At 43.4% G+C, this 72,089-nt stretch overlaps 1 protein-coding gene and 1 long non-coding RNA gene across 3 annotated transcripts; one reads left to right on the top strand and one right to left on the bottom strand.

Moving 5' to 3' along the window:
- Positions 1-18,451: 18,451 nt before the first annotated feature.
- Positions 18,452-21,111, top strand: LOC123054274 (uncharacterized). 2 transcript variants are annotated; one of them, XR_006426091.1, is made up of 3 exons: positions 18,515-19,433; positions 19,611-20,216; positions 20,625-21,111. It is a non-coding gene; the product is annotated as an uncharacterized lncRNA (long non-coding RNA). The 2 variants fall into 2 exon arrangements; XR_006426090.1 differs by having other exon boundaries at positions 18,452-19,433; positions 19,611-21,111.
- A 4,330-nt stretch (positions 21,112-25,441) lies between these two features.
- LOC123054275 (protein argonaute 2) lies at positions 25,442-30,605 on the bottom strand. Its single transcript, XM_044478006.1, has 3 exons — positions 29,904-30,605; positions 27,756-28,911; positions 25,442-27,187 (listed from the first exon to the last, which is right to left on the bottom strand). The coding sequence occupies exons 1-3, from the start codon at positions 30,427-30,429 to the stop codon at positions 25,723-25,725; spliced, it is 3,147 nt and encodes a 1,048-aa protein (XP_044333941.1). The 5' UTR covers positions 30,430-30,605; the 3' UTR covers positions 25,442-25,722.
- Between the last annotated feature and the right edge of the window lie 41,484 nt (positions 30,606-72,089).

Below are 72,089 nucleotides of genomic sequence, written 5' to 3' on the forward strand. Positions count from 1 at the left end.
TTGTTCTAGAGGAGAATTTTAGGCATCATTCTTAAGGCATTTGCACCACACGATATGTGTATTTAGCACTCATTCTTCGGGATGTGTGACTCTCACAATGATTTCAATGTCCTGGAGTGATCTCCTCTTTTTGCAAGGCTTGCTGCTGGTAAGCTCGAGCTTGCCACTATGTTTTCAATGGTCATGAGTACAACATGGGGTAGGTACCTATCCTTCATGGGCCACACTTGTGAAGACAATCCAGTGGTCTCAACGCAACAACAGGTCGCACTTTGCAGTGTGTCAAGAATCTGTTAGAAACGATGTTGAGCGAGCTTTTAATGTGCTTCAAAAACACTTTGTGATTGTATGTGGCCCTGGTGCGTATTGGAAGCCTCGGACTCTGTGGCATATCATGACAACATGTTTTATCTTGCATAACATGATCATCAAGGGTGAGAAAGAGTACCCGAAGGACTTACGATTTCTCTACAATTGTGTCATGTTGGAGTCGAAATGTCACCCAAAAAAGATCTAAGCACTCCTTGAAGGATCGAGAACCGAGAAGATCACAACCAACGTCAAAAGATCTTGTTGAGCACCATTGACAACTTCATAGCAGTTGATTCTTGTGCCTTTATCATGCTTTATGTGGATTCTTAGTTTATTTGGACTGTAGGTTATGTTTTAATTTGAATGGTTAAGTAAAAAAAAGCAATAGTCCTGAGGTGTTTGGACTCCACTTTCGATTCCGATAAGAACGATATACTCTATAAGTCTCAGGCACGGGCACGATCGGAGACGAGACTCGGTGACGGAGTACATTAACAACGATATGAATCAACTCAATCTCTATTTAAGTAGCCAACAACTCGAGCGAGAGACACGGCCGCCCGATATGTCGACAACCGCCGGCAGCACCAATCTCTATTTAAGCACCGCAGTGGTCCGACCTGCCCGACGATCTCCTCGGCCTGGTCCACCTCAGGCTTACCTCCCCGCGCGATCGTGTGCGCGTCGCCGCCGTTTGCAAGCAGTGGCGAGCCGCCGCGTCGCTGCTCCCGCGGCTGCCGGCCCGCCGCTTCTACTCGTGTCGCCGCGGCGTCTCCAATTCAGCGGGACGAAGCTCCTGAGCGGCCCCGACGACTGCTGTGCCATGCACGTCCCAGACAAGGCGGAAGACAAGTGGTTCGTCGGCTCGCACGACGGCGGTTGGGTCGCTGCGATCGATGATCGCACCCTCGTGATCGTGAACTTCTTCTCCGGTGCGGAGGCGGTGCGCGCTCCGGTATGCCCACGCAATCTACGTAGCATCAAGCCAACCAGCCTCCGGAAAATCATCTTCTCCGAATCCCCCGCCTCTAGCAGCTGCATCCTCGCCGCCATCGCTTACACGCGGTCCCATGTCACGCTGTGCAAAGCTGACCGCCACGAGAGCGGCTGGACAGCAAAACATATGCAAGGAAGGATGGTTGGCGACATCGCGTTTTGTAACCGCGAGCTCTATGGCCTCATTGGTCCCGACGTAGAGCTGGTCAAGTTTGAAATCGACATGGAACTGTTAGGATGATCTCCACCGTGTGGGCCCAACGGCCCACCGGGCCCTTAGATCTGCGCCCTGATCGGGGGCGCTCAACCGACTATGGTTGACGGGCCCCTGTCACCTGCACTATATAAAGAGGTGGGGGCCGGCGGCTCGCATCACGAGGTTCGTCGCGATGCCGTACACCCCACCTACATCCCCTACCGATCTAGGGTTAGTGCAGTGCTGACGGGAAGCACCGCCACCACCCCGCTACTCTCTGCCATCACCGGCACCATGCCCGGCACCGGGAGCTCCTCGAGCCACAAGGAAAAGGTAATACCTATCACCACTACCGGAATCTCATGCCCACTGGATCAATAGATTCTATCAATGGTATCAGCCCAGGTTGGTGTTTTGGATTTTCAGTAGCAACAGAAATTTCCCCCCTCCCCAAAGAACCCTAGAACAGGGCAGAGTAAAGAAAACAAAAGTACATCGGAGAAGGCCTTGGCCCGCCGGCAAAGTGCGCCGCCACTCCGGCCGCGCCAGTTCCTCTCGATCCGAACGGGCATCGGCAAGCCGAGCCGTCCGGACGAAGAACCACCCCACACGGGGCAAAGAGCACCGCGGCCAAACCGCTTGACGGCGGCGCGCTCACCACAAAGGGAACGCGCAACCGGCGAGGGGGATGGCAACGGCGCCGCTGCAGGACAACACCGCAACTCTGCCGCGGGCGCAGCTGGGATCTAGGGGCGCGGTGAGCTCGTGTTCTCTCCCTCTAGCCCGGGCGGTTGTTGGAGGAAAGGCAGGGGAAGGGGAAAGAGTGGCGCGGCGTGGTCGCGTGTCGACGCTGTCGCCGGCGACCGGCGTGGCCGGACTCGCTGTTGCGCCATCTATGGAGAGCGCAGAGGAGGGCTCGACCTCACCTCTCTGCCACTGGAAACGGAGGAAGAGGGAGGAAAGGAGGTGAAAGGGAAGGAGAAGGAGGGGGAAGGGGAAGAGGCACGCGCGCCGCGGTGGTTCATCGCCGTCGCCGGCGACCGCCGAGCCCCGACACCACATGCGGGACAGAGGCGAGCAGCGCATGCGGGAGGGGGGAATTAGCGCTAGGGTTTTCCCACCGATGCCTGGAGCCTTGTTTGGTTCGGCCGATCCGCGCGCCGGACCGTCGGATGAAATCCGACGGCCAGGCACAAACCCTAACCCGGCTGGGCCTTTGGGCCAAAAGGGGGAGCCGGCTGGGCCCAGGCCACCAGTAGCCGCGCGCGCTGGACGAGGCCGCAGCCGCGTGCTAGGCCAACGCCGCAGCAACGCGCGCTGGGCTCTGCTGCAGCTATTTTCTCCTTTTTTCAGAAAATAGAAAAGTTTCTGAAAAGTTACTGTTGTTAACAAAAAATTTATACAGTTTTAATTCTTTTTTCTATTTCGATTTATCTAACGAAAAATCTGTTTAGAGAATAGAAAAGTAAAAGAAATGAATCTGAAAAGTAAAAAAAGGTTCATAAATTTTTATTTGGCCAAAGAAAAGTTTCTGTAAAGAATAAAAAGTTCATGAATTTTTTATTCATGTTTTTCCGCTGCAAATAAAAATAAAAGTGCTCTTTTAAAAGTGAATAGAACTAAAGTAAAAGATTAAATTGTTGCTTCTCAAATGCATTTTTGAACCAACCGGTTAAAATTGCTTAGAGAGTAAAAGAGTACAGAATTGTTTCTGAATAGAATATTGTAAAAATTTCGCTGCAAAGTAAAAGTTTTATCCTCCAATTAAATTGGAACCAACGGGGAAATTTAATTGGAAGAACTGTTCTTAGCAATGTTTTTCCCCTGTGGGTGAAATAAGATGCAGATAGTTTCCGCTATGACAAAAGAAAGATATTTGTTTTTAAAGTTAAAATATGGTATTGTTATTTTCTGACCAATGTTGATGATAACAGTACTATAATTCTATGAGTCTTATGTTCAAAGCTTAAATCTCTGATAATTTTGTATCAAAGTGATCAATTTTCAGAGAACAGATAAAGATCAAGAAATGCTCTTGAGCTAGAGAAATGTATATTTCTTGTTCCCGCTGCAATAAAGTTGATGATGATGATTATTTCTTAGCAAAGTTGTTTAATAGAAATACTATCATCACATTGTTTATGAGTTATATGCATTATTTCCATTTCCGCCAACGGTGATATGGAATTAATGTAGAAGGATGGTGTTTTATTCTAATTCTGCCACAACGGTGATTTAGAATATAAAAAGAAAGTTTTAAAAAGTTTAATGTGCATATTTTTTAACCAGACCAATGTAGGGTTATTTTTTATGCTCATTATTGTTGATTATTGGCTAAGTTTTCTCAGACTAAAAGTTTTCCATGCTTTCATTCGTGAAAGCGAATGTCTGGGTACTTGTGACCCGAAAGATGACCAAGAAATGTCATAACGTGAGAGAGTATGTTCTCTCTAAAGAATGGCTTCAAAAGAAAAGAGATAGATCATTGAGAGTCTTGGTTGACGAATGTCTTTCATGTACTCTCTATGAAGAAGGTTTTTCAGTCAACATGATTTGAAATGAAACAAGCAACATGCGTGTTTAATTTGACCAACGTCGGATCAAGCATGTGTGTCAAAGAGCATTCGGATTTATTTCTGAATTTGATGATTGAATATGCAGTCAAAAGAGCCAATTATGGCATTTATGTCCCTTACAGGGAATTACCCGCATAGCGAGAAAAGATGATTATGATAAAACCCGCATGGCGGGAAAAGTCTGGGAAAATACTTGCGTAACTGGGTAAAGTTGACATAGTATTATGTCAAAAAAAACATGTATGGCAGGAGAAATGTAGGCAAAGGACTTATCATGTATGACAGGAAAAAGATATGATGACTCATATGCGTTTAATGTGTCCCACTCTGGGAGAAAAGTATGGAGTAGCTATTATGCTTTCCTAGTATCGACCGTACACCTTATGTGTAACGGTCATTAAGCACTCAATAAATCCAAAGAGAATAAAAGTTACAGACGAACCTAAAGATAAGAATGATATGCAAGTGTGACTTGCAAAAGTACTAATGATAAAGAACTATTTTGAGTTTCCGGAATGGAATGAGTAATAAGGAAAAAGTACTCCCATACCAGTTAACAGATAACTTCATTACATATGAAGTAATCAGATACATGAAGTAGATACTCAAAGTTTCCTCAATTCACAAGAGTTGTGAATGGTTTTTCGAAATTGTGGCAGAAAAGTTCTTGCCACATTTCGAGGGGGAGAAAGAAATATGAGATATCCATTAATGAAGAATGTGATCGTCTGGGGGAGTACGACGATCATAATAATACCCCTAAAGAAAATAAATAGATGTATTCCTGGATCTTTTACAGTTCCGAAAGCAGACTAAGGAATACTAAGATGATGTTTAAAGTGCCATAAAGAAGAAAGTTTTAACAGAATAAACCCAAATAATAAAGTTTAAAGATACGCCATTTTTAGTGAAGATGGAGTAATCTGGGGGAGCATGTTGTATGACCTATACAACACCTGATGTTAGCTCTATAAAGGATGAATGAGTACACATGGATCTTGTGACACAGGTCCTTGTAAAACCTATTGCCTCTTGGAAATAAAAGACTATAGAATTAATTTGCCTCTTGGCAATGACAGAGCAACAACAGCCCCATATGAAAGAAGTGCCAGTACCTGAGACACAGATGGTCTCAAGGAATGAGAAAATCAGATACTTCTGATTACTATAAAGTCTATGTTAGTGAAATTCAAATCGAGGTTGATCCCACCTCATTTAAAGCGCTCAATCGAGCTTAGAGAAGTGTCTGTTTGTCTAAATGATAAGAGACTATGTGAGATGAAATAAAATTGGTGAATCCCGACAATGTTTGGGACTCATAAGTAATTTCCAATGGAGCATAAACAGTAGGCTGTAAAAGGTCTACAAGGTCAATGTGACTCCAAAGGAAATATGTAAAGGTGTAAAGCGCGACTTGAATCGAAAGATTTTGTGCAAAGAGAATGAACAAATTACAATGAGTGTTAGTGGCACATCATGACCGACATCATGATCTGAGTTACATCAGATGAATGTAAAGAACACAAGGGATACTGCTTCAAGAAGTTTTTTATGGACTAGAGCAAGTCTCTAGACAGTTGCATTTAAAGTTTAAAGAATCAGATGATATTTTGGGTTAAAGAAAATGGAAGGACAATTGTATTCATGCAAAGTTATAGAATGGGAAATTCATTTCCCAATCCTGTGCATGTGGATGACGTCCTACTTGCTAGTGGTGATGTCAATCTACTTCAGGAGGAGAAAAGAAGTTCTTGTCCTCAAAGTTCAAAATTGCATTTCTCGGAGTGTCTCTTGTTATAAATATCGAGATTCACCAAAAAAATGGGGTATTAGGAATGTCGCATGGACAAGCTAACAAAGGTCTCTAAAGTATGCATGCGAGAAAACCAACGCATGTTCTTATAGTCAAGGGTAATGGAACTGGAAACTATGGTGTTCCAAAAGTTGATGAGAAAAGATTGAAAACGGATATGGTACCATATGCTTCAGCTGTTGGAAGCTCAATATATTACCCTGACACAATTCACGTATCCGGGTTGTTTTGGCAATGTCCAGTCCATATATAGATCACTGGAATGGAGTCAAAGATATCGGCCTCATGCTGAAAAAAATAAGTGCTCTCAAAAGATTGTGAGTACAAAGACAGGGCATGTGAAATGTATAGCGAAATCCACAATTGTCGCTAACTTTCATACTTGAAGGTTTTTGTGTGGAAAAGCTCCAAAGAATGAAACAATTATCATCAACGTGATGCAAAGATATTTTATAGCTTGATATGAGGCTGAGGGACAGGCAAAATGGTTAAGGAGACCTGTACCCGGAGTTAATAATGGTTGACAACAGCGATAACCATTTTAAGTTTTTCGCTCCTATGACAACGAGTCAAGTGTTGATGCCAAACACACTGACACAGAGTTATGCGTTGTAAAGGAGAAAGTCCGGAATTATGTAGAAATGCTTGAAGCATAAAAGCAACAGACAAGTGTTTGCAGATCTGCTTATTAAAGGCTTACCGCCCAGTGTGTTCGAAGAACACACAGTCGACATGGGTTTTATGGTATAGTCTAAGATTTCCGGACAATAAAGGGCCCAAGGTTAAAGAATTTGTTTCAAAACAGAGAGGTACGTTGTGGCTGTCTGATTCTATCGGCAACTGAGCTGTGACGATGAAACATGTTCTATGTATTGATCTGTTATGAAACGAGTAAAGTAAAAGTATAAGGTCAAAAGTAAAAGTTGAGATCAAGGGGGTGAATGTTAGGATGATCTCCACCGTATGGGCCCAACGGCCCACCGGGCCCTTAGATCTGCGCCCTGATCGAGGGCGCTCAACCGACTATGGTTGACGGGCCCCTGTCACCTGCACTATATAAAGATGTGGGGGTCGGCGGCTCGCATCACGAGGTTCGTCGCGATGCCGTACACCCCACTTACATCCCCTACCGATCTAGGGTTAGTGCAGTGCTGACGGGAAGCACCGCCACCACCCCGCTACTCTCTGCCATCACCGGCACCATGCCCGGCACCGGGAGCTCCTCGAGCCACAAGGAAAAAGTAATACCTATCATCACTACCGGAATCCCATGCCCACTGGATCAATAGATTCTATCAGGAACAAGACGGCACGCCGGTCATCACATCCAGTCACCCCGGCCATCCAAAGGCGCCACGGTCCCACGAATAAGGACGATCCCATGGCGTACCGTGCCCACATCTTCGAGCTACACGGCAAGCCATCAATGGCCATACAGACCTGATGGTTGCCCAACCGTGAGCCTTTCTTTAAGATTTTCACGCTTGTCGATACCGATAAAGTTAAGGCTTACAAATACAAGTGAGCAGAAGTGGTGAATTTTGATGAGCACGCCTTGTTCTTGGGGCCAAATTGGTCTAAGGCGGTGCACGTGGCGGTAGGCCAACATCATGGTTTGAAGAGAAACCATATCTACTACGGTGTACAAATCTTATGGGGAACAAACGAGTTGCCGGATGATATTGTGTACTCCATGAAATTAAATGACGACGAGCACATGTATTGCAGAGAAGACCCAAGTGTCGGCGATAGTGTGGAGAGGACAGAATATCACCTGGAGGGTTTTATCAGTTCTCACATATGGCTTTACCCTCCAAATTTGTAGCAACGTATTAGTTGGTCAAGGAAATATATACACCCTAATAACTATACAACATTCAATTGTAGTTAATCTTTTGTAGTTTTTATTTTATATTACAAAAAAGCAACGTCTCTCTGCCTCTCAAGCCGCCTCCCAAGTCTCATCCTATTATGTCCCACAAATCTTTCTAGGCCCCAACTCTTCTAAATTTACATGTGTTATTGGATATTGTAAAGATCATTTGACTATTTACAAAAATGATTAGTAAAACATCATTTGGTGTCTTTGACACCAATGATCATATGCTAGCTCTGTCTAAGACTTCGTAGATTTATCATATATGTGTTGTTGTTTATGTTGTGGAGTAAACGCCTCACTTTTTCCTCATTGCATCTACACCCACGCCTTCATGTTCTCAATACAATTCTCGCGAATCAAACCACCACAATTCTTTGTTATTATAGTTTTTCATTTGAACTTTTTGTGTGATGGTAAGCGGTGCATGTTAACAACATACAGGGGTTCGCTCTATTCACTAGAGTTTGGGGATGGATTGAGAGTACAGGGATACAAGCACAAGTGTGCAAAAAAAATGAAAGAAATAGGAAGAAGAAAGGTTGAGAGCCGGAGTTGGGAGAGGAAGACGCCATGCCGTTTTGTCCTGATCCAACTAGAATGTGTTGGCCGCTGCCTTCGGGGAGTATTTGTGGCTGTCCTCCTGTGCTTGCAATTGGGCTGAGCCCATTGACAAAGAAAACACCAACCTAGTAGGGGGCCAGCATAGGCTCCCTAACACTCCACCCTGCTTGAAACTTGGCTTGACCTCAAGTCGACGCCGTCCCCTCGATGCCTGGGTCCCACGACACAAGGCATTCCTTGGTATTGATATTGTCGCGGTGGTAGCTGTTGTAGAGGTAGACTTGATCAAGGTCGAAGGAGGCGGCATCACAAAGTTGGTCATCGTTGCCGCTAGGGACCAAGTCAAAGTAGAACTTGTGGTAAATGGGAACTTGCTTGAAGGAACAAGTGAGGTCAAAGCAGAAAACTAGTGGTCACAATAGGCTGCGGACTTGTTGTTTATCCCTCCTTTAGTTTTGGTCTTTATGAAGATCCTCGCCACCATGAAAAGGAATATCCAGACTGGTATGTTCATTCCTCTCTTGAGCTCCGGTAAATTCTGCTCCAAGAGGAATGACATATACCTGCTCGAGTAGGATGGCTAGAGCAATGACAACCCCCCTCCTTGAAAATGTTCTTGATCGAAACAGGTAGCAAACATACCATCCATTCACTCTGTGAATTTTAAAACCGAACCAAAAATAAACCGAATCGAACCAATTTTATGGTTTCTGCTTTCAGTATGGTATGAAGTTTCCATACCGTTCTGAATTTTAGTTTTTATGGTATATATCAAAAAACCAGACGGTTAACCGAATAAACCAAAGTAAAATATTTATTTATATTTCTTGAGGCAAACAATTATACAAGTTATAATTTTTCTTGTACATGAGCCAAATTGCCTGCTAAGCACGTCCATTTCTCCTGTAAAGTAGTCATTTCTTTCTCTTAAAAAAATGCTAAGCACGTCCATAACTATCAAGCCATGAATCTATGCATGCATATACACTTATATATTATTTGTGTAAATAAGTAAGTGTTTTGAGTCATACATCAATAAATTATTATTGTGTCATTTTCAAAATCATGTCAACTTTGGTTATTATGGTATATAAAAAAATCATACCAAAATAATTTGATATATACAAAAATTGAATCGTATTTACCGTCAGCTGTTGAAGTTTAGAAGTTGTCGGACTCCCGGAACTAGACAGACCATAGAAAGTCTGGATGATGTGACATGGTTGTTTTTTTAGAAAAGAAGGATGTACCCCCCGCCTGTGCATCCGGACGATGCATGCAGTCATATTATTAATTATTCACAAAGACCATACATGGTGATACATCAATAAGCCTGAAGCCTCCATCTTGGCAACACCGTCGCTACTCCTATCCCCTTGATGAAGGTGTACCGAATGTCCGGGCCTAATACCAAACAGACATCGCACCAAAGCCTAACATCTAAAGCCGGGTGTCCCAGCCAAGCCACTACCTGGATTGGGTCCCACACCGGTCTGGCACACTCCCAGTGAGCACCGCACACTGCAAGGGTCGTCAACTCCATCAACCTTCGGTCCATCCTCAGAGCAGAACTGAAGCACCGACCTTGCCAGGCCTCTCTGCCATCAACGCCACCATGACGCCCGACAGCTTCCTCCTCCTGCGCGAGTCCATCTTCGGGCATCAGACGCCGAGTCTCCACAGCACCACACCGCCGAAATCCGCCACCATCAATGTGTAAGATGAAGCACCGCTCCACCAAAGACGCCGTCCTCCGGTCCCTCGAGCCCATGTGCACCTCCAAGAATGACGCCCCCAAGGGGGAAACGACACCAGAGAGCCGCCGTCATCCGATCTACTGATCTAGAGTTTCCCCCGGAGGTAGCAGAGAGTGGCCTTGAACTTCTCCACGGCGATGCCTTCAGGAAGGGAACAACATAGACAGCGTTGCCATCGCCGGCCTTGGCAATAGCCAATAGCAGGTTTTCACCCAGATCTGATCGAAGACCTCCATCTCTCGTGCAAGGACCGCTGCCATCCCTGCCGGGATCTGGATGATCCAGGCCGCTGCTGCCAGATCACAGCAAGGAGAAGTCCCTCCACCGAGATCCGTCGGCCGAGCAGGGAAGGCCGAGACCGCGCCCGCAGGACCAGATCCGCGATGGATCTGTGCCCGCGCCGCTGCCCCGGAGCCAGCCCCACGCGCAGCCGCCGCGGAATGGCCGTCTGCCCGCGCCGCCGTCTGGCCGCCATGTCGCCCGACGCGCCCTCGCCGCATCAGCACCAAGACTCCGTCGCGCCGCTGCATCTCGCGCTACAGCAGCACGCCGGGAGGATAAGAAGGGCCCCGCCGCCGCCGAGCCCGGCGGCGCCTTCTGGCGGCGGCGAGGGGAGGAGATGGTGTAGGAGGCGGGCGCGGGGTGGGGGCTAGGGTCCCCCCCCCCCCCCCCCCGCCGCCGCACCCGCGAGAGCGACGCGAGACACACGAGGGACGCGATGTGACATGGTTGGTGAAGATATCATGCTTTTGGATGCACAATGGCACTGCAGTCTGCTACTCTTGATCAACCATCGAGTTCAGATACTTGCCAAGATAACCCTTAAAAATATGGTACTGGAAATATGAGCAGATAATTTGAAGGAGCCGCATTTTTCTAGCAGTAGTACCAACTCCCGTTTGTTTTGAAGAGAGTGCAGCACAAATAGGGGATGGAATGCTTCCAGCCTGAACCAGAACATCGAAATTTTATAGTACTAGGGCGTTTCCTCACTCTTGCATCAAGGTCGTACCTCACCTTGTTGTAATAGAGTAGTGCTGCAGGTCCACACGTTTGTACCGGTCCATGACCTTGTTTCCTTAGAACTCATTAGAACACTCCTAAGTGGTACTACTCATGTAAGAGAAACTCTAGTTGATCTCTAAAAAATAGAGAAATATCTGATCAAGTAATTTTAGTGGAGTATTTTTTACTCCACTAACTTTTGGCTGGACCTAACCGATTTTGTAAATTTAGTAGAGTGAAAAAGCAAATTTTGATAAGATGAACATAGATCTGATTTAAACAAAAAATTTAACCGAAATTCGACACATAATTTACATTACCATCCGCCGAAACATAGTCTAGTCAAACCGATACTAAAACTTACCTTAAACATAAACTAAAACTTAAAGCTAATCGGAATTTAGTCGTTATCGGACTTTGCGAGGCCAGCCTGTCCACCCTAGACATCCCACCAGCCAAGGGGTCAAGCCTTGTGACGTCGTTGCCGGAGTCGGGGAAGATCCTTCGCCACTCTTCAACGTCGAAGTCGTCATCGTTGCCACCTCCGATGCCGCCGTCGTTGCCTCCTCGCCACTTAAGAGGATGATGACCTCTGCCCTGCCGCCGGGCATGCGCCCCTCGTACAGGAGGTGCTCCACCTCCGCAAGCTCGGGGTACTGGCGGCGGAGGTCCGCCATGTACGCCTCGTCGGCGGCCTCCGCCGTGAGTCGTTCCATGGCCTCCCGGTCCTCCCTCGCCAGCCGCGCGTTGACCACGCATGCCCGGCTGAACCGGATCGAGTAGCAGCATCTCACACCACTTGAAATTCTGGCAGCCCGCGGCGGCGTGCAGCCGGATGGACCGTATGTCCTACTCACGGGTGTCGAGCTCGGTGGTGTGGAAAGATCTGAGCCACATCTTTGTGTGGGTCTCGAGGTCGGTAATCTCCGTGACCCACATCCTCCATGCCCGCTGCTACACACCGAGGTACCACCTCTGTGGCGGCACGGGGAGGTCGACAGAGCCGGAGAGGCGGTCGGATGCAACGACATCGTGAGGAGAATGCGCTTGTGCTGGGCTCATTGTGGCGCGGATCCGCGACGGCGAGCGGCGGCCACAGGAACCGGCCATGGCGGCAGCAGTGGAGGCGTGGGAGTGGTGGGGAGTCGCCGGCGAGGGGATTTTGGGGGAGGGGGAGCAGAGCAGAGGAGGTTGCGATGTGGTTGGGAATTTTTACTCCGAGCCCAAGTGGTGGAGTACTTTTACTCCACTGAAGTGGTGAGGAGTACAATCTATACTCCGTTATACGGTCTAAGAGATCGGCTAGATGCCGGTTAGAGGGGTAAAATTGAACTTTTACTCCTCTAACCGGTTTTAGGGGATCAGCTAGTGTTGCTCTAACAACCATTAGCTTACAAACTGTCCAATCACAAGCATATGAATGCCACAGAAAATTCCGGTGAAAGGATGCCCAACTCTCACGTGGCCTATTCAAACTGCAAGAATCTTGCACGCCACAACATATGAGCTTGTTTGGCTTAAGTAACTGTCATTGTCAAATTCACTGTGATGTGCCATGAGTGTTCCTATGCAGTAGTGCATCCCAAGGGATCTTTTGTATGTAACTGTGTGCCTTGTTGATCCCAGGAATGGTAAAAGAAATGTAAGAAAAATATCTCATATCCTTTCCGAGGACTGCAGTTCTCAACATGTTGGAAATCTCACATCCAACATCTGCTGGAATATGAAATATGATAAGCAAAAAAGAAGGAAGACTGAAACTACCCCCTCCGTTCCAAATTACATGTCGTGGTTTTAGTTCAACCACGACGAGTAATTTGGAATGGAGGGAGTAGTTCTTTGTTGATTTACAGTAATTAGGAACAGAATGTGTGCATTACTCTTCCCAAGCATTATAGATGTAGCATTACTCTTCCCAAGCCGGCTGGAAATTCTCGCTTCAAACTAGCGGCTAGTATTATTGGTTATGTGCTATGCAATCGTTTATAAACCATGACAAACCTTCATGCGAACCATTAATTCTGTAATTATTTTTTGTTAGAGACGCCACCATTAATTCAAGAAAGGGCTTATATGCCTTCGTTTGACTAGATTTTGGGAGGCCGCCACGTCAGCACTGTTTATTGGTTGTTTCGCACCTCTACCTGTTCTGTGTCGTGTGCATGATAATTTTTGTAATCAAATGAAGCAAATGATTGTCTTTATTGGTGAGAGCGCTGCTATTTATACAAAGCCAAGGGACGCTTCTCAATAGGCCCCCATACAGGAGGATGCGAGCAACCGTCACGACGGTTGCTAAAAGACAACTGCCGCCGGTTCCTATAAAGCAGGGATTATCCCATTAATTAACACATATTAATTAATCCTAACACTCCCCCTAATCACAGCTTGTACTTTGTGAGCATCACCATCTTCTTAAAGACTCCTCCAAAACCCTATGGAAAAAATGTGAGGAGCAAAGTGTTTGATATGTTGTGAAAACTCCTTCAAACCCGGTGGGAAAAATAAGGACAAAATGATGCAACATACAATGATTATTGTCTCTTTTAACTCAATACGAGAAAGTCCATAGAGTTCAGAGGACAATAAATATGTCGTATATACTTTCTTAAAAACCCCGTGGGGAAAACAGAAAATATGACATATGGTCTTATGTTGATATTACCTCATTAAAAAACTTTATGAGAACCTATAAAGTAACTCATGAAGGAAAAAAGAGTATAATATGATGCTTTTAACAGGAACAATTCAGGAAGATACTCCCCCTGATTCTTGCATATTCCGAAGCCGTCAAATACCAACTCCATGAACATATTTATGGAACGTATAAGTTGGTAGAGACTTGGTGACCAAATCAGTCGCATGATTTGACTTGCAAGATATGCAATATAGCGATATTGCTTATTATGTAACCTGTTTGCATCCGGGCAACACAAGAAACATTATCGTTGAGATAATGGTTGGTGGATGTAGCCATGAGGTCTGTTTCGAAGACTCTTCATGAGAGGGAAACCACACCAAGTAGGAACACTAAGCTTGTCTACGATCTGACATAGTGGGGATCTGATCGATGTATCCAATGATATCGGTGTTCGCATTTCTGTGAAACTGAAAAACCAGGACAAGATGTTTGATGCCTTTGGAGATATCGATATATATTCTTGAGTCCCAACTAATTGTGTTTGGTGGATCCAATGGCATTATGGAACATTAAGTCCCAATATCTCATTTCCATCATCTCTCGATCTAAATAGATCATTCCTACGTCTAGAGAATGAACTACCATGAAAGTTAACGATGGACAAGATTTGTCCACAATGAATTTCTCCAATATATTATGGATATAGACAATATAGTATATCATAATGTATGAATGAAGGTGCTCAAGTTGTAGTAACGAGCAGTATTTTGGTTTACCCAAATCCTTCATTTTAAACTCCGTCATTTAGAGATTACATGTGTCGTCATTGCAGACATACAAACATGGATAATCATCATTGTAGGAGAAATCCTTGTGTATAAGGATCTCACTACGTTAGTTGTACCATATGTACCGACAACAATAAGCCGTATGGTGGCTTACCGATTTTACACAATGTATGTTGCATTTTGTATTTCGATTCAGAATTGAGATTCCATCGGAAATCAATCATATATGTCTGAATCTAGTGATCTACATGGCTATATAATCACTACATCTATCAACTGCAGAGATAGATGATTTTGAACTGCCAATGATATAAGTTATCAGAATGAGATTCCACCTCTGGAGAATAGTTGGGTGTCTGCGTGAACCCTTGTGCTACAATACTTGCTCTTTGTTTCACCACCTCGTTGTTCTCAATTCTGTTTCCAGAAGAAAATTGGTGTAGGTATTGCTTATGAATACCTTCTCATTATTGAGCAAGATCATTTCTACCTAGATTATACCCTTTGCTTGAGTTCAGCCCGAGTGTTGTTCACACTTTGCCATGGCCATGGTCTTTGGATCTGAATCACTTGAAAGGTTTTTTCAATCTAGTTGAGAAATGTATGCCGACAATTGTAGACTTCCGGTTATATGTTTCTCCAGAATCTATATATAAATATATAGTTGATGGAATATCGTTACCCATGGTGACTGCTCGTGATTTCCCAATGCGACTGAGTCGGGTATTCCGATGTCCCGGTCATTGTGTGCACTATGACCTGGGTTGGTGGAGGTTTCCCGTCCACTGAGTGTATACTACCCATTAGGTGTCTGTCAACGTAAAGTTGACTTGCATTTACTGATTCAGAGGCCTTGATATCCTTGCTTGCAAGAAGATGAATCCTGATGTACTATTGTCGTACTTCTTCCCCTGTTGCTTTGAACGGGGATTTGAGTGGTTTTAGTTGGTACCTCCACTCTTTCCGACATATTTTGCAGGATTGTAGAATTGTGTGACACCTTTATAGTCAGTAAATGAATCTGGCGGGTTATTTGCAATGCGTTGCAAATCTTCTAAATGCATGGTTCAGATCTTTGAGTACGTGGATTTGAGGCAGAAATGTGTTGAACATTCCACTAATTTCCTGGCATTTTTTATGGTACTTGAAATCTCCCCCTAATGCCTGGAAATGTTCCTCACTGAATCAGCATACTGGCCTTCAATAACTCCCCATGTGAGGGGCTTGAGGTATTGACGGTAATACAATTATTCCTCACATAGATCCCAAATATATGTTGAGGGGCCAATGATGTATGCCGGGTGGTGATATCGGTATGCAACCGAATTACCGCAGATGGGAAATACTTGGTAGATTTCCATGTATCAAAGATAGAGGGGAATAATAGTATGCAGTTTGGTCATGAGCGTGTAAAACTGCATGACTCCAACGTAAAGTTGGTAAGTTGCAATTCCAAAGTAAAGATAATGCAATGAGCTTAACTCTTTGGATATGATTCTACCAAACTATTTTGAGTCTAGACACTAGGACAAATTGCTAAAATTCAATCCAAGGGTCATAGAGAAGGCACTCAAGGAGAATTCTGCAATGTTATCCATTCGATTTGCTTGAAATCGATGTCGGGATAATGAGCCAATAGTTTCGTGTGAATAAAGCACACACTTAAGACCATCATGTAGATATGTCTTTCAGAACCATGAAATACCTGAATAGTCTAGTCAATGGATGGGAAGAGCAACTTACCGCAACTTGATGCAATCAAGGAGTCTGTGTGGTTCAGCATAGACTTTAAGGTGTGAATCCTTAAAATTAGCTTCCCTGTGTCACATGTAGTGCACATAAAATCCAAATATTGTTAGAATTTAGCATCATAATAATCATAAACCAATGGAATTGCTGATAGTTTCGGTTTCAACCCAATGTCTCGATGACCAAGGCGAGTATGCCAAGTTTTTCATGTACAAGACACTCTGGAAAACTATCTCGTACGCAACATGTGCTACGGGTTGTGTCGTATGTGTAGTATAATCCAGATGATATACAGAGAATGTGCTTGCCATATTCGTTGCATATGGTAAAGAGAAGTTATTTCTCTTTGTTGTCATCATAAGTTTCGCTATGGAAACTATTTTGACGAATACCTCCATAGTTTTGTAGGGTACGAATTAAACCTGGGAAGCAATAAAGCATCCCGACGTTACTCGAGTACCCACAGGGATAGTAAATATGACTCAAGTTGAGCCAACAAATACCTCATCGCGTCTAGCGATTTTAAAATATCTCCTTTCTCTCAATGAGAGTGGAAACATTGGACTTTCCTGAGTATAGAGTTTGTGGTGCATATGTCCACTAGGCACATATCATTTTTCATCGGATTGACTCCCGTAGAAATCTATATATAGACATGAAGATTCTCAAGAAAATCGCTGTCGGATATATAGAATACATACAAATGAATTTGTATGGAAGTGCTGATACAATATATTGTGATATACAATATATGATGACAACAATAATCATGTTCTTATTAGAACATCATAAATGGACATAAATAAATAGATCACTAAGGAGACTAAGGGACTAAATGTATAGTCTCCAAACATGCCAGTTGATGCATATTCAACCATCATGCTCTCCATGCTCATAGGGTCTCATGACAGCTTGATGGTGTCAGGTTGAGGGTTTGAAGTGAGCTTCAAACCTTTACCCTTGAGGTACTTTGCGTCCCGATGGCGTGGCTTGGATTACACGCGCTATCCCATGAGAGGCAAGACTGATCTTGATATCCATGACCCACTTAAGTAAGTTGTGGTCATTGAGGGCAAGAGCCTCAAATTATGTAGCCATCGATTACTTAAAGGGGCAAACCAGAGATAATTAATTTACGAGTAGTAAATTAAAGACCATCATGGTTAGTGTTGCAATGAATTTTGCAAAATTGATGGGTATTTCAAGAAGTTATCTTGAAACCATTAGTGTGAACTTCAAATTGCTAAGTATGACATCTTGAAGATAATCTCCCAAAGGGAGTAGATGCTCATTTCTAATGCCTTATGTCATGACTTTAGTAAAATGTGTGGGAGAGCACTTTGTAAAGCAATCATAATGTCGAAACGACAAAATATAGGCTTTATCAGTAGTCATCGATAATCTGCGTAGGCAGTAGATCCATATGACTACCTTGTGATCTCAAGCATCAATTTGACAAAATCACCTTGAATTTTGCACCCGTATTGGCAAGAAATTAAAAATCTCAATTGCAAATTGACGTATCAATCTCGACATGTGGTTAACATGGAAATAGATGCATCATAGAAATATTCCAAAATACCTCGTACTCATTGAAGAAACAGTACTGCAGAGGTACTGAATTTATCTTTCCAAGAGATAAAAAAATCTCAATTGCAAATAATAGATGTAATGAATCTCAACATGTAAGAAACATGAAAATATATTACATCACGTTCTGGAATACAAGGTACTCTACAGAAAACCACTACTGATGTAATGAATAATAATGATATTGCAAACTTGATGCTCAAGTGTAAAACTTGAATTATATAGATCTCAAATAAATGAGATCTTGTATCAAATTGCAAGATAATTCACTGAAGTGAATTAATATTTTGCGAGAGAAAATTGATCTCAATCGCAATTATTTTGCAAGAAAAATAATAATTCTCAATCGCAATGCAGAACATGTTATAGGAATTGCTAGAGAGCAAGTATGTTGAACATGTCCTATTTTCACATAGTATATCTGAAATCATCATTTACATATTGTAAATGTGATATGAAGAGATATGAGATCTTCCAATGTAAAATTTGCAGTAGAGAGAAAACCTAAACTGCAACTTACAGTAAGCCGTAGGCTGATTTGCATTATACAGATTAATCTATGGACTAGTCTGTAAGGCACGTCAAGTCAGAGGGCCCAAACGGAAGAAATGCAAGGGCTTATCCAAACATACAATAAAGTTGGAAGACTAAATTGAAATGTCACGAAAGGATAAAGATTCCCTATCTCTCCATCTGTTCCTGTGGTTTAAAAACCACCAACGCCGTCGCGGCCACTTGAGATGAGCTCGGCGGCTGGAAGATATGCCTCCGTTTCTGCAGCAGGACAGACCATGGCAGCACGGCCAAGCCGTGAGCCGGACCACGCCATGCGTAATCGTTGTTGCGCTGCGCGCGTAGCCGCACGACTGTGCATACGTCCCAGCCCCACGCGGCCAACCGACCGGAGGGAGCGCCACCGCGCCTCGCGTTGGAGGCCGCGGACGCCTCGCCGGGAGGGTTTCGCGCTGGTGCAGTCGCAACCGCCAGGAGGAGCCGCTTCCTCGCCGAGCCGGAGCAAATGCCACCGTGCCTCGCGTTGTAGGGCCGAGGAGCGACACCGGCGCCGCGCACCGGAGGGCGCTGCTCCGCAGGGAGCCGCCTCCGACGTCATGCGCCAAGGCTACCTCTGCCGGGCTGGGGACCGCACCGCGCCGCGACATATGGCATTGCCTATTTCCCCGGGCCGGCCAAGGGCCATCTCCACCGCGCCGAAGGGTCACCGCTGCTCCACGTTGCGCGCCTCGCCGCTCCACCGTTCACGCAAAGCGGGAACTGCTCCGCGCCGGGATTAAGGTCCGCGGCAGCGGTGGGCTCCAGCGCTCGGAAGGGACTCGCATGCCGAGACCCGTGCCTCCGCGCGTGCGTCTTGGCGTCCGAACGATCGAAGGCACTTCGCGGCGCCTCGCGTAGGCCGCAGTCGTTCCTTAGCCATGCTCCCCGCTGGGAGTAGCCTCTGCCTCCGGGGGTGTCACGCCGGAGGGCGCAGCTTCCCTGCGGGGCTGAGGCAGGGCCGGCCCGGGCAGCGGGGGCGGCCGCCCCGGGCCCCCAAAATCGAGGGGGCCCTCCCCAGGTATACAGCTAGGCTATGGCCAACATATTTTCCGTGATAAAAGAAAAAATTAGGAGCTGGACGTCTGGGCCTGAGGGCCTCACGCAGCGAGGCAGGGAGCTGCCGTCGATTCGTTTCCTAGGTTACGTGCACGTAGACGATAAAACGGACTGATTGATCCCTTCCGATTCTTTCCAGGTTAGTACGTGCATGTGTCAAGAAAATAGGAACTGATTGATCCTTCCATCCTATCACATCACGACGTATTCACGCAGCGATCCTCAATTTTCTACCGGCCGCCGACGCTTGAGTCATCGCGACTACTCGTACCGTGCTCTTTTTTCCCTATTCTCCTAAATCTAATTTCGTTGCTAATTCAGATTGTCCGCCGATTTCAGTTCCCCGGCGGCCGTCGCACCTTAGCTGTGCTCTCCGTCCATCAACGATCCGACCTTCCGAGGTATGTCTTATATTCATATTGCGGTTCCTAGTCTCCTAGATGAATAGCTCTTCAACAATAGTCAATTGATGCTTTTTTTTCAGTATTGTGTCTTATCATGTTGGGAAAGTATCCATCTGGTAGTGATAACAGGAAAATGAAGAAAACGGCGGATGATTTGGTACCATCACAGCTCGTAAATATTCATCAATTTTTGAGTAATACTGGTGCTTTCACTATTTCAATAAACCCAAATGAAGAGGTTGTGATAGTTGTCTGAAAGAAAGGACAATCAACTGATGGGAACTCAGAATCTGATGAGCAAGAAGAAAATGGCGACACCAACATCTTGTGGCTCCGAGAATGTAGGTAATTCATTTGATGCATAGGCATAGTCAGCTAGTGTTGATGAACAACCAGTTTATACTGTTGATATTTATCAATTTACGATCCTGGATAATCTTGATAGTAAAGCAAGAGCCATCTTAGTTCAGAAATGGCCTATGAGAGAAGACAAAAAAAAATATGAAATACCATCTACATGATGAAAAGATTTTTATTATGCTCATTATAGGAAATTAAGCAATTGAGAGAAGCAGTGACTCAAAGAGAGTTTAAATGGTTTGGCAACATTATGCATCAAGAAGAAATTATTAGATAGATACTGACATCACCACCATCATAAGTGACTTTGAATCGAGGAATGATAGAAGAAACTTTTTAGGTAATGTATATGTATATCACTTTCTATTGTTATGATGTCTATATTAAAGGCCCCAAGTTTTAGTCTCGCCCCGGGCCCCCAAAATCACAGGACCGGCCCTGGGCTGAGGGCGAAGCGGGAGCGACAGCCGCGGAGGACTGCCCGAGAGCCGCGGCCTCAGACGACGCCGCCTCCACCGCTCGGGAAGGGCTCGCCACGCACGTCCACCGGGACATGCTGCGTCGCACGGCTCCATCGACCAGAGGAAGGGCCTCGCCGGAAACGCTCTGCCAGGAGCGTGCTGATAACGTTTTGTAATTAAATGAAGCAAATGATTGTCTTTATTGATGAGAGTGCTGCTATTTATACAAACCCAAGGGACGCTTCTCAATAGGCGCGAGGATGCGAGCAACCGTCACGACTGTAGCCAAAAGACAACTGCCGCCGGTTCCTATAAAGCAGGGATTAACCCATTAATTAACACATATTAATTAATCCTAACAATAGTTTTTTGAGTAAGATTGATTGAATGAATAAAAGGCTACTGATTTCATTGATTCTCAAGATATATATACACTCTGAAGAGGCGCCTCGTAGAGGCGGTAGTTACAATAGAGATGGGAAGGGAATGAACGCGTCTGTACGGACACATGCGTCCGTACGAGGCGTCTCTTCGGTGTTCGACACACCTATTCAACTAATGACGGTTTGCTAATTAACCCGTGTTAATTAACTAACATGTAAATCTATTCCTAACAATAATTCAGCATTGCGCTCGGCCTTGGTGTTGCCCTCGGCGGTTCATGGGTGCGTGACTATCATCGGTCTGGCTGTCATTTCTAATCGACCAGCTTGCTGTCGCAGGTGCCTCTGTTGCTCGACTGTTACGAACTAGTATGCCGGATGCATTCAAGCCAACTTCAGTGCACGACCCCATACCGTCCGTCCTAGTCCGTTTGAGATAGAAAAGACGAATAGCACGGCCCAATGTGCGGCCCAAACAGACAAATATTCAGATTTCGTCCGTTTTCGACTTATTCCTGACCCAAACTTGCGTCGCGTTTGGGGTGAAACGGACATCGCGCGGACGGGCTGGCCCTTGTCCTCCCCGTGGCCCGCCTGTCGGGGACACAAGCATTCCATTCGCCTCCAACGCCTCTGCCCACTCTCCCCCGCCCCACCCTGCTGCCGGCGCCGCTACTAGTCTCCGGCCGCCTCCTCACTGCTCACTCTCCTTCCATACCAAACCACGTCTCGACATGGCCGCCACCATGCTCGCGCTTTCGTAGGGGCATGTTAAAGCGTGCACTGTCATATTAGAAGCAGTGGCTTCGCAAGATCTTTGCATATGGCACTCTTTCTTCAGCATGGCAGGTTCTCACAATGATACCAACATGTTGCAGCGTTCTTCAGTCTTCACAAGGCTTGCAGAAGGTCACTCCCCACCTGTCAACTTTGAGATCAACGGCCACCGGTACAACAAGGGATACTACCTAGCTAATGGTATATATCCTCAGTGGTCAACTTTTGTGAAGACAATCTCGAACCCCCAAGGTGAGAAGAGACAGAGATTTGCCCAAATACAAGAGAGTGCTAAAAAGAATGTGGAACGTGCTTTTGGTGTGCTTCAATTCCGATGGGGTATCATTCGAAACCCTGCACTGACATGGGATGAAGGGAAGCTTTGGGAGGTGATGACTGCTTGTGTGATCATGCACAACATGATCGTCGAGGACGAGCATGATAACAACGTCTTCGACCAAGGATTTGATTTTCAAGGTGAAAATGTTGAGCCCCTGCACCAAGAACCGGCCAAGTTTGAGCAGTTTGCCCAATTTCATCGTGAAATGCGTGATTGACACACTCATTTGGATCTTCAAAATGACTTGGTTGAGCACATGTAGACTCACATTGACAACCAATAGATGTATTGGTTCATTATGTTCATTTAAGACAATTTAGATTTGGTTGTAAAACTATTTTATCAGAGACAATTTCGATTGGGTTGTAAAATTATTTTTATTTTCAGACAATTAATATTTGAACGTGCAAACTACTCCATCCGTTCCTAAATATTTGTCTTTCTAAAGATTTCAACAAGTGACTACATACGGAGCAAAATGAGTAAATCTACACTGTAAAATATGTCTATATACATCCATATGTGGTAGTCCATTTGAAATCTCTAAAAAGACAAATATTTAGGTATGGAGGAAGTAGTTTTGAACATTGAAATATGAATATATGGGCATTTTTGGCCGCGGCGGACAGGACGAGGCCAACAAGGCTACCCATCCCAGGACAGGCCCGGACACGACCCCATTGCCCTACTCAAACGGACAGAATCCAGACTAAACAGACGTCTGTTTGGGGTTGTGCGCTGGAGTTGGCCTCACAAGGCCCGCTGAAAGTTCTGTGATGCTCGTCAGAAGCAGAAGCAGGTAAACTTGTCAAGACTCGTACCGTCAAACTGGTGCAGACTGCTGTTAAGTTTAGAAAACAAGTGCAGACAGAAACAGTGGGTGAAGTGCAACACCTTCCTGCATGCAGGGGTGGGCCCACCTCAATTCAAGGGTATTCAGTTGAATACCCATTATTTTCGCCAAAAGAACTAGATATATGTACTGTATATCATGTGTATGTACAAGAAAAAATGAAACTGATGCACTAAACGTGCTAGCTAACCAATTAAGCCCAAAAACAGAGGCTAGCCCAGCTTGCAATTCTCCCTCACTACCCACCCCATGGCCCATAGGCCCAATTGGGCCCACCTCAATTCAAGGGTATTCAGTTGAATACCCATTATTTTCGCCAAAAAACTAGTTATATATACTATATATCATGTGTATGTACAAGAAAAAAATGAAACCGATGCAATAAACGTGCTAGCTAACCAATTCAGGCCAAAAATAGAGGCTAGCCCAGCTTGCAATTCTCCCTCACTACCCACCCCATGGCCCATAGGCCCAAACTGCTTCAGGTTGCACCGTGCGCGCACGCTATGCATCCAGGGAGCTCCTAATTGGCGCTGCAGGCGCCAGTTCGCCCGCTGCCGCTCACAGGCACTGCAAGCTGGGCCGGCCCATTAAGCGCAAAACCAAGCAGATCGCTAGGTCGAAGTCAGATAGCTCATCGCGATTATTTTCTTGGCTTGGTCGTTTCGTTCAAGAATTAAAAAAACTTCAAAAAATTGGGAAAAGTTCACGAAAAAAATTCATCAATTTTTGAAAAAAATTCACAAATTACGAAAAAAAGTTCATTGAATTTGAAAAACATTCATTGAATTTGAAAAAAAATCATCAAAATCTAAAAGAGTTCATAGATTTCGAAAAAAATTCGCCAAATTTGAAAAAAGTTCATCGAATTTCAAAAAAGTTCATCAAATTTGTAAAAATTTCATCGATTTTGGAAAAAAAATCATTGAATTTAGAAAAAGTTCATCAAATTTGAAAAAAGTTCATCGAATTTTTTATATCTTCATAAATTTAGAGAAAAGGTTCACGAAATTTGAAAAATAAACACGCATTAAAAAACAAAAAAAGAAAGAACGGAATAGGATAAAAAAACAAAACGAACTGAAGAACTGATAAAAGAAAGGCGTGAAGTAGTTTGTCATGAGCAGAGCGATGGCCCGATGGTACCAACGTAGCCGTCGTAGCGAACAAGTCGCGCGTTCGAACCCCCGTCCATGCATCCATCGCTGGTTTAGTTACCTTCCCTGTTCCCAAATTGTACTGATCTTTGCACACATCGGTCTTCAATTTTAAATCCCTAGGCTCACATAGCAGTACATATGATCTGTTCATTGAAATTAGATGTATTCACCTTGCTAATTAGATTTTGGTTATTGATTTCTCTCTGTATCTCATGCTTCTCAGCTTGTTTCTAAATAGTTCACTGAAGAGAATACCCTCTAACAGACTAGCAAACTAACATTCCTTCAGTGTTAAACATGCAGATTCTTAGTTAAACTAAACTCATTTTTAAAGCATCAAGGATAGGATTGTCATCCTGTGATTCATCAGCTTTTTTATCATTATTTACTTTCCATCTCTATATATCTTAGATGTTGCCACTTCGATCTTTGAACAATTAGTATTTTCTATAAGATGGAAATTTGAAATTATGATCAATTCTATGAATATATTATATTCTGCGATATCCATAGGTATTACCCAATTTGTGTAAACTGGTACTAGAATCCGTCATATATGCCAAAACAAGGATTTAGACTTCCAAAAAAACTGCCTTTGAAATTTTGAATACACACTCTTGAAATCCTGGGCCCGCCCGCATGGCCGTTGGTCCTTGGAATTTTGAGTCGACCTATGCTCTGAATCCCGGATGGCACTTTAAACCAGTGATCATAACCAGTGATGGTCGTGTGCAGGCACTGGTAATCGTTTGCTTCTGCACCAATGAGGGAGGCTGCTTCCAGGATCAGGACACGCTTGCCTCTGGAGCTTCCTTCCTCGCCAACAAAGGATGGGCTCCGTACCAAATGTATTGTCTCCCTAGCCGATTGGAACTCTATTTTAGAGTTTTCTTTTTCTTTTGAGATGTTTATTTAGAGCTTATTTATAGACACTTTTGGCGCGCAATTATTTATATAGACATGACTTGTTATTGCTGAATTGAGGAGAAGAGAATCGGTGCTCTCTGTGTTTGAATTTGTTGTGCCGGCCTCTACTTTCTGTGTATGCTCTTGTGAATCTGTGATGGAGAAGAGACTTGTTCGGCGCTAACTGCTGCAATCTGTTCATGACAAGAACAGTTTTAAAAGCATTCTTTGTCTGAAGCTACTTGTCCATGATGGAGCAAATAATTACACCATCCATATCAAGTGACAAGCAAATTCCCACCGTTGAGATTTATGAGATGATGAAATGAATCGAAAGTTGTTACAACTTCATGGAATTTCATCATCAGAATCTCCAAAGATACAGTCAAGCCAAGGTCAGGCAACCAACACAGCTATAGTTAAAAACACAGACCTGAAGCACACGGACAATGACACAACTAGCAACACATTTCAAGTTCAAAGTTCAGACCATACCAAGCAGTTTGGGGTATATGTTCTACCGGACCAAGTTCAGACAATACGAAATAGTTTGTATATATGTTCTACCCGACCAAGACCCTAAGCAACACCGGGTGAAACGCCAGCGTCAGATGAAGAACATGTTGTCCTGAAGATCCACGTGCAGCATCGGGAAGTTGCTGAAGTCGGAAGCACCCGCAGCTGCAGAGGAGGCCGAGGACGACGAGCTGCGCACCTGGGGCTGGGACGCCAGCATGCCCTCATAGTAGAGCCTGCCACGGTATGCCGCCAGGTCAGCGTAGTAGACGGGCGTCGCCAGAGATACGGGCTTGGTGCAGCGCGCGAACACGAAGCAGAGGTTGTACACCAGCCTCTGCAGGTCGTCCGACCCGTAGCCGTGTTCGTCCATCAGGTTGTAGTAGTGCGTCGGCCGGCTGGTCCCTATCAGCCCGTTGTGGCTGCACAGGTAGAAGTCGTACGTCACAGGGTCAACAATTCTGGTGTCCACCACCGTGCCAGGGAGCACATTGCCGTTCTTCGTCTGCAGCGGCTCGTTGTGCTCCTTGGGGAACAGCCGCGTGTGGTGCCGCTTCTTGGCCACAATCACGGTGATCGTCGGCGAGTAGCCCTTCACCTTGATCACCTTCTCCATGTCTGCAAGCTCCTCGTTAAGGACCATCTCGAACTGTCCATCACTCACGCCATCACGGAAGTAAATGATTCTCTGAGGCTTTACGCCGGCCTTCTTCTCAAAGACACCGATGAGCTCTTGAACAATCTCGCCGAGGTTCTTGATCACCTCACAGCGGTGCGGCTGGGCGCGGATTCTAGGCACGTACTTGGTGGCGCCCCTATTCATGGACGCAACCACAGCTGCTATCGACGGGCTTTCCACATTCCCGGGTGACGGGTGGTTGACATCTGCGCCGATGAACATGTAAGGAGCACCGTTGTCCAGTGGGAGCTTGTCCTGGAGCTGGACGTTGATGCCCCCGAGCTTGCTGTTGATCTTGAGAGCAAGGTTGGACATGTACTGGTCCTGGCCCTGAGTTTTGTTTGCGAGGTGGCTCAAGAAACACTGGGTTTGGATCCCCAGCTGTGTCTCACAGATCAGCTTCAGTGTCTTGTACCCAGGATGCTGTTCAGACATCGGGCAGAAGAGGAGCTGCAGCTTCTGGTTCTTCTTCACCGCAGCCTGCTTAGCTTTGTTCAGCTCCTCGTACAACTGGTGTGGATCTGATAGCACTGACATTGCCGATAGATGCACAAAGCATGCTGTCTTGTTCATCTGAATGCCAAGGTCACAGCACTTCCTGACGATATAGTTAATAAACATGTTCCCATCAAGCGCTTGCTGCTTGTTGTGAGATGGCCGTGCACTGAAGTCCACAATGCCCCAGCACTGAAGTGCTTTACCTTCTACCAGTTTCTTCCCCATGAGGTTCCACTGGCAATTAGATGGAGTGATACTTAAATTGCCGGGGGCTCCTCTGGAGGAGCCGAGTGTCAGCATGGGAGGAGAAAGGACCCTGCCGGTGACTTCCATCATCTTCACATCCAAAGATATCCCAAACTGTTGAGCTATTTCTCCCCTGGAAATAAAATGGTGATTAGTACCTGATACAAACATTTTCTTCTTTTTCCACAAAAAAGATAAAAGGTCTGTTCTCGAGTTCGTATTGTGCGTTTGCAAAAGAAATAAGACAGAGAAGGGCTTAAATATCAGGAACACAAACAAGCAAATGAGAACATGAGTTGGCAAATATATACTGATTACATGGTTACAGTCTACTTTCTCTACCAAGAATGTAATAGCATCCGTATTAAGTACTCCCTCTGTTCCATAATACTTGTCGTGGTTTTAGTTCAAATATTATGGAACGGAGGGAGTAATGTGGTAGAGGTACTTTTGTTAAAAAGAGCATTAACTTATCATAGTACCAGTTAAATACTGCAACATGTCAGTTTCCTATGACCAAAATACTAACAGATGCACCCGCAAAAAAAATACTAACAGATGGTTATACATTTTTGACACTACACTAGTGTAAAAAACGCTCTTATATTATGGGACTGAGGGAGTAGTTTCCTATGACCAAAATACTAACAGATGGTTATACATTTGCAAACAATATAAATTATTCAAACTCAAATAGTTACCTGCAAGGCCCATCTTCAGCTTTGACCGCAGTCTCAATCTCCCACTTCCGCTCAGCTGCCTTAATTAAAGCCTTGCCTTTCAGTGCTCTATCAGTGTCCTTATTCAAATTTGCCATTGGGTACCTCTGTCCTTCAACAAGCTTACAAAGCTCAATGGGCACATAATTGGGTTTGTCTTTGCTCTTGCTCAAATCCAGGCATGGAAGCATCTGATACTCAATCACCTTGCCATACTGCTGAGCAAAATAGTCAACAAGTTTCCTTGACTGCCCTGATTCTGAATCTAAAAAGGTGATCTGGCTGGCTGGCAAATCAGTGAAGCCTTGAATAGTGTATTTCTGCTTAGTCTTCCGGTGGGACACAGTAACACGCTGGCCTTTGAGCTCATACACCAACTTTTCCCGATGAGTCTTGTTCAGTGCTGTCCTGTAGTCAAGGGGAAGGGGCTTTATAAACTGCCGCACGATATCCAGAACAGGTCCATCTCTGCGAAATGGCATAACTGAATAGTCAACACATAGGACCAGTCCCTGCTGAGTGTGTTTAAGGGTCTGCTGGGTTCCTTTCATAGATACAACACCTGACCCCATATCCACTTTGCTTTGTGGTGAGTAAAATCCATGACCAAGTATAATCTTGCTCCAGCTAGAAGCCTCACGCACAATGACATCAAGACCCTGTAAGATCTCCCTAGCCACAGGCAGCTCCGAGAGTTGGCTTAGAGGAAGCTGCTTCTTGAACTCTACTGATACAATGTAGGTCTTTGAACAAACTCTGACACGGAATAAACCTTCTGGCAGCTGCGCAACAGTAAATAGGTTTCTCTTTCCATCATAAGCAACAGCCGATGAAAGCTGCCGAAAGCTGTCATCCTTGAAAAGCTCGGCCTTTGCAGAAAGAAAATCTGCATTGGAGAGCTCCTTGCCAGAAACCTTTGAAGACGCTGGATCGAACTTGATATCTATGTCATAGTGAAAAAAGGTTGACAGCTTTGGGTACTTGACTATGAAGTGGTTTACCAAAAGCTGGACCCTGGCTTGACATAATGATCCACCACCATCAGGTCTTTGCATTGGCACACGTATGCCATTGGGAGACACAGCAACTGGGGGCGCTAATGGTTCTAATTTTGACACTTCTTTGGAGCTGATGCGTTCTAGTGGAAAAGGAAGATCAGTTAGAAAAAAGGTAAAGTTGCACGAGCCAAATACTCAAACAAACTATATTTTTTCCTTCCAACTTACTCCCTCCGTTCCAAAATAGATGACTCAACTTTGTATAAAGTTAGTACAAAGTTGAGTCATCTATTTTGGAACGGAGGGAGTATGTTCTAATACGATTTTTTTCCCAAATCAACATAGGAAAAATTGCTAATCATTCAGAACTCTGGGTAAAATTAAACAGTGTCTGAATCTTCTCAAACTGCAAGCTGGCAAACAAAATAAGGCTACCTGAAATCCTAGTTTTCCCTTTTTCACAAGTGCTCTGTATCCTCTGAAACAAATACTCTCATGTGGAAACAGTGGAATAAAAATTGCAAATGATTCAAAATTAGTAATTTATGTGTGTGCCTAAACAAGGCATTGCCACAAATCCCTCTCGCTTGTTTTGCATAACACGATAGTAACAACCTAATAATCCTAAAATTAAATGCTTCCTCCAGATACAAACTTGATATAAGGTTAATCACTAACAGGTAGGAGTATGAGCCAAGATCTAGTGGAGATTATCGTACAGATAGATCTCATCTATAATTACTCGTTTCAATCCATACCGAAAACAAAATCATATGAAACCTAAGCTAACTCGAGGAAGAGGATATTATGATATAATCACACAATGCTACGATGGTACGAAAATTAAGCTAGCATCTCGACGAAGAATAGTGCATAAATCTGCTAGGGCCAAACAAAATACAGTTCAGATCGCACTCCCATCATTCTAGTCAACGATGAGAAGTTCCCTGCTACACCATCGACACAGAGCGATAAGGAACGCCTTGATCAATCGCATAAACAAGTGGAACCATACCGTGTAGACTCAATTCACCATCCCAAATCCCTAGATTACTTGAGGAACCGTCAAGGTATTGAACATTGCTTAGGAACAGAGTATGCTAAGTTAAGCAGGGACAGGGGAAGCGCTTACCGACGGATCCAGATGAGCCCCCCGCCTCCTCGGACTCAACCCTCCTCGCCGCAGACGCTGGCGCCGGCGCCCTCACCGGGACGTATTCCCCGGGTCCTCCGGCGGGCCCTCTCCCAGGCTGCGCCCACGCGTTCGCACCACGCCCACCGCCGGGGCCGTACCCCCGCCCACCACCGGCAGGACCACGCCCTCCCGGCCCGCCTCCGCCGTAGCCGCCTCCGCGGCCATCGCCGCCTCCCTGAGGACCATAGCCTCGTCCGCGGCCCTCGCCGCCCCCGCGAGGAGCGTAACCTCCGCCGCGAGGCGCGTAGCCGCCTCCGCGGCCCTCCATGCCCCCTTGGGGCCCGTAGCCTCCGCCTCCTCCGTATCCTCCACCGCTTCCCTGAGCGCCCCGGCCTTGACCGCCTCCTCCGTAGCCTCCGCCGCCTCCCTGAGGCCCGTAGCCACCGGGCGCCCCGCCACGCCCGCCGCCGCCGCGAGATCTCCCGCGGCCGCGGCCACCGCCGCCGCCTTGCTCGTAATCCATCCCCGCGCCAAACCCTAACGGCGAGAAAGTCTCTAGATCAAATGGCTAAGGAAAGTTTTGGATCAAATTTTTCTCTGATGCTTCGGCCCGAAGCAGAGGAATGGCAGTTCCCCGTTGGAGCGGTTTATACTAGGAGGGGAGTCGTGGGGTTCGTGAGCGCGAGGGCCGGGGCGGGCAGTTCCAGTTCTACCCCTGGCGGTTTCGGGGATAAGGAGTTGGAGCGGGTAAAGCCGGCGGTGTGCCCGGGGGTATAACCGGAAATATGAGTCAATGCAAGTCAGCCGGGAGCGTGCCACGAAGCTGCCGCGCGACGCGTGGGGTCGCGGTCTCGGTCGTCTGCCTTTTCTCTTTTTCTTTCCGCTCAGATGTTAGATCTCGCTTTTGCAGTTCAGTGGCTACGCTCTGTTAGAATAGCAAATACTACCTCCGGAAAGATGTGTTTTTTCCTCCCAAACACGGCTAACACGTCTCAACATTTCCAATGGCTAGAGCATCTCCAATAGAAAATGCAATTTAAAAATGTAAAACAGGAGATGTAAAAGTTTACATCTTTAAAAAGTGATTTTTACATCTCCAAAAAAATTACAAACAGAATATACAAGTAGATTGTGCAATTTAACGGTTTAAACATTTTCCATTTTACGTATGCTATATTCTCAAAAAAAAAAGTACGCTACTAAATATAATTTCCTTTTTCGGAGTAAATTGCACAAAACCACCACTTTGAAGGCAAGGTTTGCGAAAACCACTACAATACATTTTTTTGCAGAAAACACCATGTCTTCGGTAATCTTTTTGCAGAAAGCACTGATCGGCGGATCGGGCTCAGTTAAGCTTGTTTATGACAGGTGGGCCCTTTTTTGCGTACGTGGCACCGTCGGCCGTCCCGACAGCCGTTAGACGGCGTTGTGTGCCTCTGTTTGATGGACCCGGTCAAAAGACCGGTCGGTGTTGTCCCTAGTCCCCAGTCCCCACTCTGTCTCGCTGCTCTCTCGCTCACTCCTCCTCTGCTTTGCTCGCCGCACCCGCCGTCGCGTCGCCGCGCCCCCGCCGCCTCGCCATGGTGTCCTGGAGCGATGGGTTCGATAGCAGCGAGCACACCATGGAGTACGTCAGCTCATCTTCCAACGACGGCACCATTAAGGTAAGTTCTTAGAGTTTTAGGGTTAGGGTTTGTACTTTGATTTGGGGGATTTGTTGAAGGAGCTTGTTCTGAACCTGTGGATCAAACGTTTGCTATTCGTATGACAGATCCCTGCTACCACTGAAGACTCCGATTTCGAGGGACCTGAAACGGAGTTGCTTGTTCTCTGCCATGAACATGGGAAGGCCGCAGAAAGGCGTGTTGCTTTCGAAGGAATCCACACTGGCAGGAGGTTTCTTTCCTGTGCTGAAAAGGTATATTGTGATTTGTTTTCTCTGGATCTGTACTGTGGAGGCAGGCATTGCAGTTTATTGTTAAGTTAGGAAAGTGGATCACAAGCAATTGTTTACCCTGGCAGCATCTTTTCCCCTTGGCCTGACAACATTGTTAAGTTAGGTCACTTTGTTTAGTGTAGCATGCTATTAATAATTTAAGACAGAATATGCATGGGTTATTGGAGCAGGACAGAGGATGCAACTTGTTTAGTCTGCCATCTTAGGTCATTTGATTGCTTTTGTTTACTTTAGAGCAGGACAACATTGTTTAAGTAGCATGAGGACAGGTTTAAGTAGTCCTCTCTTCAGCTTGCAAGCTCAAGCTCTGAATTTGAGGATAGTATTTAAATAATGTAGCATGTAACCAATTTAAACATTGTTGCTTGGAAGCATTAATGTATTTGTTCAGGAAGGTAGAAACTGTGGACTAGTTGAATGGATTGATCCAACTTGGCCCAACACCCTTGAGAATGCATTAGCCAAGTTATGGTTTATGTATGAACAAAGTAAGAGAGACATGACTGAGGAAAATCTGATGCATTCATTTGCTGTTCATGACTTAACACAAGAGAAGAAGAAGCTGCAGGAGAGCTATGAGAAGTTGGTTGAAGATGTCAATGGACTTTTGGATGCTCAGGAAAGGAGGGCAGAGAATGATCTTGAAAGCAGCAAGCTTCAAGAGAAGTATGACATGGTTAAGAACCTAGCAGCTGCTCAAGCAAATGTCATTAGGAACATGAAGCTCAAGCTAGCTGAAGAGAGGAAGAACTTGCAGATCCACATTGATGAGCTCAAGAAGACAGTTGAAGAGAGCAATGTGAAGCTGGAGGGGATCAAGGCCATCATAAATGGATAAGCAGGTGGTTGTGGAAGAGAAGAATGGGCAATATCATTTGGCATTTGCTGACCTTTTGCAGAGTGTGGTTTGGCATTTGCTGTAATGATAGTATTTTAAATTCTATTAACTTTGAGTAATTCTGAACTATGGATATGTAATGTAGTAATCTTCAACTATGATTATGTATGGATTTGAACTAATGCTGAATGTGGTGGTATTTAAAGCTGATGATTGTGATCTTAAGTATGTTTCTGTGCAACTGTTCTTTTTTAGCTTAAGTAAGCTATTCACAGCTGATGAATTTGATCTTAAGTATGTTTCTGTTCAACTGATGATTGTGAGCTACAGTAGGGTCAATTAGTGATTTTTGGCTTTTTGTCGACGCCGAGGCATCAAGTAGGGTAAAGTAGGGGTTTTTGGCTATTTGTCGACGCTGAGGCATCAAGTAGGGTCAACTAGTGGTTTTCGGCTTTTTGTCGACGACGAGGCATCAAGTAGGGTAAAATAGGGTTTTTGGCTTTTTGTCGACGCCGAGGCATCAAGTAGGGTCAACTAGTCGTTTTTAGCTTTTTGTCGACGACGAGGCATCAAGTAGGGTAAAGTTGGGGTTTTTGGCTTTTTGTCGATGCCGAGGCATCAAGTCAGGTCAAGAAGGGTTTTTGGCTATTTGTCGACGCCGAGGCATCAAGTAGGGTCAACTAGTGGTTTTCGGCTTTTTGTCGACGACGAGGCATGAAGTAGGGTAAAATAGGGGTTTTTGGCTTTTTGTCGATGCCGAGGCATCAAGTAGGGTCAACTAGTGGTTTTCGGCTTTTTGTCGACGCCGAGGCATCAAGTAGGGTCAACTAGTGGCTTTTGGCTTTTTGTCGACGCCGAGGCATCAAGTAGGGTAAGGTAGGTTTTTTTTGGCTATTTGTCGACACCGAGGCATCAAATAGGGTCAACTAGTGGTTTTTGGCTATTTGTCGACGCCGAGGCATCAAGTAGGGTCAACTAGTGGTTTTTGGCTTTTTGTGGACACCGAGGCATCAAGTAGGGTAAACTAGGGTTTTTTGGCTTTTTCTCGACGCAACATTATCATCATAAGAGTAGCACCATCATGACAAGAGTAGCACAACATTATCATGACAAGAGTAGCACCATCATCATAACTGGAGTAGCACAACATTAATTGATCATCACAGTTGATCATCACAGGAGTACTAGAATGCCATAGTTTGATAGAAGGATCATCACTTGATCATTACAGTACCAGAAACTAAGTTGGTCATTACAGTACCAGAACATAACTTGATGATCACTTGGTCATCAAAATAGTAGCAGTGCCACAACATGATAAAGCATTTTTTGGATCACAACATCAATCCCATGCTGCACCAGAAGTAGTCAGGTAGTCCTTGATCTTCTGGGTTGGCTTTCTGACTCTCTGGGAACCACTCTTTGGTCTTGGAGGCAAGACAGCTGCCCTTGCTCCCTTTGCAGCAGTTGAAGCCCTAGTGGCTGGAGCCTTACCCTCTGCAGCAGCAGTAGCAGATCTTGTTGATGGTGCATTGGCAGAAGATGAAGTCCTCCTTGCTGGTGCTGGTGTAGTGGCAGAAGATGGAGTTCTTCTTGCTGGTGCTGGTGCAGTGGCAGAAGATGGAGTTCTTCTTGCTGGTGCTGGTGCAGCGGCAGAAGATGAAGCCCTTCTTGCTGGTGCAGCAGAGGAGGCAGCAGTAGCAACATCAAGTGGGTAAGAAGAGTTGCTTGGCTGCAAAGAGAACACAAGTAATTCAACATTTTTGTTACATGCATAGAGAATACAAGTAATTTATCATTTTTCGCATTGTTTCTTACCTCATGCTTGTTCTTTCTCATGGCTAGTGCAGGCTTCAAAGCAGCATGGCAGTTGGTGTACCTATGGCCAACTTTGCTGCAATTAGAACAAGTGATTGAGGCCATCCTTGAAGTGTCTTTTGGAGCTGGTTTCTCATGTCTGCCCTTTCTTCTCTTAGTTTGTGCTCTGCCTTTGTGTTCTTTGAAGACTGGAGGCTCAATGTCCCTACTGTCTGTCCTTGGCCACATGTCAGGGCCAGGTACTGGATAGATTATGGGACTGTAAGCAGCCTTGTACATTGGTTTTTTGAAAAAATCATGAACAAAGTCCTCTGGCTGGAGCTTAGCTTTGTGTATGGCAGAGACAGCATGATGGCAAGGCACTGCTGTCATATCCCACTTCTTACACCCACAACTCATTTCCTGCAGGTTAACAACATATGTTTTCTCTCCACTTGTCACGTGGTAAAGATGTGGTCCAGCCATCAAAGATTGGCAGTTCCTAGACCACTTCTTTGCTTCTTCCAGTTTCTCTGCATATGTAGGACAAATCTCCCATTTGACAGTATCAGTTTTTGTTCTATTTTCATTCAACTTGACCATCAACTTTGTCCTAATTCCATCAACCATGGTCATTATTGGCTTAGCCCTCATATCTAGGACCCACCTATTGAAAACCTCACTTAGATTGTTACCAACTAAGTTTGTATTGCAGTTCATATCCATGGCATGTCTGGCCCAAGTGTGTTTGGGTATTTTGCTAAGCCACACCCAAGCTGCTTCACACTCTCTCTTTAACTCATCCATTGCAACTTGAAAACCATGTTCAATATATGAGTAACTTGCTGCATCCATGTATCTTTTTAATTCTGGCCCTCTAAACCCAGCATTTTGAAAGTTCTGGTAGATATGCCTAAGGCAAAACCTTTGTGGGCAATTGGGGAAGACTCTATTTATGGCTTTCAAAAGACCCTGTATGAAACAACTACAACTACATGAAAGTAACTACATGAAAGTAACTACATGAAAGTAACTACATAAAAGTAAGTACAACTAAATATATTACCTTTTGCCTATCTGAAATGATTGTGTACTGTCCAAACTGGCCAGATTGCCCACCTATTGCTACCCTCAGCTAGTATAGAAACCAGGTCCAGGAATCAGTGTCCTCCTTGTCTACAATTACAAAAGCAATGGGAAAAATATTGTTGTTCCCATCTCTTCCAGTAGCAACTAGGATTTGTTGACCAGTAGTGAGCTTTATGAAGCATCCATCCAAACCTACAATATTACCACAAATGATTAGTACTTGAGAGAACATATAAGTGGCATAAACAATAATACAAGGCAATTACCTATGAATGGTCTGCAGCCATTGAGGAACCCTTCTTAGCATCCATTCAGGCGGATGAACAATCCATGAAACCTAGGGTTCTTGCTAGGATGCTCCCTAATATATTTTGTTGTCCCAATACATCTAGAACCTGGATTGGTGTCTAGGACAGCCTGTAAATAATCCCTAATCCTGGTGTATTGGGCCTTTGATCTCCTAAAACAACATTCTTTGATGCCTTCCTAGCCTTGTAGGCCATGTGGGTTGATATATCCACTCCATACTTGCTCTTTGTAGTGTTAATGATTGTTGTTATTGTTGTGTTAGGGTCATTCCTCACTGCCTCCTCACAATGTTTTGCAACCCACTTGGCAGTGACTTTGGTGCTCTCTGACACAGAAGGGCATGTGTGCACCAAATACAGCTTCCTAATGGTAAATGTATTCTCATTTGCAATCTGAGAAGCTGCTATATAAAAAGGGCATTGCTCATCTATGCACTGTGCTATAACCCTTTCACTGCAGTTTCTATGGTACTCATAGTTCCTGTTCTGTGATATGTGTAGGGTTTGGAGTGCAGTTCTGAACTGGTACACATCAATGAAGCAAAGATGCTTCCCAAATTGGTCATGTGGGTCAGCTCTTTCCTCAGCATACCATAACCTTGGCTTCATCTTCTTTGCTCTGCTCTTCCTACCATTGGGCAACACATAAGCCATTGTCTCAGCACCATCATCATCTTCCAAACCCAGGTCTAATGGTTTTTTTCCTCATCATCTGATGGTATCCAGTCATCCTCAAACATTTGCTCTACACTTCCATGTGATCTACTAGTTGGCCCTTTTCTGTGTCTCTTGGCCCTTTTCTATATCTCTTGGCCTCGCTTCTCTTCATTGTGTTGCTCCTCTTGCACCTCTTCCTCCAATTCCTCCTCCTGTTGATCATCATCATCCTCTTCTTCACCTGATGGCTCATACAGTTCTTCCTCCTCATATGTATTCCACATCTCCTCAACATCTGTGTCCCGTTCATAATGCAGTAATGGATCATCCCTCTGTTTTTTCATTTCCTCAAGCCTAGCAAGGATATCCCCATATTCTATCAAATTGTCATCATCACTGTCCTCTTCATTGTCCATAACTGCAGCTTTCCTTTTCAAAGGAGTGGCCTTCTCTTTTTCTTTCTTTTGCTTCCTAAACATTAAAATTTGCTTTCTCCTTGTCTCCTCCATAACTTTTTCTATTTGCAGTTGCTCCTCTGAATTGTTTGTGCTCTGCAGTGTTTGAAACTGTATTGGTAGTGGTTCTTCTTCTGCTACTTCTGCTGCTGCATCTGAATTTTCTACTGCTAGATCTACAGGATGAGCATTGAACAACACTCCTTCTTCATCTACCTGATACAGTTGGGGCTCTCCAATTTCCTCCAGAGGGATCTGCTGCTCAATAACATTACCACTGCAATTTATATCTGCAGGTTTGGGGGAACTGGCCCTAACAACTGTCACATTGAAGATCTTCTGCTTCTGATGTACTATGTGGTCTAGAATTTCCTCCAGCATGTCATCATCCTCTATTTCTTGCATTCCTTCTATCCCTAGGCCAGGATCCTTCACATAGTACATGTAATCCCTCACCCCATATCCTTCAGTCTCTATCAGTGCTACTAGATTGTAAAATGTGATGTCTGACAACATCATAGTTCTCTCAAGATTATCTCTGTCATGAAAATGCATCCTCAATTCCCAAACCTCATCATCCAGACTGCAAATTTATAAAGAAACATAGTGTTGTATAAGTGTTCAATTATAACACTTATGAAAAAGCAGGACAACAACAATCAAAAGCAATACAAAGCTTTGGGTTACTTAAGTAACCAATGTAATAGAAAGCAAAACACTACAATAACCCTAGCTTTGGTTCATTAAGAACTACTGCAATACAGATCAACACAACACCTGATTCCAACTATATAACCATAGCTTATTTCAACTAAATAAGACACACACAGCACATAATTTAAACATAATGAGTTAATTTCAGAAAGAAATCATCGCAATAATAACCATAGGCCCAACAATATGCAATGGAGATGGGGATTGGGTCATCACTATACGCTAACCCTAGCCTTAGAAACGGATCAAATAATTTAACAGAATGTAATGGAGAAGGGAAGGGGATCTCACTATACACCGCCGAAGGATGAGGCAATGTGGTGGCTTCCAATCGGATTCGCTTTCACCGCCACGGCGAAAGATCTAGCCGCCGCGTATTCCACCGAATACTACACCTCCGCATTGGGCGTCGCCTTGCTAGGGTTCGAGCTCCCGCAGAGCTCACTGCCTGGGACGGGATCCGCGTCGCCTGCGCCACTGTCGGGAGGACCGCCGCCGCCAACACCGCCTGCTTTCGCCGGAGTAGCCATCTGCCTACGCGACGCGAGGAGGGGAGAGAGCAGACAGGAGAGGGGGAACAAGGGGCAGACACGAGGAGGTAGGAGACGAGGGGGACAAAGGAACAGAGGGGGGATGGAGGCACACGGCGCCGTCAAACACCGTCTAACGGCTGTCGGGGCGGTCGACGGTGCCACGCACGCAAAAAGGGCCCCACCTGTCATAAGCAAGCTTAACTGAGCCCGATCCGCCGATCAGTGCTTTCTGCAAAAAGATTACTGAAGACATGGTGTTTTATGCAAAAAAATGTATAGTGGTGGTTTTCGCAAACCTTGCCTTCAAAGTGGTGGTTTTGTGCAATTTACTCCCTTTTTCGAGATTGAGAAAACGCCCTCGAGGCTATTTATTCATTAGTAGGCGAGTTCATATCTGACTGAACATGCTGAATCAAAAAACTATGGTTTACATCATAAATGATGAAGCAAGGAGTAAGATGAAGAGCCTAACTAACCAACACATGTGCTGCTATATTGGCACTCCTCACAAACTGAAGCTTAAGACCCCGTAAAGATAAGACAAGTGAAGTCATCTCTCTAAGAACTAGATGATTCCCCGCGCGTTGCTGTAGAAAATATTGCCTAAAGTTGGTGTTTTAGTTGGCAAATATCAACGAAACAATGAATGAATGATTGTGATTTGACAATAATACTCAAGAATGATACATGGCTATAATTGTACATAGGTAAGTAAGACCGATCCTATGTTCAAAAAAAAAGTAAGACCGATCCTCCTGCTGAAATCATTCAATGTTTGGACAACAAACCAAATCAGAATGTAGGGATGTATGTATGGTCATTTACACTACACATGGAACCAACTGTTAAAAGCTCCAATATAAGCTACCATATCCGCTTCTTCAGCAAGGGAAGAAAACTTTCAAGCTACAACTAAGACATCATCACAAAACTAACCCGAAGTCATGACTTTGTGTAGTAGTCTCCATCTAAACTCACATGTACATGGGAACATCCTGCTTCTTGTTAAGATCAAACATGAACCAATGAATACGTGCACATGCATAAATTCCATTGAACTTAAATTAGTAAAATTCAGTACCTGTGTCACATTTGTCACATCAAGAGAGGGTAGACAGTACTGGAAAACACAACCTTTATTCGAAGGGGGTCATGGAGGCAACGACGGTCAGTAGACATAACCTGGACTTGACGGCGGTGACGATAGCGATACTGAGCATGTTGTCGTAGTTGCGGTAGCATGAGCCCAAGCCAACCAAGAAGAAACCATGCCTGTGTGTAACAAACATCCGCAAAGATACATTATGTATAAATGAAAACTATGCAATGATGGGTGATAAACAAAAGGCGGTTGGCCAACACCAGAAAAGATGTAACCAGAACTGTGCTCGTGTTTAATATTTTCAAGTGAAGCAGCTTCATTCTTTCATTGCCAATTTTACATCTGGATAATGCAAGAAAGACATGGTACTCATACATCCTTGTGATAAATAAACATGATGTTAGTTCAGCTCGTTAAAATTATCAAGGATGAGAGGCATGCCAAATAGTTGAACTCAACTGGTGACCCAAACTGGTAGATCTAAAAGATAATGCAATTTGTATCTACTATGCCATCAGAGTTCAGATTCAATTGAGGTTGAGAGTCCTTGTTACCTGGCTTTGATGCCAGCCTTGAAAACTGGACCAATGTAACCAAAGCCAACAATGCTCAAATAGTATAATCTGTAACATAATAGGAGAAGGATGATAATCTACACTAAACAAAAAGAGAGAGGTCAGAGTTGTATAAAAAGTGCTAGTTGTAAAGAAAAATCCAATTAGTTCCTGATAAGAAAACAATAGTAGAGTACAAACTTTAAGAAAAAAGTATAAATCCATCAAGAATATATAGCAAAACATTAGTGAGAGTTGATGCCCCAGAGACATTCACTAAAATATATGCGCTACCCTGGTGAAGAACAACAAACAGTCACCTAAGAACTTCTTCCATGACAGTTTTCTGTCACAAGCTGTTTTCCTCCCAAATCAGCCCCCTTGGGTGCATTGTTGATGTTCTCACCTTGTTTTAGGCGATGAATTTGGCCGTCACTACGCATGTCCATATTCTGTGATATTTATAGCGTCACCGAAAATGTTCGGTGGGTCGGGTAAATGATAAAAAAATGGTGTGGTGGGCTTGAAAACAAAGTTCTGGGTTTTTGGATATGAGTTGAGATGCTCGTAATGGAATCCATTAAAAATCATACATGTTATCATTTTACTGAACTACAAAATGATATATTAATTCTGAAATCAACCATGAACAAGAAAATATGATCACAATGAATAATATAGAATTAAAAGTTTAGAAACATAACAAACATTTGGTACATCAACAAGATCATTCCTAAAAGTATCACACATCATGAGTAAGAGTGTCTGAGCAAGAACAGGAAGTACAACAACAACATAGAACTACTCTTCATCAGATCTTTCATATTAAACAGATTGCCTAGGCATGGGTGTGACAAAGAGGATAACCTCATCACCTCCGTGGTGGAACATGAAGAGCAGTCTGTCTCCAATTGCCATTTTGTAGAAGCAAAGTAAATCCTTCCACACATCCAGTACGATGAGACATCCATCTTTTTCTGTTGTCGAGTATACCAGCCACAAGTCAGTGTCATGATAGATAATAATACAGAACACATCCGGGGAGTCTCTGTTGCAATGACACAATTGTTAGATGGTATGATGGCCTATTTTAAATAACAAAGACTATACTATGAACGCTAAATAAGATAATAACACGATATATTTTATTTTCATCAAGATAAGCATATTTCAATGTATCGGGCAGTTTCTTTAGTTCAAACACACACTGGTGCGCGTCGGTCCTAAACAAACGGGTTTTTACCCCTTTCCGCGACGACATTTGGAACCGTCGCCAAGTGAGTGTGTGCGATAGGGTGTCCTTCCCACACGACCCAGAAATCGTCGGGGATAGGCCCTCCTGGGACCCAGGCTGGGGCCGTGTGCGATCGGGCGAGGCATCGAAACCCAATCATTTCCGTAGGTATGTACATCCCACACGGTGAATCGCAGAAATCATTTCCGTAGGTATGTACATCCCACACGGTGAATCGCAGAAATCATTTCCGTAGGTATGTACATCCCACACGGTGAATCCCATAATTCATTTCTGTAGGTATGTACATCCCACACGGTAATCCGAGAAAATCATTTCCGTAGGTATGTACATCCCACACGGTGAATCCCAGAAAAACATTTCCATTCGTATGTATATCACACACAGCCAAGGAATACGTTTCCGTTCTTATGTACATCCCACATAGTCAATCCAGGAAAAACGTTTCCATTCGGACGTACATCCCACACAGTTTTATGTGTAGGCTCGTGTGTGAAAGGTGTAACTATCACACATGGTCTTCCGTGGTTAACTGTTTGCTTTTATCAACTATATCACACACGATTTGATGAAGAAAACTGTGTGGCATTGGGCTATCCATCGCAACCGCTTTTACTGCTTGAACCGTTTGCAAAGGTCCATGACACATTTAGCAGGTTTATTAGTTTACAATTAATAATTACAGTATTACGCAAATTCACATTTCATATTGAACAGCTGTTTGCCAATTTCATATCAGGCATATAAATATATTATAACATCACAGTACGGTAGCTACATGAAAACAACACAGTACAACACATAGCTAGTTCAACTTCATAAGAACAATATATTCATTTCCCTAATCGAGATCATCCAGGCTCATCTTATCCACCTCTGCTTTTAGTTCAGTAAGAACCCATTTTGCACGGGACAACTGGGAAAATGCCTCCTCCTTCGCCAACACCATCTTAGCAAAGTCTTTAAAAAAATCTAAGCTCATTCTCCACTGATAACCCACAAGTATAGGGGATTGCAACAGTTTTCGAGGATAGAGTATTCAACCCAAATTTATTGCTTCGACACAAGGGGAGCCAAAGAATATTCTCGAGTATTAGCAGTTGAGTTGTCAATTCAACCACACCTGGATAAATTAGTATCTGCAGCAAAGTGTTTAGTAGCAAAGTAGTATGGAAGTAACGGTAACGGTAGCAAAAGTAATATTTTTGGGTTTTGTAGTGATTGTAACAGTAGCAACGGAAAAGTAAATAAGCAAAGAACAATATGTGAAAAGCCCGTAGGCATTGGATCGGTGATGGAGATTTATGCCGGATGCGGTTCATCATGTAACAGTCATAACATAGGGTGACACAGAACTAGCTCCAATTCATCAATATAATGTAGGCATGTATTCCGAATATAGTCATACATGCTTATGGAAAAGAACTTGCATGAGATCTTTTGTCCTACCCTCCCGTGGCAGCGGGGTCCTAATGGAAACTAAGGGATATTAAGGCCTCCTTTTAATAGAGTACCGAACCAAAGCATTAACACATAGTGAATACATGAACTCCTCAAACTACGGTCATCACCGGGAGTGGTCCCGATTATTGTCTCTTCGGGGTTGCCGGATCATAACACATAGTAGGTGACTATAGACTTGCAAGATAGGATCAAGAACTCACATATATTCATGAAAACATAATAGGTTCAGATCTGAAATCATGGCAGTCGGGCCCTAGTGACAAGCATTAAGCATAGCAAAGTCATAGCAACATCAATCTCAGAACATAGTGGATACTAGGGATCAAACCCTAACAAAACTAACTCGATTACATGATAGATCTCATCCAACCCATCACCGTCCAGCAAGCCTACGATGGAATTACTCACGCACGGCGGTGAGCATCATGAAATTGGTGATGGAGGATGGTTGATGATGACGACGGCGACGGATTCCCCTCTCCGGAGCCCCGAACGGACTCCAGATCAGCCCTCCGAGAGGTTTTAGGGCTTGGCGGCGGCTCCGTATCGTAAAATGCGATGAATCCTTCTCTCTGATTTTTTTCTCCCCGAAAGTGAATATATGGAGTTGGAGCTGAGGTCGGTTGAGCGTCAGGGGGCCCACGAGGCAGGGGGCGCGCCCAGGGGGCAGGCGTGCCCCCCACCCTCGTGGACAGGGTGTGGGCCCCCTGACGTGGATTATTCTTCCAGTATTTTTAATATTTTCCAAAAATATATTCCGTGGAGTTTCAGGTCATTCCGAGAACTTTTGTTTCTGCACATAAATAACACCATGGAAAGTCTGCTGAAAACAGCATCAGTCCGGGTTAGTTCCATTCAAATCATGCAAGTTAGGGTCCAAAACAAGGGCAAAAGTGTTTGGAAAAGTAGATACGACGGAGACGTATCAACTCCCCCAAGCTTAAACCTTTGCTTGTCCTCAAGCAATTCAGTTGATAAACTGAAAGTGATAAAGAAAAACTTTTACAAACTCTGTTTGTTCTTGTTGTTGTAAATATGTAAAGCCAGCATTCAAGTTTTCAGCAAAGATTATGACTAACCACATTCACAATAACTCTTAGGTCTCATGTTTACTCATATCAATGGCATAATCAACTAGCGAGCAATAATAATAAATCTCGGATGACAACACTTTCTCAAAACAATCATAATATGATATAACAAGATGGTATCTCGCTAGCCCTTTCTGAGACCGCAAAATATAAATGCAGAGCACCTTTAAAGATCAAGGACTGTCTAGAAATTGTAATTCATGGTAAAAGAGATCCAATCATAGTCATACCCAATATAAATTAATAGTAATGAATGCAAATGATAGCAGTGCTCTCCAGCTGGTGCTTTTAATAAGAGGGTGATGACTCAACATAAAAGTAAATAGATAGGCCCTTCGCAGAGGGAAGCAGGGATTCGTAGAGGTGCCAGAGCTCGATTTTAAAGCAGAGATAAATAATATTTTGAGCGGCATACTTTCATTGTCAACATAACAACCGAGAGATGGCGATATCTTCCATGCTACACACATTATAGGCGGTTCCCAAACAGAATGGTAAAGTTTATACTCCCCCTCCACCAACAAGCATCAATCCATGGCTTGCTCGAAACAACGAGTGCCTCCAACTAACAATAGTCCCAGGGGGAGTTTTGTTTGCAATTATTTTGATTTGATTTGCATTAAGCATGGGACTGGGCATCCCGGTGACCAGCCATTTTCTCGTGAGTGAGGAGCGGAGTCCACTCCTCTTGAGAATAACCCGCCTATCATGGAAGATACGGACAACCCTAGTTGATACATGAGCTATTCGAGCATACAAAACAGAATTTCATTTGAAGGTTTAGAGTTTGGCACATACAAATTTACTTGGAACGGTAGGTAGATACCGCATATAGGAAGGTATTGGTGGACTCATATGGAATAACTTTGGGGTTTAAGGGATTGGATGCACAAGCAGTATTCCCGCTTAGTACAAGTGAAGGGTAGCAAAAGACTAGGAAGCGACCAACTAGAGAGCGACGATAGTCATGAACATGCATTAAAATTAATAAACATTGAGTACAAGCATGAGTAGGATATAATCCACCATGAACATAAATATCGTGAAGGCTATGTTGATTTGTTTCAACTACATGTGTGAACATGTGCCAAGTCGAGTCACTTAAATCATTCAAAGGAGGATACCACCCCACTATACCACATCACAACCATTTTAATAGCATGTTGGCACGCAAGGTAAACCATTATAACTCATAGCTAATCAAGCATGGCATAAGCAACTATGATCTCTAATTGTCATTGCAAACATGTTTATTCATAATAGGCTGAATCAGGAACGACGAACTAATCATATTTACAAAAACAAGAGAGGTCGAGTTCATACCAGCTTCTCTCATCTCAATCAGTCCATCATATATCGTCATAATTGCCTTTCACTTGCACGACCGAACGATGTGAATAATAATAAGAGTGCATGTGCATTGGACTAAGCTGGAATCTGCGAGCATTCAATAAACAGGAGAAGACAAGGCAATATGGACTCTTGGTCAAATCAACAATAATGCATATAAGAGTTACTTCAACAATTTAATCATGGTCTTCTCCTATCGACCCCCAAAGAAAAGAAAAGAAATAAAACTATTTAGACGGGAAATCTCCCAACAAGCAAAAGAAGAACGGGAAATCTTTTTGGGTTTTCTTTTTAATTACTACTACTACAGCAAGAAAAGTGAACTAACTAAAAGCTACACTAATTTTTTTGGTTTTCTTAAGGTTTATTAAACACACAAGAAGAAAGCATAAAAAGAGAATAAACTAGCATGGATATTACAGTGAAAAAGTATGAGCACCGGCATTTAGCAATGAGTGTGTGTGAACATGAATGTAATGTCGGTGAGAAATACGTACTCCCCCAAGCTTAGGCTTTTGGCCTAAGTTGGTTTATGACCACGGATGGCCTGGCGGATATCCATAGTTGTAGCCGGGGTCGTACTGCGATGCTGCAGTTATTGCCTCCTGGGCTGCAGCGTGGCGGCGAGCTGCCTCCGCCCTCCTCTCGTACTCATCTGCCTCCTCTCTGGTAATAAAATGTCTTCCTTTTGCCTAATAATCAAAGAAGGCCGGAGCAGGGAGAGTAATACGGACATCACGACGTCTGTCAAAGATTAAGCGATAACGGAGAGGTGATTCATTCCTCTCGACAAACTGGTGGTGAACCATAGCATTAAAGTCTAAATAAGTAGGAGGCAATTCAATATCATCATTACGTATGGCTACACCAAGAAAATCAGCTAAGCGGGTTGCATAAATTCCTCCAAAGAAATCTCCATTAAATCTATTATGATGCAACCTACGTGCAACAATGGCTCCCAAGTTATAAGATTTATCTCCTAACACAGCACTCCTAAGAATACTGAGGTCAGGGACACACATGTGACATGCTTCATCTTTACCATTTATGCACCTACCTATGAAGAGAGCAAAATAATGTATAGCAGGAAAATGAATGCTCCCTATGGTAGCTTGTGCTATATCTCTAGATTCCCCCACAGTTATACTAGCAAGAAAATTTCTAAATTCAGATTTGCGAGGTTCATTAGCACTACCCCATTGTGGAAGTTTGCAAGTAGTGGTAAAATCCTCTAAGTCCATCGTATAAGATTTCTCATAAAGGTCAAACAGGACAGTTGGAGAATTGCGTGAAGATGAAAATTCAAACCTCCTCACAAAGGAACTAGTGAGATAGTAGTACTGGCGGCACTTTTCCTCCTCGAAGCTCACAAGATCAGTGTTACACAAATATGCGTTAAATTCTTCCTTGATTCCCGCTCGATCCATAAAGTTTCCTGAAGGCCATTCACAAGGCCGCACTGGAGCGTCCCTTGGTGGCTCATCGTTAGCATCACGCATTGCAAGCCTGGGTCCTTGCTTCCTTGAAGAACCACCTTGGTACATTTTCCTAAGCATATTTCTTCCTCTGAAAAATTTCTGAAATTTTTAGTAACTTCAAATAAAAGTGAACCAAGCTCAACAAAATTGATAGCAACTACTCCTACAAGTGCCTAGAAACTATATCATGCATTAGAACTACTTGGAACCATATAAATTTAATATGCAAGCTCAAGAACATGGTCACCTAGGCAGCAAAAATTTGCAATGAATAAAGCACTAGAACAAAAACTAATTGGACCAATAGAGGAGTCACATACCAAGGAACAATCTCCCCAAGCAGTTTTGTGAGAGGTGCTTTGAGCAAGGAGATCGAAAATCGCAGCAAAATGAGCTAGAACTCATGCTTGAGCTGGATGGTGATTTTTTTGGCAGGAAGATGAAGTGTGTGGGTGCAGGAATAAGTGGAGGGGGGCCACCATGGGCCCACGAGGCAGGGGGCGCACCCTGGACCCTCGTGGCCAGGTGCTTGCTCCCACTGCTGTGTTCTCAGTGCCAGATATTCTCAAATATTCCATAAAAAATCATATCCCATTTTCAGGGCATTTGAAGAACTTATATTTTCGGGGTATTTTTATATTGCACGGATAATTCAGGAAATAGACAGAAAAATACTATTTTTACTTTATTTCAACTAAATAACAGAAAGTAAAAGGAGGGTACAGAAGGTTGTGCCTTCTAGTTTCATCCATCTCATGCTCATCAAAAGGAATCCACTAACAAGGTTGATCAAGTCTTGTTAACAAACTCATTCCGAATAACATGGAACCGGAGAAATTTCGAATAACACTATGTTACCTCAACGGGGATATGCACATCCCCAATAATAAGAATATCATATTTCTTCTTGACAGTAGGAAGAGGAAATTCAAAACCTCCAAAAATAATCGATGGAATTTTTCCAATAGAATTGATAATGTGGACTTGAGGTTGTTTCGTCAAAAAGTGTACCGTATGCTCATTACCATTAACATGAAAAGTGACATGGCCTTTGTTGCAATCAATAACAGCCCCTGCAGTATTCAAAAAAGGTCTTCCAAGAATAATAGACATACTATCGTCCTCGGGAATATCAAGAATAACAAAGTCCGTTAAAATAGTAACGTTTGCAACCACAACAGGCACATCCTCACAAATACCGACAGGTATGGCAGTTGATTTATCAGCCATTTGCAAAGATATTTCAGTAGGTGTCAACTTATTCAAATCAAGTCTACGATATAAAGAGAGAGGCATAACACTAACACCGGCTCCAAGATCACATAAGGCAGTTTAAACATAGTTTCTTTTAATGGAGCATGGTATAGTTGGTACTCCTGGATCTCCAAGTTTCTTAGGTATTCCACCCTTAAAAGTATAATTAGCAAGCATGGTGGAAATTTTAGCTTCCGGTATCTTTCTCTTATTAGTAACAATTTCTTTCTTATACTTAGCATAAGTATTCATTTTGAGCATATCAGTTAATCGCATACGCAAAAAGATAGGTCTAATCATTTCAGCAAAGCGCTCAAAATCCTCATCATCCTTTTTCTTGGATGGTTTGGGAGGAAAAGGCATGGGTTTCTGAACCCAAGGTTCTCTTTCTTTACCATGTTTCCTAGCAACAAAGTCTCTCTTATCATAACGTTGATTCTTTGATTGTGGGTTATCAAGATCAACAGCAGGTTCAATTTCTACATCATTATCATTACTAGGTTGAGTATCATCATGAACATCATCACTAGGTTCATGTTCATTACCAGATTGTGTTTCAGCATCAGAAATAGAAATATCATTTGGATTCTCAGGTGGTTCAGCAATAGGTTCACTAGAAGTATGCAAAGTCCTATCATTTTTCTTTTTCTTCTTTTTAGAAGGACTAGGTGCATCTATATTATTTCTCTGAGAATCTTGCTCAATTCTCTTAGGATGGCCTTCAGGATACAAAGGTTCCTGAGTCATTTTACCAGTTCTAGTAGCTACTCTAACAGCATAATCATTACTATTCAATTCATTGAGCAAATCATTTTGAGCTTTAAGTACTTGTTCTACTTGAGTGGTAACCATAGGAGCATGTTTACTAATGAGTTTAAGTTCACCTTTAACTCTAGACATATAATCACCCAAGTGTTCAATCATATCGGAATTGTATTTCAATTGTCTACCAAAATAAGCATTGAAGTTTTCTTGTTTGACAATAAAATTATCAAAATCTTCTAAGCATTGTCTAGCAGACTTATAGTGAGGAATATCACCTTCATCAAATCTATAGAGAGAATTTACCTTTACTACCTGTGTCGGGTTATCAACACCATGAGCTTCTTCAATAGGTGGAGGATTAAGATCATATGTTTCTTCAACATGCGGTAAATTAAGACCATGTATTTCTTCAATAGGAGGTAAATTCTTAACATCTTCAGCTTTAATACCCTTTTCTTTCATAGATTTCTTTGCCTCTTGCATATCTTCAGGACTGAGAAATAGAACACCTCTCTTCTTCGGAGTTGGTTTAGGAATAGGCTCAGGAGCTGGCTCAGGAAGTGTCCAATTATTTTCATTGGTTAACATATCATTCAATAGAATTTCAGCTTCATCCGGTGTTCTTTCCCTGAAAACAGAACCAGCACAACTATCCAGGTAATCTCTGGAAGCATCGGTTAGTCCATTATAAAAGATATCAAGTATTTCATTTTTCTTGAGAGGATGATCAAGCAAAGCATTACGTAATTGGACAAGCCTCCCCCAAGCTTGTGGGAGACTCTCTTCTTCAATTTGCACAAAATTATATATTTCCCTTAAAGCAGCTTGTTTCTTATGAGCGGGGAAATATTTAGGAGAGAAGTAATAAATCATATCCTGGGACTACGCACACAACTAGGATCAAGAGAATTAAACCATATCTTAGCATCACCCTTTAATGAGAACGGAAATATTTTAAGGATATAAAGGTAGCGAGATTTCTCATCATTAGTGAACAGGGTGGCTATATCATTTAATTTAGTAAGATGTGCCACAACAGTTTCAGATTCATAGCCATAAAAAGGATCAGATTCAACCAAAGTAATTATATCAGGATCAACAGAGAATTCATAATCCTTATCAGTAACACAGATAGGTGAAGTAGCAAAAGTAGGGTCAGGTTTCATTCCAGCTTTAAGACATCGCTGCTTCCATTTAGCTAATAATTTCTTAAGATCACTTCTATCATTGCAAGCAAGAATGGCTCTAGCAGATTCTTCATCCAGAACATAACCGTCAGGCACAACAGGCAATTCATATTTATTAGGGGGAGAGTCTTCATCATCACTATCTTCAATATTATCAGTTTCAATAATTTCATTCTCTCTAGCCCTAGCAAGTTGTTCATCAAGAAATTCACCAAGTGGCACAGTAGTATCAAGCATAGAAGTAGTTTCATCATAAGTATCATGCATAGCAGAAGTGGCATCATCAACAACATGCGACATATCAGAATGAATAGCAGAAGCAGGTTTAGGTGTCGCAAGCTTACTCAAAACAGAAGGTGCATCAAGTGCAGAGCTAGATGGCAGTTCCTTACCTCCCCTCGTAGTTGAGGGATAAATTTTTGTCTTAGGGTCTTTCAAGTTCTTCATAGTGACCAGCAGATATAAATCCCAAATGACTCAAAGAATAGAGCTATGCTCCCCGGCAACGGCGCCAGAAAATAGTCTTGATAACCCACAAGTATAGGGGATCGCAACAGTTTTTGAGGGTAGAGTATTCAACCCAAATTTATTGATTCGACACAAGGGGAGCCAAAGAATATTCTCGAGTATTAGCAGTTGAGTTGTCAATTCAACCACACCTGGATAACTTAGTATCTGCAGCAAAGCGTTTAGTAGCAAAGTAGTATGGAAGTAACGGTAACGGTAGGAAAAGTAATATTTTTGGGTTTTGTAGTGATTGTAACAGTAGCAACGGAAAAGTAAATAAGCGAAGAACAATATGTGAAAAGCTCGTAGGCATTGGATCGGTGATGGAGATTTATGCCGGATGCGGTTCATCATGTAACAGTCATAACATAGGGTGACACAGAACTAGCTCCAATTCATCAATATAATGTAGGCATGTATTCTGAATATATTCATACGTGCTTATGGAAAAGAACTTGCATGACATCTTTTGTCCTACCCTCCCGTGGCAGCGGGGTCCAAATGGAAACTAATGGATATTAAGGCCTCCTTTTAATAGAGTACCGGGCCAAAGCATTAACACATAGTGAATACATGAACTCCTCAAACTACGGTCATCACCGGGAGTGGTCCTGATTATTGTCACTTCGGGTTTGCCGGATCATAACACATAGTAGGTCACTATAGACTTGCAAGATAGGATCAAGAACTCACATATATTCATGAAAACATAATAGGTTCAGATCTGAAATCATGGCACTCGGGCCCTAGTGACAAGCATTAAGCATAGCAAAGTCATAGCAACATCAATCTCAGAACATAGTGGATACTAGGGATCAAACCCTAACAAAACTAACTCGATTACATGATAGATCTCATCCAACCCATCACCGTCCAGCAAGCATACGATGGAATTACTCACGCAGGGCGGTGAGCATCATGAAATTGGTGATGGAGGATGGTTGATGATGACGACGGCGACGGATTCCCCTCTCCGGAGCCCCGAACGGACTCCAGATCAGCCCTCCCGAGAGGTTTTAGGGCTTGGCGGCGGCTCCATATCGTAAAACGCGATGAATCCTTCTCTCTGACTTTTTTCTCCCCGAAAGTGAATATATGGAGTTGGAGTTGAGGTCGGTGGAGCGCCAGGGGGCCCACGAGGCAGGGGGCGCGCCCCCACCCTCGTGGACAGGGTGTGGGCCCCCTGACGTGGATTCTTCTTCCAGTATTTTTAATATTTTCCAAAAATATGTTCCGTGGAGTTTCAGGTCATTCCGGGAACTTTTGTTTCTGCACATAAATAACACCATGGAAAGTCTGCTGAAAACAGTTTCAGTCCGGATTAGTTCCATTCAAATCATGCAAGTTAGAGTCCAAAACAAGGGCAAAAGTGTTTGGAAATGTAGATACGACGGAGACGTATCATCCACCTTCAACTTTTTATCCCGCATCTTGAAATATGCTTCAGCGTTGACAAGACTTTCTCTAAGCCTAGCTGTGTTCACTTCCTCATACATGCTCCAGAGCTTCGTTAGGCACATCTTCAAAGACTGTGGCCACTCTTGATCAACCCACTCCAAGTAAGAACACTTCCGTTCATCCTATAATATTTAAAACTAGATTAGTAACAATTGTAGGGGAAATGGGTTTATAGAAACATATAAAATCACCAATGCTTATTTTGAAAAACTGAAGAAACATGTTAATTATGACATATCTTCTCAAAATGATCAATGTGCAAATGAAACAATTGGTACTGAGACAACAACCAAATTCTGGAACATCAGAAGCTATAATTAACTACAACGACGCTACAAGTTCTTACTCATGTACAATAAATAACAAATTGAACATTTTATGAGGAAGGTAAATATAACTGCAACAGCATAGCGACAGTGTTTCGATAATAGCAAATTGATACTAACAGGTGTGTACATGCACAAATTTAGTAACAATGAACTAATAGCACTAAGGCCGTCCACTATGTATGCCAAAACTGGTGTAAAGACAACTGTTGCTACATCTCGCACCGGTGCCCTCAATTGGCGAGCCGATGCAGCGGAAAAAAAATCAGGGACCCAGACTCCGGAGCACGTAGTTGCTCCGATACCCAGTTCCTTCGTGCCATAAAGATTTAGTATTTTACTGCTTGGCTGCTCGGATGTGTGGACCAAAGTTGGCAGCACAAACTGCTGAAGCGGTGCCAAATAATTTTCTAATGGCACCGCTGATGAGATGGCAACAATTTAAGATACTAGGTACAAACTGTGACACTGTCTTAGGATGCATTTGGTTGAAGGTGTGGTATGAATGCGTTGGGACCGTGACAGTGTCTGAATCACATCTAACACATGATTTGTAACATGGAAGAGGGTCTAACCTTCTCTGCACATGCCAGAAACTTCCTCCCAGTGTCCACAGAATCAAACGCAAGTAGCTTCACGCATGGAGATTGATGGTGACAACGAGCAGATAGATCTTCAGCCACCCCACTCCATTCGTTGCCACTGATGGTCTTAGGGAGCTACAAGAGGAAGAAACGACTCAAATCGACCTCCGGGTAAAAATCCTTCATTCCAAGTCATAGCCCGAGAGAGAGAAGAGAGACATACCCGAGTGGTGAAGAAGTAGTCGCTGGAGGAGGAACCGCTGGAGATGTCTTTGAAGAAGACCATGGCAACCCCGACGGTAGGATGCGAGACGGCGAGAGCGAGGAAGCGGCTATAGCTTAGCAAGGAAGGAAGGAAGGAGGAAACAGGGGAAATGTGACTTGTGGTCGGGGAGAAAAGGGGTGGGGAAGGGGGGCGGGGGTAGATATTTTGGCAGTAGGCCAAAATTTTGGAAATGTGGAGGGAAACTTTGCACGCGGTGCCGCCGGACCATTCACTTTGAACGATTGTGTGCATCGCAAACGATTCTTCTGCTTTACGCGCATGGGATGAGTTTGATAATTCAAATTTTGGTCTCAAGGCATGGGCACATTCACTTTGAACGCGCGCGGTGCCGCCGGACCATTCAATTTGAACGATTGTGTGCATCGCAAACGATTCTTCTGCTTTACGCGCATGGGATGAGTTTGATAATTCAAGTTTTGGTGGAAAATTTCCCCGGGTACGTCATTGCATAATTTAACATCGCTTGCTAATTTGGGCACACAAAAGAGCGTACAGCAGACAGACCACGCTTACTGAATCGAGCAATTTTAGTAATTACACAGAGCCAGTTGACCTAAACATTGCTCTAACAAAAGACCAGCATTAAAAACAAAGCCTAAGTACGCATAATTAAAAATCCGCCGCCGCGCCGGCCTATGCATCGCCGGTGTGAGATGAGACGTCGATGACTTGTCCTGGCGACATGCCGCCATTGGTGGACTCCGCGTCCCCCCTGCCGAAGTCGACCGCGTCCTCGTCCTCGTCCTCGGCGCCGCCCTCAAGGTTGTAGTACTCGTAGTAGTGGCTGCACCACAGCTCGCGTTGGTACTCCACCGCCGATTCCTCGACGAAAAGACTCTTCTCTACCTCAACCTCGGCCACGCGCAACTCCTCCTCCCGACGCTCCTTGATCTCCGCCGCCTCCTGCATCTCTAGCTCCTGCTCGGCGACCTCATGAGGAAGCAGGTGCTCCATGGCCACCGCCGCCTTTTCTGACGTGGGTTGCATGCTGGAGTCCGAGGTGGCCTGGAATATATTGGCGTGTGCATCCTCGATCTTGCCATGGATGGCCTCGACCCGGGCCAGGGCGACATCAGCGACACGGACGGCAGCTCGAGCGCTCTCGGCATTTGCAGCCGCCATCGCAGCAGCAGCTGCAGCCGTCTCGGCTGCTGCAGCTGCCCTGTCGGCTGCCGCAGACGCCCTCTCGGCGGAAGCGGCCGCGCTCAATGCGGATGCGGCGGCACTCTCGGCGTAGGCGGCCGCGCTCTCGGCGCAGACGTCGGCTCGGGGGGACGCGGCCATCGTACGGGCCTTCACAAATCGTTTCCACGGCCTCATCTTTGCAAGAAGGGGGTGTGGGAATGGGGATCGGGATTCATGGATTCGAGGGTTGCCGGCACTGGAGCAGATGAGCCGGCGAAGCTTAAGGAGGGAGACTTAAATAGACCATGATATTTTCATCGCAAACGGTTCCTAGAAAACAACTGTGTGTGATGTTGTAGATATTTTTTATTAGCTGTGAAAGACGAATTTTGGAATAAAGTGCCAACGGATGGTGTTTTAAATGAACGAGAAATTTTGTAGTACTAATACAACTGTCATGTCAAATTTTGGAAAATTTCAGGGGTCATTTGACCTTCTAAGACATTTAAGTGATTTTCTAGCCATTTAATGACCGTAATTGAAATTTGAACTACATGTACATGCAACAGCTAACCATAATGGTTTGAAAACTCATATTTCGTGTACTTGTGTGCGATTAAATTCCATGTGCAGTAAATTGGAAGGAATTTTCAAACATATTGGTCTAACGGCTATGACACAATTAAGCATGGAGTGACATGGCATTTTAATTCCAAAAAATTAAAAAAAATCAGAAACACATTAAACCTTGGTTGATGTAATGTCATGCCACCAAGATGATGTGGTAAAAAATTTGGCATGTTTGACCAAAGTTTGGACATACACCCCTCACAAACCGGAGCAACTCACTAGAAGGCTCGTGGTTCCGAGAGGGAACAATGCATGTTTGATGACGAACGGGAGATAGCTTCCTCTTACGGCCTTCAAATGTTTTTCTATGTCTAACGTGCACTACTACAATTGTAATGTGAAATTGAAAATTCTAGGGGTCATTTGACCTTTTAAAGACATTTAAGTGATTTTCTAGCCATTTAATGACCGTAATTCAAATTTGAACTACATCTACATGCAACGCGTAACCGAAACGGTTTGAAAAATCATATTTGTGTACTTGTGTGTGAGTTAATCCCATGTGCAGTAAACTAGAAGGAATTTTCAAACATATTTGTATCAGGGCATGGACACATATGCATGAATACGTATGCATGGAGTGGCACGGCATTTTAATTCCAAAAAAATCAAAAACACATGAAACCTTGGTTGATGTAATTTCATGCCACCAAGATGATGTGTTAAAGAAATTGGCATGTTTGACGAAAGTTTGGACACACACCCCTCACAAACTAGAGCAACTCGCTAGAAGGTTCGTGGTTCCGAGAGGGAACAATGCATGTTTGATGACGAACGGGAGATAGCTTCCTCTTACGGCCTTCAAATTTTTCCTACGTCTAACGTGCACTACTACAACTGTAATGTGAAATTTTGGAAAATTCTAGGGGTCATTTGACCTTGTAAAGACATTTAAGTGATTTCTAACAATTTAATGACCGTAATTCAATTTGAACTACATCTACATGCAACGCCTAGCCAAAACGTTTTGAAAAATCATATATGTGTACTTGTGTGCGAGTTAATTCCATGTGCAGTAAATTAGAAGAAATTAGCAAACATATTGGTCTCACGACATGGACACATGCATACATATGCATGGAGTGACATGGCATTTTAATTCAAAAAATAGAAAAATGATGAGAAACACATGAAACCTTGGTTGATGTAATGTCATGCCACCAAGATTATGTGGTAAAGAAATTGGCATGTTTGATGAATGTTTGGACACGCACCCCTCACAAACCGGAGCAACTCGCTAGAAGGTTCGTGGTTCCGAGAGGGAACAATGCATGTTTGATGACGAACGGGAGATAGCTTCCTCTTACGGCCTTCAAATTTTTTCCTATACGTTTAACGTGCACTAATACAACTTTCATGCGAAAATTTGGTAAATTCAGGGGTCATTTGACCTTTTAAAGACATTTAAGTGATTTTCTAACCATTTAATGACCGTAGTTCAAATTTGAACTACATCTACATGCAACGCCTAAACATAACGGTTTGAAAAATCATTTTTTTGTGTACTTGTGTGCGAGTTAATTCCATGTGCAGTAAATTCGAAGGAATTTTCAAACATATTGGTGTCAAGGCATGGGCACATGCATGGAGTGCATGCCATGGCATTTTAATTCCAAAAAATTAAAAAAATGGTAAGAAAAACATGAAACCTTACTTGATTTAATGTCATGCCACCAAGATGATGTGGTAAAGAAATTGGCATGTTTGACGAAAGTTTGGACACACACCCCTCACAAACCAGAGCAACTCGCTAGAAGGTTCATGGTTCTGAGAGGGAACAATGCATGTTTGATGACGAACGGGAGATAGCTTCCTCTTACGGCCTTGAAATTTTTTCAACATCTAACGTGCACTACTACAACTGTAATGTGAACTTTTGGAAAATTCTAGGGGTCATTTGACCTTTTAAAGACATTTAAGTGATTTTCTAACCATTTAATGACCGTAATACAAATTTGAACTACATCATGCAACGCCTAACCAAAACGGTTTGAAAAATCATATCTGTGTACTTGTGTGCGAGTTAATTCCATGTGCAGTAAATTAGAAGGAATTTTCAAACATATTGGTCTCACGACATGGACACATGCATACGTATGCATGGAGTGACATGGAATTTTAATTCAAAAAAATAGAAAATGACCAGAAACACATGAAACCTTGGTTGATGTAATGTCATGCCACCAAGATGATGTGGTATAGAAATGGGCATGTTTGACGAACGTTTGGACACACGCCCCTCACAAACCGAAGCAACTCGCTAGAAGATTCGTGGTTCCGAGAGGGAACAATGCATGTTTGATGACGAACGGGAGATAGCTTCCTCTTACGGCCTTCAAATTTTCCTACGTTTAACGTGCACTAATACAACTGTCATGTCAAAATTTGGTAAGTTTCAGGGGTCATTTGACCTTCTAAAGACATTTAAGTGATTTTATAACCATTTAATGACCGTAATTCAAATTTGAACTACATCTACATGCAACGCCTAACCAAAACGGTTTGAAAAATCATATTTTTGTGTACTTGTGTGCGAGTTAATTCCATGTGTAGTAAATTCGAATGAATTTTCAAACATATTGGTGTCAAGGCATGGGCACATGCATGGAGTGCATGCCATGGCATTTTAATTCCAAAAAATTAAAAAATGATCAGAAAAACATGAAACCTTACTTGATTTAATGTCATGCCACCAAGATGATGTGGTAAGAAAATTGGCCTGTTTGACGAAAGTTTGGACACACACCCCTCACAAACCGGAGTAACTCACTAGAAGGTTCGTGGTTCCGAGAGGGAACAATGCATGTTTGCTGACGGACGGGAGATAGCTTCCTCTTACGACCTTCAAATTTTTTCCTACGTTTAACGTGCACTAATACAACTGTCATGTGAAAATTTGGAAATTTTCAGGGGCCATTTGACCTTTTAAAGACATTTAAGTGATTTTCTAACCATTTAATGATCGTTATTCAAATTTGAACTACATCTACATGCAACGCCTAACCAAAACGGTTTGAAAAATCATATTTTTGTGTACTTGTGTGCGAGTTAAAAAATCATCAGACGATGTAAATATCTGGTGTTCAAAAAAGAAAATGTAAAGATCTGGCAAGACAACCAGCCCCCACACGATTGGCACTCTATCTCGCGGCTCGAGGTTTGGTACGTGATTGGAGGGGGTCATTAATCAGACATGGTTCTGTATTGGCAACCGTCAGCTATTATGTTCACACACGGATTTGCTGCGGGAATTGTGTGTAATTCAAAGTATAGTGATAACCCACAAGTATAGGGGATCGCAACAGTTTTCGAGGGTAGAGTATTCAACCCAAATTTATTGATTCAACACAAGGGGAGCCAAAGAATATTCTCAAGTATTAGCAGTTGAGTTGTCAATTCAACCACACCTGGATAACTTAATATCTGCAGCAAAGTATTTAGTAGCAAAGTAATATGATAGTAGTGGTAACGGTAACAAAAGTAATATTTTTGGTGTTTTGTAGTGATTGTAACAGTAGCAACGGAAAAGTAAATAAATGAAGAACAATATATGAAAAGCTCGTAGGCATTGGATCGGTGATGGAGAATTATGCCGGATGCGGTTCATCATGTAACAATCATAACATAGGGTGACACAGAACTAGCTCCAATTCATCAATGTAATGTAGGCATGTATTCCGAATATAGTCATACGTGCTTATGGAAAAGAACTTGCATGACATCTTTTGTCCTACCCTCCCGTGGCAGCGGGGTCCTAATGGAAACTAAGGGATATTAATGCGTCCTTTTAATAGAGTACCGGAACAAAGCATTAGCACATAGTGAATACATGAACTCCTCAAACTATGGTCATCACCGGGAGTGGTCCCGATTATTGTCACTTCGGGGTTGCCGGATCATAACACATAGTAGGTGACTATGGACTTGCAAGATAGGATCAAGAACTCACATATATTCATAAAAACATAATAGGTTCAGATATGAAATCATGGCACTCGGGCCCTAGTGACAAGCATTAAGCATAGCAAAGTCATAGCAACATCAATCTCAGAACATAGAGGATACTAGGGATCAAACCCTAACAAAACTAACTCGATTACATGATAGATCTCATCCAACCCATCACCGTCCAGCAAGCCTACGATGGAATTACTCACGCACGGCGGTGAGCATCATGAAATTGGTGATGGAGGATGGTTGATGATGACGACAGCGACGAATCCCCCTCTACGGAGCCCTGAACGGACTCCAGATCAGCCCTCCTGAGAGGTTTTAGGGCTTGGCGGCGGCTCCGTATCGTAAAATGCGATGAATCCTTCTCCTTGATTTTTTTCTCCCCGAAAGTGAATATATGGAGTTGGAGTTGAGGTCGGTGGAGCGTGAGGGGGCCCACGAGGTTGGGGGCGCGCCCTAGGGGGGCAGGCGCGCCCTCCACCCTCGTGGACAGGGTGTGGGCCCCCTGACGTGGATTTTTCTTCTGGTATTTTTCTTATTTTCCAAATAGATGTTCCGTGGAGTTTCAGGTCATTTCGAGAACTTTTGTTTCTGCACATAAATAACACCATGGAAAGTCTGCTGAAAACAGCGTCAGTCCGGGTTAGTTCCATTCAAATCATGCAAGTTAGGGTCCAAAACAAGGGCAAAAGTGTTTGGAAAAGTAGATACGACGGAGACGTATCAACTCCCCCAAGCTTAAACCTTTGCTTGTCCTCAAGCAATTCAGTTGATAAACTGAAAGTGATAAAGAAAAACTTTTACAAACTCTGTTTGCTCTTGTTGTTGTAAATATGTAATGCCAGCATTCAAGTTTTCAGCAAAGATTATGACTAACCACATTTGCAATAACTCTTAAGTCTCATGTTTACCCATATCAATGGCATAATCAACTAGCGAGCGATAATAATAAATCTCGGATGACAACACTTTCTCAAAACAATCATGATATGATATAACAGGATGGTATCTCGCTAGCCCTTTCTGAGACCGCAAAACATAAATGCAGAGCACCTTTAAAGATCAAGGACTGACTAGACATTGTAATTCATGGTAAAAGAGATCCAATCATAGTCATACCCAATATAAATTAATAGTAATGGACGCAAATGATAGCAACGCTCTCCAGCTAGTGCTTTTTAATAAGAGGGTGATGACTCAACATAAAAGTAAATAGATAGGCCCTTCGCAGAGGGAAGGAGGGATTTGTAGAGGTGCCAGAGCTCGGTTTTGAAATAGAGATAAATAATATTTTGAGCAGCATACTTTCATTGTCAACATAACAACCAAGAGATGGCGATATCTTCCATGCTACACACATTATAGGCGGTTCCCAAACAGAATGGTAAAGTTTATACTCCCCCTCCACCAACAAGCATCAACCCATGGCTTGCTCGAAACAACGAGTGCCTCCAACTAGCAACGGTCCCGGGGGAGTTTTGTTTGCAATTATTTAGATTTAGTTTGCATAAAGCATGGGACTGGGCATCCCGGTGACCAGCCATTTTCTCGTGAGTGAGGAGCGGAGTCCACTCCTCTTGAGAATAACCCGCCTAACATGGAAGATACGGACAGCCCTAGTTGATACATGAGCTATTCGAGCATACAAAACAGAATGTTTATTTGAAGGTTTAGAGTTTGGCACATAGAAATTTACTTGGAACGACAGGTAGATACCGCATATAGGAAGGTATAGTGGACTCATATGGAATAACTTTGGGGTTTAAGGGATTGGATGCACAAGCAGTATTCCCGCTTAGTACAAGTGAAGGCTAGCAAAAGACTGGGAAGCGACCAACTAGAGAGCGACAACAGTCATGAACATGCATTAAAATTAATAAACATTGAGTACGAGCATGAGTAGGATATAATCCACCATGAACATAAATATCGTGAAGGCTATGTTGATTTGTTTCAACTACATGTGTGAACATGTGCCAAGTCGAGCCACTTAAATCATTCAAAGGAGGATACCACCCCACTATACCACATCACAACCATTTTAATAGCATGTTGGCACGCAAGGTAAACCATTATAACTCATAGCTAATCAAGCATGGCATAAGCAACTATGATCTCTAATTGTCATTGCAAACATGTTTATTTATAATAGGCTGAATCAGGAACGATGAACTAATCATATTTACAAAAACAAGAGAGGTCGAGTTCATACCAGCTTCTCTCATCTCAGTCAGTCCATCATATATCGTCATAATTGCCTTTCACTTGCACGACCGAACGATATAAAAATAATAAGAGTGCAAATGCATTGGACTAAGCTGGAATCTGTGAGCATTCAATAAACAGGAGAAGACAAGGCAATATGGGCTCTTGGTTAAATCAACAATAATGCATATAAGAGCCACTTCAACAATTTTAATTATAGTCTTATCCTAACGACCCCCAAAGAAAAGAAAAGAAATAAAACTATTTACACGGGAAAGCTCCCAACAAGCAAAAGAAGAACGGGAAATCTTTTTGGGTTTTCTTTTTAATTATTACTACTACAGCATGAAAAATAAACTAACTAAAAGCTACTACTAATGTTTTTTTTTGTTTTTCTTAAGGTTTAACAAACACACAAGAAGAAAGCAAGAAAAAGAAAATAAAGTAGCATGGATATTACAATGAAAAAGTATGAGCACCGACATCTAGTAATGAGTGTGTGAACATAAATGTAATGTCGATGGGAAATACGTACTCCCCCAAGCTTAGGCTTTTGGCCTAAGTTGGTTTATGGCCACGGATGGCCTGGCGGATATCCGTAGTTGTAGCCGGGGTCGTACTGAGCGGCGGCAGTTATTGCCTCCTGAGCTGCAGCATGGCGGCGAGCTGCCTCCACCCTCCTCTCGTACTCATCTGCCGCCTCCCTGGTAATAACATATCTTCCTTTTGCCTGATAATCAAAGAAGGCCGGAGCAGGGAGAGTAATAAGGACAGCACGACGTCTGTCAAAGATTAAGCGATACCGGAGAGGTGATTCATTTCTCTCGACAAACTGGTGGTGGACCATAGCATTATAGTCTAAATAAGTGGGAGGCAACTCAATATCATCCTCACGAACGTCCACACCAAGAAAATCAGCTAAGCGGGTTGCATAAATTCCTCCAAAGAAATCTCCATTAAATCTATTATGATGCAACCTACGTGCAACAATGGCTCCCAAATTATACGATTTGTCTCCTAACACAGCACTCCTAAGAATATTGAGGTCAGGAACACACATATGACATGCTTCATCTTTACCATTTATGCACCTACATATGAAGAGAGCAAAATAATGTATAGTAGGAAAATGAATGCTCCCTATGGTAGCTTGTGCTATATCTCTAGATTCCCCCACAGCTATACTAGCAAGAAAATTTCTAAATTCAGATTTGCGAGGTTCACTAGCACTACCCCATTGTGGAAGTTTGCAAGCAGTGGTAAAATCCTCTAAGTCCATGGTATAAGATTTTTCATAAAGATCAAACAGGACAGTGGGAGAATTACGTGAAGATGAAAATTCAAACCTCCTCACAAAGGAACTAGTGAGGTAGTGGTATTGGCTGCACTTCTCTGCTTCGAAGCTCACAAGATCAGCGTTACGCAAATATGCGTTAAATTCTTCCTTGATTCCCGCTCGATCCATAAAGTTTTATGAAGGCCATTCACAAGGCCGCACTGGAGCGTCCCTTGGTGGCTCATCGTCAGCATCACACATTGCAAGCCTGGGTCCTTGCTTCCCTTAAGAACCACCTTGGAACATTTTCCTAAGCATATTTCTTCCTCAGAAAAATTTCTGAATTTTTTAGTAACTTCAAAATAAAAGTGAACCAAGCTCAATAAAATTGATAGCAACTACTCCTACAAGTGCCTAGATCCTATATCAAGCATTAGAACTACTTGGAACCATATAAATTTGACATGCAAGCTCAAGAAAATGGTCACCTAGGCAGCACAAATTTGCAATGAATAAAGCACTAGAACAAAAACTAATTGGACCAATGGAGGAGTCACATACCAAGGAACAATCTCCCCAAGCAGTTTTGTGAGAAGTGCTTTGAGCTAGGAGATCGAAAATCACAGCAAAATGAGCTAGAACTCGTGCTTGAGCTGGATGGTGATTTTTTTGGGAGGAAGAAGAAGTGTGTGAGTGTAGGAATAAGTGGAGGGGAGCCACCGTGGGCCCACGAGGCAGGGGGCGCGCCCAACGGGGTAGGGCGCGCCCTCCACCCTCGTGGCCAGGTGCTTGCCCCTCCTTCTGTGTTCTCAGTGCCAGATATTCTCAAAAATTCTAGAAAAAATCATATTCCATTTTCAAGGCATTTGGAGAACTTTTATTTTTGGGGTATTTTTATATTGCACGGATAAATCAGGAAACAGACAGGAAAATACTATTTTTACTTTATTTCAACTACATAACAGAAAGTAGAAAGAGGGTACAGAAGGTTGTGCCTTCTAGTTTCATCCATATCATGCTCATCAAAAGGAATCCACTAACAAGGTTGATCAAGTCTTGTTAACAAACTCATTCCGAATAACATGGAACCGGAGAAATTTTGAATAACACTATGTTACCTCAACGGGGATATGCACATCCCCAATAATAAGAATATCATATTTCTTCTTGACAATAGGAAGAGGAAATTCAAAACCCCCAAAAATAATCGATGGAATTGTTCCAATAGAATTTATACTATGAACTTGAGGTTGTTTCCTCGGAAAGTGTACCGTATGCTCATTGCCATTAACGTGAAAAGTGACATTGCCTTTGTTGCAATCAATAACAGCCCCTGCAGTATTCAAAAAAGGTCTTCCAAGAATAATAGACATACTATCGTCCTCGGGAATATCAAGAATAACAAAGTCCGTTAAAATAGTAATGTTTGCAACCACAACAGGCACATCCTCACAAATACCGACAGGTATAGCAGTTGATTTATCAACCATTTGCAAAGATATTTCAGTAGGTGTCAACTTATTCAAATCAAGTCTACGATATAAAGAGAGAGGCATAACACTAACACCGGCTCCAAGATCACATAAAGCAGTTTTAACAGAGTTTCTTTTAATGGAGCATGGTATAGTGGGTACTCCTGGATCTCCAAGTTTCATTGGTATTCCACCCTTAAAAGTGTAATTAGCAAGCATGGTGGAAATTTCAGCTTCCGGTATCTTCCTTTTATTAGTGACAATTTCTTTCATATACTTAGCATAAGGATTCATTTTGAGCATATCAGTTAATCGCATACGCAAAAACATAGGTCTAATCATTTCAGCAAAGCGCTCAAAATCCTCATCATCCTTTTTCTTGGATGGTTTGGGAGGAAAAGGCATGGGTTTCTGAACCCAAGGTTCTCTTTCTTTACCATGTTTCCTAGCAACAAAGTCTCTCTTATCATAACATTTATTCTTTGATTGTGGGTTATCAAGATCAACAACAGGTTCAATTTCTACATTATTATCATTACTAGGTTGAGCATCATCATGAACATCATCATTAGCATTTTCATTAGGTTCATGTTCATTACCAGATTGTGTTTCAGCATCAGAAATAGATATATCGTTTGGATTCTCAGGTGTTTCAGCAACAGGTTCACTAGAAGCATGCAAAGTCCTATCATTTTTCTTTTTCTTCCTTTTAGAAGGACTAGGTGCATCAATATTATTTCTCTGAGAATCTTGTTGAATTCTCTTAGGGTGGCCTTCAGGATACAAAGGTTCCTGAGTCATCTTACCAGTTCTAGTAGCCACTCTAACAGCATAATCATTTTTCTTACTATTCATTTCATTGAGCAAATCATTTTGAGCTTTAAGTACTTGTTCTACTTGAGTGGTTACCATAGAAGCATGTTTACTAATAAGTTTAAGTTCACCTTTAACTCTAGACATATAATCACCCAAGTGTTCAAGCGAATCGGAATTGTATTTCAATTGTCTACCAAAATAAGCATTGAAGTTTTCTTGTTTGACAATAAAATTATCAAACTCTTCTAAGCATTGTCTAGCAAACTTAGTAGGAGGGATTTCAGCTTCATCATATCTATAGAGAGAATTTACCTTTACTACCTGTGTTGGGTTATCAAGACCATGAGTTTCTTCAATAGGTAATGGATTAAGATCATAAGTTTCTTCAACAGGCGGTAAATTAAGACCATGTATTTCTTCAATAGGAGGTAAATTCTTAACATCTTCAGCTTTAATACCTTTTTCTTTCATAGATTTCTTTGCCTCTTGCATATCTTCAGGACTGAGAAATAGAACACCTCTCTTCTTCGGAGTTGGTTTGGAATAGGCTCAGGAGCTGGCTCCGGAAGTGTCCAATTATTTTCATTTGTCAACATATTATTCAATAGAATTTCAGCTTCATCCGGTGTTCTTTCCCTGAAAACAGAACCAGCACAACTATCCAGGTAATCTCTGGAAGCATCGGTTAGTCCATTATAAAAGATATCAAGTATTTCATTTTTATTAAGAGGATGATCAGGCAAAGCATTAAGTAATTGGAGAAGCCTCCCCAAAGCTTGTGGGAGACTCTTCTTCAATTTGCACAAAATTATATATTTCCCTTAAAGCAGCTTGTTTCTTATGAGCGGGGAAATATTTAGCAGAGAAGTAATAAATCATATCCTGGGGACTACGCACACAACCAGGATCAAGAGAATTAAACCATATCTTAGCATCACCCCTTAATGAGAACGGAAATATTTTAAGGATATAGAAGTAGCGAGATCTCTCATCATTAGTGAACAGGGTGGCTATATCATTTAATTTAGTAAGATGTCCCACAACAGTTTCAGATTCATAGCCATGAAAAGGATCGGATTCAACCAAAGTAATTATATCAGGATCAACAGAGAATTCATAATCCTTATCAGTAACACAGATAGGTGAAGTAGCAAAAGCAGGGTCAGGTTTCATTCTGGCATTAAGAGATTGCTGCTTCCATTTAGCTAATAACCTCTTGAGCTCATATCTATCTTTGCAAGCTAAAATAGCTAAAGAAGCTTATTTTTCAAAAACAAAACCATCAGGAATAACAGGAGAGTCTTCATCATCACTTTCATCTATATTATCAGTTTCAATAATTTCTTTCTCTCTAACTCTAGCAATTTGTTCATCAAGAAATTCACCAAGTGGCACAGTAGTATCAAGCATAGAAGTACTTTCATCATAAGTATCATGCATAGCAGAAGTGGCATCATCAATAACATGCGACATATCAGAACGAATAGCAGAAGCATGTTTGGGTGTCGCAAGCTTACTCAAAACAGAAGGTGAATCCAGTGCAGAGCTAGATGGCAGTTCCTTACCTCCCCTCGTAGTTGAGGGATAAATTGTTGTCTTAGCGTCTTTCAAGTTCTTCATAGTGACCAGCAGATATAAATCCCAAGTGACTCAAAGAATAGAGCTATGCTCCCCGGCAACGGCGCCAGAAAATAGTCTTGATAACCCAAAAGTATAGGGGATCGCAATAGTTTTCGAGGGTAGAGTATTCAACCCAAATTTATTGATTCGACACAAGGGGAGCCAAAGAATATTCTCAAGTATTAGCTGTTGAGTTGTCAATTCAACCACACCTGGATAACTTAATATCTGCAGCAAAGTATTTAGTAGCAAAGTTATATGATAGTAGTGGTAACGGTAACAAAAGTAATATTTTTGGTGTTTTGTAGTGATTGTAACAGTAGCAACGGAAAAGTAAATAAATGAAGAACAATATATGAAAAGCTCGTAGGCATTGGATCGGTGATGGAGAATTATGCCGGATGCGGTTCATCATGTAACAATCATAACATAGGGTGACACAGAACTAGCTCCAATTCATCAATGTAATGTAGGCATGTATTCCGAATATAGTCATACGTGCTTATGGAAAAGAACTTGCATGACATCTTTTGTCCTACCCTCCCGTGGCAGCGGGGTCCTAATGGAAACTAAGGGATATTAATGCGTCCTTTTAATAGAGTACCGGAACAAAGCATTAGCACATAGTGAATACATGAACTCCTCAAACTATGGTCATCACCGAGAGTGGTCCCGATTATTGTCACTTCGGGGTTGCCGGATCATAACACATAGTAGGTGACTATAGACTTGCAAGATAGGATCAAGAACTCACATATATTCATAAAAACATAATAGGTTCAGATATGAAATCATGGCACTCGGGCCCTAGTGACAAGCATTAAGCATAGCAAAGTCATAGCAACATCAATCTCAGAACATAGAGGATACTAGGGATCAAACCCTAACAAAACTAACTCGATTACATGATAGATCTCATCCAACCCATCACCGTCCAGCAAGCCTACGATGGAATTACTCACGCACGGCGGTGAGCATCATGAAATTGGTGATGGAGGATGGTTGATGATGACGACAGCGACGAATCCCCCTCTACGGAGCCCCGAACGGACTCCAGATCAGCCCTCCTGAGAGGTTTTAGGGCTTGGCGGCGGCTCCGTATCGTAAAATGCGATGAATCCTTCTCCTTGATTTTTTTCTCCCTGAAAGTGAATATATGGAGTTGGAGTTGAGGTCGGTGGAGCGTGAGGGGGCCCACGAGGTTGGGGGCGCGCCCTCCACCCTCGTGGACAGGGTGTGGGCCCCCTGACGTGGATTTTTCTTCTGGTATTTTTCTTATTTTCCAAATAGATGTTCCGTGGAGTTTCAGGTCATTTCGAGAACTTTTGTTTCTGCACATAAATAACACCATGGAAAGTCTGCTGAAAACAGCGTCAGTCCGGGTTAGTTCCATTCAAATCATGCAAGTTAGAGTCCAAAACAAGGGCAAAAGTGTTTGGAAAAGTAGATACGACGGAGACGTATCAACTCCCCCAAGCTTAAACCTTTGCTTGTCCTCAAGCAATTCAGTTGATAAACTGAAAGTGATAAAGAAAAACTTTTACAAACTCTGTTTGCTCTTGTTGTTGTAAATATGTAATGCCAGCATTCAAGTTTTCAGCAAAGATTATGACTAACCACATTTGCAATAACTCTTAAGTCTCATGTTTACCCATATCAATGGCATAATCAACTAGCGAGCGATAATAATAAATCTCGGATGACAACACTTTCTCAAAACAATCATGATATGATATAACAGGATGGTATCTCGCTAGCCCTTTCTGAGACCGCAAAACATAAATGCAGAGCACCTTTAAAGATCAAGGACTGACTAGACATTGTAATTCATGGTAAAAGAGATCCAATCATAGTCATACCCAATATAAATTAATAGTAATGGATGCAAATGATAGCAACGCTCTCCAGCTAGTGCTTTTTTAATAAGAGGGTGATGACTCAACATAAAAGTAAATAGATAGGCCCTTCGCAGAGGGAAGGAGGGATTTGTAGAGGTGCCAGAGCTCGGTTTTGAAATAGAGATAAATAATATTTTGAGCAGCATACTTTCATTGTCAACATAACAACCAAGAGATGGCGATATCTTCCATGCTACACACATTATAGGCGGTTCCCAAACAGAATGGTAAAGTTTATACTCCCCCTCCACCAACAAGCATCAACCCATGGCTTGCTCGAAACAACGAGTGCCTCCAACTAGCAACGGTCCCAGGGGGAGTTTTGTTTGCAATTATTTAGATTTAGTTTGCATAAAGCATGGGACTGGGCATCCCGGTGACCAGCCATTTTCTCGTGAGTGAGGAGCGGAGTCCACTCCTCTTGAGAATAACCCACCTAACATGGAAGATACGGACAACCCTAGTTGATACATGAGCTATTCAAGCATACAAAACAGAATGTTTATTTGAAGGTTTAGAGTTTGGCACATAGAAATTTACTTGGAACGACAGGTAGATACCGCATATAGGAAGGTATAGTGGACTCATATGGAATAACTTTGGGGTTTAAGGGATTGGATGCACAAGCAGTATTCCCGCTTAGTACAAGTGAAGGCTAGCAAAAGACTGGGAAGCGACCAACTAGAGAGCGACAACAGTCATGAACATGCATTAAAATTAATAAACATTGAGTACGAGCATGAGTAGGATATAATCCACCATGAACATAAATATCGTGAAGGCTATGTTGATTTGTTTCAACTACATGTGTGAACATGTGCCAAGTCGAGCCACTTAAATCATTCAAAGGAGGATACCACCCCACTATACCACATCACAACCATTTTAATAGCATGTTGGCACGCAAGGTAAACCATTATAACTCATAGCTAATCAAGCATGGCATAAGCAACTATGATCTCTAATTGTCATTGCAAACATGTTTATTCATAATAGGATGAATCAGGAACGATGAACTAATCATATTTACAAAAACAAGAGAGGTCGAGTTCATACCAGCTTCTCTCATCTCAGTCAGTCCATCATATATCGTCATAATTGCCTTTCACTTGCACGACCGAACGATATAAAATAATAAGAGTGCAAATGCATTGGACTAAGCTGGAATCTGTGAGCATTCAATAAACAGGAGAAGACAAGGCAATATGCGCTCTTGGTTAAATCAACAATAATGCATATAAGAGCCACTTCAACAATTTTAATTATGGTCTTATCCTAACGACCCCCAAAGAAAAGAAAAGAAATAAAACTATTTACACGGGAAAGCTCCCAACAAGCAAAAGAAGAACGGGAAATCTTTTTGGGTTTTCTTTTTAATTATTACTACTACAGCATGAAAAATAAACTAACTAAAAGCTACTACTAATGTTTTTTTGTTTTTCTTAAGGTTTAACAAACACACAAGAAGAAAGCAAGAAAAAGAAAATAAAGTAGCATGGATATTACAATGAAAAAGTATGAGCACCGACATCTAGTAATGAGTGTGTGAACATAAATGTAATGTCGGTGGGAAATACGTACTCCCCCAAGCTTAGGCTTTTGGCCTAAGTTGGTTTATGGCCACGGATGGCCTGGCGGATATCCGTAGTTGTAGCCGGGGTCGTACTGAGCGGCGGCAGTTATTGCCTCCTGAGCTGCAGCATGGCGGCGAGCTGCCTCCACCCTCCTCTCGTACTCATCTGCCGCCTCCCTGGTAATAACATATCTTCCTTTTGCCTGATAATCAAAGAAGGCCGGAGCAGGGAGAGTAATAAGGACAGCACGACGTCTGTCAAAGATTAAGCGATACCGGAGAGGTGATTCATTTCTCTCGACAAACTGGTGGTGGACCATAGCATTATAGTCTAAATAAGTGGGAGGCAACTCAATATCATCCTCACGAACGTCCACACCAAGAAAATCAGCTAAGCGGGTTGCATAAATTCCTCCAAAGAAATCTCCATTAAATCTATTATGATGCAACCTACGTGCAACAATGGCTCCCAAATTATAAGATTTATCTCCTAACACAACCTCGTGGACAGGGTGTGGGCCCCCTGACGTGGATTTTTCTTCTAGTATTTTTCTTATTTTCCAAATAGATGTTCCGTGGAGTTTCAGGTCATTCCGAGAACTTTTGTTTCTGCACATAAATAACACCATGGAAAGTCTGCTGAAAACAGCGTCAGTCCGGGTTAGTTCCATTCAAATCATGCAAGTTAGAGTCCAAAACAAGGGCAAAAGTGTTTGGAAAAGTAGATACGACGGAGACGTATCATATAGTACTCGTCAATTCCGGCGACCGGCATGTGTACTGTCCCCGTCGATCTAGATTCCGGCCACCAATAAATACTACCTTGCTCACGTCGTCCCGCTTGCATTCTCATCTACATCCTCCCCTCGCTCGCCCTCTCTCTTTCTCTCTCTCTCAAATCTTTGCCATGGCGCCGCCCGTCTGCCCACGCGCCGACGAGGAGTCGCCGCACCCTGAGGACGCTCACTCGATTAGCAGCGACGAGGACCCCTACGCGCTGCCTGACGAGGTTGCGCCGGACCCCCCAACTTTGGATTGGTTTTGGGGCCAGTACAATCTTTGTCTGTGGAAGTCGCTGCCGCCGGCTGAGAAAGCCAAGCAAGTGGCGTTTAGGAAGGAGATGGCGGAGGAGGAAGCCAGGTACCAGGCGGCCTGTGAAGCCCGTGATGCCGCCTGGAAAAAGGAGGCGGCGGAGCTTTGGGGGTGGGCGCGTCGTCGTGCCGAGGAGGTGTACGAAGATGGGTACTTCGCGAGCAAGGTCATAGGTGCTGGGCGCCTCGTCGCTGGATGGAGGTCGGCCGATAAGCTCCAGCGTGCCACCGACGAGGAGCTCCGGTGGGCGCCCAAAGAAATGGAAAGATTGGCCGCGCGCGTCCGCCAGCAAGAGGCAGATCGGTACGTCAAGCGCTGCGAGGCGGAGGGGTCGGAGTACTGCTTCCGCACTGGGAAGACGCCACGCACCAGGGAGCTGCTGGCGAGGAGCTGCCGGAATACTGGCCCCAGGAGGGATTATTAGTTTTAGTATTGTTCGTTTTCAATTTTATGCATTGTACCTAGTAGTTAAGTATCATCACGTATGTGTGATGATATTATATATATATGTATATATTCTGACAATTAATATATATATATATATATATTATGAATTCCATTTTCTATCTGTTTTTGTATACTAATTTGAATCTAGCTGATATCATCCACATATACAGAATGGAAAGCGTATATACACACATTGAAACAGAACATATAATAATGGAAAACAAAGTACACACATTGAAACAGAGCAATAAACAGAGCAATACTATGATTGCTGTGAATACAAAGCTATCCACGTCGAACAACTTTTCAAAATAAAACACGTCCATGAGACCATGACCAGCAACCCTTGCCTAGGGTAGCTCTTGGCTCTGCCTGAACTCGTGCAGGCGTTCGTCCAAGCGGTCGACACGCTCACGGTACATCTGGAGCGTGATCTCCAGCTCCAAGTTGGCTATTTCATCGGAGATCACCAGCTCGAGGATGAGACGGCCATGTTCCTCTACTGCGCCCAGGTGGACACGTCGGCCAAGGAGGCGGTCGAGCCTACGGACCAACGCGTTGGCATCCAGCGGGCCGCGGACAAGGCGAACGGCGGCACCCATGCGAACGGCGTGGCGGGCTTCCGGTGCAAGTACGGCGTGGCCGACATCTGGTGCAAGTACGGCGCTGAGGGCCTCTGCCCACTCCTGGCGAGGAATGGGGGTACTGACGGGACATGTACCCAGCTGCGACGCCGTGTCGATAGCAGGCAAGCGCCGATGGATCCGCTCTTGCTGTGCGGCGGGCCGTGCCTCTCGCTCTGCGGCCCTCCAACTGTCTCGTCGTGCGGAGAGCCGCAGCCTATCGGTGCGGACGCGCCTAGCTTGCTCTGCGGCACGCCATCGATCATGTTGTGCGGCGAGCTGCAGCCTGTCATCGCTGACATTCCTATCTTGATCCACGGCACTCAAGCGCCATGCGCCAAAGGTCTGCTCAACCCTGGCGATGACGCGCATCACAGTGTCGTCCATCGCGTTGCCGGGGAGTGCCTCGGCCTCGACGGGCCGTGGCGCCTGCTCATTTT

The sequence above is a fragment of the Triticum aestivum genome, chromosome 2D (assembly GCF_018294505.1).
Source record: "Triticum aestivum cultivar Chinese Spring chromosome 2D, IWGSC CS RefSeq v2.1, whole genome shotgun sequence".
Taxonomy (NCBI): domain Eukaryota; kingdom Viridiplantae; phylum Streptophyta; class Magnoliopsida; order Poales; family Poaceae; genus Triticum; species Triticum aestivum.

What these genes read in the sequence shown, in the direction of transcription:
- LOC123054275 (XM_044478006.1), bottom strand. Translation starts at nt 30,429, where the DNA reads ATGGATTACGAGCAAGGCGGCGGCGGTGGCCGCGGCCGCGGGAGATCT. An exon ending in GGGCTCATCTGGATCCGTCG is followed by an intron (nt 28,912 to 29,903) that starts GTAAGCGCTTCC and finishes CTTTTCCACTAG; the next exon opens with AACGCATCAGCTCCAAAGAA. An exon ending in GCTGAAGATGGGCCTTGCAG is followed by an intron (nt 27,188 to 27,755) that starts GTAACTATTTGA and finishes TTTTATTTCCAG; the next exon opens with GGGAGAAATAGCTCAACAGT.